We start from the raw sequence: 72,089 nt of genomic DNA on the forward strand, positions 1-72,089 counted from the left end.
ATGTGAGGGGGGAGCATGGAAGCCCAAGGCTTGCTGTGACTCATTTGCATATGGGAAAACATAGCTTCCAGTTTGGCTGAACTAGACTAACTGTGACCTGCCTAACATCATCAAGAAAGTTTATGGGGAGAGTTCATCCAGAGCCTTTCTAGTTCATAGATCATTCCCTGTGTCACCTCATTTCACTTCCCTGTTACCTTTACCCTTTACTTATCCATTCTTATACTTTATTTAAGTCCACATGAATACCAGCTTGCAGGATTTGACTTTCAAATGTCCTATGAGCTTCCCCCATCAGCTGCTTTCAGAAATGGCTTCTCAATGGAAGCCGGAACTCTTCACTATCATTTTTAAAGCCGGCTAAAATCAGTCACTGAATAATATGATGTGAACTTCCAGAACAGTTTAAGACAGATGCTTTCAGGGCTTTTCTTCATGAGGCATTTATTGTGTGCTTGTTGTTCCTTACTCATGGTTGTTTACAGGTTCTATAGACGACGTGACCCTCCAGTTTCACTTCTATTTTTTAAGAGCACTTTTATGGGGTGTTTCAGACCAGGGAAAATGAACTATTATTTGTGAAAGCGAAAGAAAATGTATCAGGTAATTGCAATATTCCACTACAGCACAGTGCCACCTAGAGGTTATGTAGTGGAAAAGCAGGAAAGAAAAAGTTATTTGTGTAGAGCTCGGATCTCAATTCTGTGATGAATTCGAAAGTAGCTACAGCCGATTAACAGCCTCATGTAGAAGAGCTCACTAAGGCAGTATACTGGCTCTTTCCTGGATTATCCTACATATTCATAAAAGGAAAGCTTTTCAGCAGATCAGCTTGCCATATCAAAGCAAACACTTTGCAAGCTAGCTCATTGATAAGCTAATTAAAATATGTCTTGCATAATGTGAGCTGCTGGCAAAACCTCAGCCCTTCTGCAGCTTCATTACATTATTGTAACCCTTCTGTACTTTGATAAACTCAGGACCAAGTTCAAAATAGTTACCATTTAACATATTCCCCACCCACCACCACTACACGAATACTCTGCCTTCCATTATTTAAATTTAATTTAAAAATACAACCAGTTGAATTCCAAAACATATTGAAAGGAGAGTACAATTATTAATATGTATGAAGAAAATACGGACTACATATTCTTTGGGGCTAGGATGTCTCCATAGTGATCACAGAGGGCCTCTATTGCAGTGGACTTCACTAAATCTGAGCTGCTAAATAGGTCAGATATAAGGTATTGCAAGCAAAGTTTTAGAGGCCAATAAATTAAGCCGGAGGTGCCTAGATTGGAATATACAGTAAATACTGTCCAACCTCAAATTATAGTAGTGTGAACCATCTAAATGCCTTTTCCTTTTATAATATGTTGAGGAATATACCCTGAATTAATATAAATTTGTGCCTCCTTGGCGTTGGAGGTTGATTTTATCATGGACCAGATATCAGCTTTTCACCACACACAGCCACATTCTGCATACAACCGCTCAAAGCTTTGAAATAATCTATTATTTGGTAGCAACAAAACTATTTTGTGACATTCCTAGGGATGGGGGAGAATTTCTCCCCGAATCTTCGGGAGGCCAAGCACCGACTCATTCGGCCCCCCGAAGTTGGTTGGGAAATTCTCCGCCGGCCCCCCGCCCCCCCCGGGACGGGACTTACCTCCTGCAAATGTCCCTCTCAGCGGCGGGTCCCGGCGGCGGTTCGGCGGCGGTTCGGCGCGGGCGGGGGTGGCGGCCGGTCTCCCAACCGGCTGCCGCCACCGCCATTGCAAAAAAAAAAAACTAAAGTAAAAAAAAAAACAAACACCCGTGATAGGCTACGTAAATCGTCACATAGCCTATCACGGGTGACTTTAAAAAAAAAAAAAAAGCGTGTACGCAAATGGCGGCGCCCATGGGCGCCGCCATTTGCATTCCTTATTTTGGCATGTCTAGTCTACATAAAGATTTACGTAGACTAAGGCGAAAATAAGGGCACGCTATTTGCGTTGCCCTTATTTTCGCCGTAGTCTACGTAAATCTTTACGTAGACTAGACGTGCCAAAATAAGGAACGCAAATGGCGGCGCCCCATGGGCGCCGCCATTTGCGTACGCGCTTTTTTTTTCTAAAGTCACCCGTGATAGGCTACGTGACGATTTACGTAGCCTATCACGGCTGACTTTGGAAATCTAGCCGTGATAGGCTACGTAAATCGTCACGTAGCCTATCACGGGGTCTTTTTTTTTTTTACTTTTTGTTTCACGGCCGGGGAGATGGGCGCTTCTCCCCGGCCTGAATTTCGGCTGGGCGAGGCGGGGCGCCTCCCCCCCCGGCCTGAATTTCGGCCGGGTGAGGCGGGATGCCTCCCCCCCCTCGCCTGAACTTCGGGGGGGGGAAGCGAAGCGCCTCCCCCCCACTGCGAAGCCAAGCTGCGAAAAGGTAAGTGACTTTCGTACATCCCTAGACATTCCCAGGGAAGGGGAAAATCTCAGGCCAAATTTTCTCAGCTAAAAATCAGAATTGATCCTAATGTGTCCATCAGTGACATGTCACCAAAGAAGAGGAAATACATCCCTAAAAAAGAGGACAAAGGAGGACACAAATTTGCATAAAACATGCTTGTGTTAATGTATGTGTATAGATGCACATGTAGAAGCAATTACTATAATTTAAGTAGAGATGCAATACATCTCCCCCTAGTGAGAAAGACTGTGACCAGGTAACCTGTATGCCTACTCACTCTGCTGTTTAGAAGCTACCTGTGGATGGGCAATTTCAAGGCCCCTGTTGTTGCTTCTTGTTCTTTTTATCTTTAAACCGGACTCAGACTGGACAGCCCTTCAGATAGGTGACATCTTCAAAAACAGGATTGTCCTCTGACACCTCTTCAAATAGAGGATTACCCTCTGTAAAATAGGACACCTGGCCACACTACCATCTATGGACAGACAAAACTTCTCAGTTCTGATCCACCCTCCGCCCTCTGTGCAGTGACAGGCCATCTGAATGTTAAAATCCACCAGATTTTATCTGGGGAATTGATTACATGATTTGGGTAGTAGCCACATGTATAAACCAGAGTTCAAGTCTGACTGCTGGAAATCTAACTCACTCAGCTCCTTCCTGGTGTCTGATATATTACCAGACACATCCCCACATTATTCCTAAGCCTGAAACCATGAGGACTAGCAACTCACTGAAAACTGAGATCATTAGGATGCTGAAATCTGCACCCAGTATCACATCCTGAACATTTCTTGGGCTTTTGTAGAACCACAACATACACGGAGTCCTGCCTGCTTACAAGCCACTCAAACAATCTGAAAATTGTGAGCCTTTGTGCTCTGGGCCAATGTATGTATGTATGTATGTATGTATGTATGTATGTATTTCATTTCTATACCACCCAATAGCCGAAGCTCTCTGTATAAACCAAAGTTCAAGTCTGACTGCTGGAAATCTAACTCACCTAATCTAATCTAATGTATGCTGTTTTCCAGGTTGCCATCAGCGAAGGATTTGGGCCCACTTTGAGTATGATCAGGGCAAATGAGGTATTTCCTCAATTACAGCAGTGTTTTAAACAAGCAAAGATCATGGCAATGACAGTGTTCTATCAGTGTTTATACATTTGGGGGAGCTCCACGTTGTATTCGGCTGAAGCATGCCCTTCCAAATCTAAAGCAGAGAATTAAAAAAAAACCTGTCCTAGTAAAAATATTTGGCATGCTTAAAACGATTGTGATGTGAATTCTCAGGTCTTTTCTTTATAGAGCATTTTTATTAGGGGTCCCCCCCCCCACCAGCTGAAATAACATGGCCAGACCCTTTTTTCTCTAGACCTTTCCTGTTGTCTTCCCCCTAATGAAAACAAACTGGAAGAAGGAATCATTTGGAAAAGACGTGGCCGTGACTGTAGAGATGATGTTATGAGTCCCGGGCCGGATAGGATGGGACATACTCCCTGCTGTGGATACCATGGATAGATGGTTTCTTCTTGATTACAGCCATTCAGACAGTTCTGAAGACAGATTAAACAATGCCCTAGAAATTCAAAACAGAAAGATAATGCTTAATATTGTTTAAAATTACACAGAGCACACCAGCGGTGCAGTTGGGTAATTTTAGACACTGGCTTTAGGGGCGGCGGGGGTGGGTGCGCTCTTTAGATGGCAATGTATATTACTTCACTTTCTTCAAAATGTGGTAAGCCAGCCCTGCTGTGTTTGGGGACCCAGCTGCTCGTTCTGCTAAGTGGACCGGTATACATCTGCCATTTTACACCTACCTCAGAACTCTTAGTTCATATAGCCTTAACCTGGATAAGCTTTATACCACTCACACATCTGTTTTGTTTTTTTCCTTCTTAGGGATTTTCATCTCCCAGCATTCCAAACTGCCATTCTTGATGTTTATTTCGCATCACTATCTACCACTCTTGATATCTATTACATCTTCTTTACCAACCTGCCCAGTCACTGAGGTCATCAGAGGGCTTGCTCCTGGTGGTTCCACATGGACCTATGGCCCGGTTGGAGTCCACCAGGAAGACAGCCTTCAGTGTGGTGGTCCCCTTCTTGTGGAACTCTCTGCCTTTGGAGGTCAGGCAGGCGCCAACATTGTCTTGCTTTCGGCACCTCCTGAAAACATTGTTATTCCGAGAGGCCTTCCCTGAGTGACCAGCTGCAGTTTATTAAGTTCAGAATCTGTTCTTTTAAAATGTTTTGTTTTAATTATGGGATTTTATTCTTTTATCTTGCTGTTCACTGCTCTGGAATCTTTGATGTGGAGCGGTACATAAATATTGTAAATAAATGAATAAATAAATCAGTCTATTATAACATTAACATAACTATTTGATTGCAGACATTAAAATCATTTGGCACCTGCGCCTTGTTAGCTGTTGCACTGAGGTCCACGGCTCTCTGTTTTATACTGTACTTTTAACAAGTGCCTGGGAAATTCATTGGATAATCTGGGGGGGAATGGAGGTGCCCCTATTAGTGTGGTCATGAGTGGTGGGAGGTATGGCATTGGGGGATTACCAGGCCAGTTGAGGAGAAGAGGGGCTAGACACCTTTCTCCTATCCCCTCTTCTGGTTCTTCCTCCAGCCAGTTGGTTCCTGGCTGCCTCACCAACTTGCTCTCAGGTTTGGTGGTGCTGTTGCTGAATGCCAGGTTGGTCCAAAACAAAATCTCCCTCATCCATGATTTAATTGTGGATCACATACTGGTGTGTATTACTGAGACCTGGGTGGAGGAAATGGGAGGGGATAGTTTCTCCCAGCTGTGCCCTCCAGGATACTCGGTGCAGCACCATCATTTGCTGAGGGTTGAGTTGGGGAGGGGGGTTTGCTGTGGTCTATAAGAATTCTGTCTCCCTCTCTAGGCTTCCTGTCCATTCAAGTGCCAGTCTTGAGTGTCTGTATCTTGTGCTGGGTACCTGGGACATATTACAGATTCTGCTGGTGTACTGCCACTCCGCTGCCCTTCAGTCTCCCTGCCTGAGCTGATGGAGGTGGTCTTGGATTTGTTGAGAATCTGTAAAATGATGGTTCTGGGGGATTTCAACTTCCATGTCGAGGCTGCCAGATCCAGGGTGGCTCAGGACTTCATGGCTACCATGACAACTATGGGGCTGTCTCAACGTGCCATTGGCCCAACTTATGTAAGAGGACACACACTTCATTTGGTTTTCTTGAGTGGGCAGGAAGTTGGTGATCTGAAAGTGGCAGAGTTAACATCTACCCCTTGTCATGGTTGGATCACTTCCCTCTGCAAGGGTGGGGGAACCTATTCAAATGGACAATTTATAAAACCCACTTATACTACCATTGTTGTTGTTTATTTGTTCAGTCGCTTCCGACTCTTCGTGACTTCATGGACCAGCCCACGCCAGAGCTTCCTGTTGGCCGTCGCCACCCCCAGCTCCCCCAAGGTCGAGCCCGTCACCTCCAGAATATCATCCATCCATCTTGCCCTTGGTCAGCCCCTCTTCCTTTTGCCTTCCACTTTCCCTAGCATCAGCATCTTCTCCAGCAGGGTATCCTGTCTTCTCATTATGTGGCCAAAGTACTTCAGTTTTGCCTTTAATATCCTTCCCTCAAGTGAGCAGTCTGGCTTTATTTCCTGGAGTATGGCCTGGTTTGATCTTCTTGCAGTCCAAGGCACTCTCAAAATTTTCCTCCATCCAGATTGCAAATGACTGTCCAACTTGCATCAGTCGATTATATCTGCGCTATTCTGCATTACTGTTAGCATTGCAGAATAAAAATGGAGCTTAAAATCACTGGGCACCCCTGTATTTCTTTCCTTGAGACTACACAGGTAATAGAAATCATTTGTCAAGAAAAGCATCTTCAAAATTTGGGTGAACAAAGGCTTTGAATTCTGTGCGCTAATGAGCAATTCCCAAATCTTGTCAAACCAACCTTTGATAGACGATGTAGAATGATATTTTCAAGATGAGGCTAACAGAAATTTCTTGAAGCACTTTGAAGTGGGAACTTCTTTTATATTTTATATTTCTCCCCCCCCCGCCGCCACCGTTTTTTTCCTCTTTGTCCTAACAGCCATAGTGCAACCTGAAACCTGTTAGCACATAATAGAGGTTATTCTAGCCCCTTCCACACCAGCCTTTTCTTTCTGGTACTATAATATCTTGCTCACTCACAAACCACACAACACAATTGCCAACCCATCATGCTCCAGCAGTTTCTGCCTCTATATTCTGGAATTTTTCAGACGATTGTGTGATTTTGTTTGCTTATTGCTATGTCAGTTTGCTGGTTTTTGCAGCATGGATGAATAAGAATCAGTCATGCTGAAGAGGAATCAACATGATTTCTGCAGAGAACATTATTTATTGGGTGGATTAGAAATGTAATAAGTAAAAGAAACGAAATAAATACCACAAGTTCTAGCTCATTAACCTTTTAGAATCCTTAGGGAGTGTCAAAGTTCCAGCAGACATCGTTAATTTGGTCTTCCAAAAGGCTTTTTACAAAGTAATTCACCAAAGACTCCTGAGCAAATTTAGCAGTCATGGCATAAGAATAGAGGATAAATGGTTAAAAAACAGAAAGCAGAGAGTAGGAATAAAAGGACAGTTCTCACAATGGAGGGATATAAACATGGATGTATGGTGACTGGTGCATTTTTATTTGTTCATAAATGACCTGAAGTTAGGGGTGAGCAGTGAAGTGCTTGGGTTTGCTGATGCCACCAAATCACTTAGAGTGGTTAAAACAGAACAAGACAGCAAACAGCTCTAAAAGGATCTCTTGAAACTGGAGGAATCGGCATTAAGATGGAACCATGGAATCATGGAATAGTAGAGTTGGAAGGGGCCTACAAGGCCATCGAGTCCAACCCCCTGCTCAATGCAGGAATCCAAGTCAGAGCATCCCTGACAGATGGCTGTCCAGCCTCGTCTTGAATGCCTCCAGTGTGGGAGTGCCCACTACCTCCCTAGGTCATTGGTTCCGTTGTCATCTTGGTCTAACAGTCAAGAAGTTTTTCCTGATGTTCAGCCGGAATCTGGCTTCCTGTAATTTGAGCCCATTATTCCGAGTCCTGCACCCTGGGATGATCAAGAAGAGATCCTGGCCTTCCACTCTGTGACAGCCTTTCAAGTACTTGAAGAGCGCTATCCTACCTCCCCTCAGTCTCCTCTTCTCAAGGCTAAACATGCCCAGTTCTTTCAGTCTCTCCTGGGCTTTGTTTCCAGTCCCCTGATCATCTTCGTTGCCATCCTCTGAACCCTCTCTAGTTTGTCTGCATCCTTCTTAAAGTGTGGTGCCCAGAACTGGACACAGTACCCCAGATGAGGCCTAACCAGTGCTGAGTAGAGGGGAACTGGTACTTCCTGGGATTTGGAAGCTATACTTCTATTAATGCAGCCCAAAAGAGCATTTGCTTTTTTTGCATCCACATCACATTGTTGGCTCATATTCAGCTTGTGATCGACAACAATTCCAAGATCCTTCTCGCTTGTAGTATTGTTGAGCCAAGTATCGCCCATCTTGTAACTGTGCCTTTGGTTTCTTTTTCCTAGGTGCAGAACTTGGCATTTATCCCTATTAAATTTCATTCTGTTGTTTTCTGCCCAGTACTCCAGCCTATCAAGATCAATTTGAATTTTGTTTCTGTCTTCCAGGGTATTGGCTATCTCACCCAATTTTGTGTCATCTGCAAATCTAATAAGCATTCCCTGCACCTCCTCCTCCAAGTCATTAATGTTGAAGAGCACCAGGCCCAGGACTGAGCCCTGTGGTACCCCGCTCATTACCTCTGGCAAATGCAGTTCACAGTAAGGAAGCATAAGGTGATGTGCACATCCTACCTTCACATATATGCTTATAGAGTCTGAGCTGGCAGTGACTGATCAAGAAAGTGTTCTTGGGACTGTGGTGGATAGCTGGATGAAAATTGGTGCTGTACTGAAAATTTCTGCCACTTTTTTTTTTTTTTTACCATTCTCATTCAGTTTGATAGAAAAGAAAGTGATTTTGAAAAGCAATTCAAAGGAGGAGAAATTTTGGAGACATTCTCATGAGTTGAGTTTGGGGGGTTTGTGCTTACCTTACTTATGAGGTGGCTAAAGAGTGTGCACAAGCACCCTGTCTTTCATTGTACAGTAATCTCTGTAGCAGCCTGTAGCCTCCTCGGCTTCCCACATTTCAGTTAAAGCTATCATGAGGAAGACATCATGAGGCAATTCCTCCCATGGGGCTTTTTCAGTTCAGGAAGTGCAGGTGGCCTGGGAGGCTGCAGAGCAATGGAAAGATGTGTAATAGAAAGACAGAACACACACAGCACTCTCAGCCACCTCTCAGTGATTAGGTATGCTCAAAAATACCACCAAAAGAAATTCAAAATTCTGCCTCAAAAAAGTGGAAGCCTCAACACAGTTGATGCTGTTGCCACCTACAGAAGCAGGGCAGTATACCAAAAACCCTTAGGAAAAAGGAAAGAACCTGTGCTACAGCACCTGCCAATGGTGAGCCCTACCTGTGAGAAACTGATGGAGAATTTCTCCTCCCCTAGGAAAAATACGAGTAAGGAGGGACATGACAGAGGTGTATGAAATTATGCATGGTGTGGAGAAAATGGATGGAGAGACATTTTCCTCCCTTTCTCATAATACTAGAACCTTGTGTCATCCGATGAAGATGCATGATGGGAGACTGAGGACAAATAAAAGGAAATATTTCGTTGCACAGTGCATAGTTAAGCTATGGAATTCACTACCCCAAGATGTAGTGATGGCCACCAACTTAGACAGCTTTAAAGGGGGATTACTCAAATTCATGGAGGATACGGTATGAATGGCTACTAGTCAGGATGGCTATATATATTACCTCCAGCATCAGAGGCAGGTCTCCCCCCACTCCTCATTGAAAGAGGCATATCTAAAACAGCTCCACTTAAGCAGCATAGAAAATTGCATGCATGAGAAAACCTTTGTTCCCAAACACTTGGGGTAAAAAAATGAGAGATTTAAAAATACAGAGATGATAATATGCTTCTTTTCTTTCACTCCTTCATATAAAAATGTATCTTACATACAGCCTCAGTTTTCAGCGGGTACTCCTTTGCAAGTGTTTATTACGCAGTGATCGGAGGCTTCTTCCACTGCTATTGTTCCTAACTGATAGCACATACATGTTAAAATACTGAATGCCATATTTTACATTGAAATTTTCTGGAAAATATCTGAATTTTCAAATATTGCCATCTGAAGTGGCGTGGGGGAATTGTTTAGCCATAGAATTCAAGAACCCCAAATGACAAGATTAACAGCACAAACCGTTATATATCTACTCGGAGGAAAGTCCCACAGATCTTAGAGGGGCTGGGTCCCAGGTAGCAATGGGGCAACTTTTGTTTGGTTCTCATTTTAATATGAACCAACCTAATTTGCACTGTGAGTCAAAATTATTGTTTGATTTTTTGTTGTACTTTTCTGAATTTTGCAATGCAGTTCTCTAATCAAAAACTGCATACAAAAACGCATACATTAGGGAAAATAGCATACAAAAAAGGTATACATTAGGGAAAGATGCTTGCAAAAAAGTGTATATTAGGGGAAATTGTGTACAAAAATGTGTGTGATTTTTCACGCACACAAAATTTCATATAAATATTTGTGCTTAAAAATAAAATCCCAAACCCATGCAGAAACAGAACAGAACAAATGGAATGGAGCACACCAAGAGCCAATGTGGTGTAGTGGTTGGAATGTTGGACTGGGACTTGGGAGACGCAGCTTCTAGTCCCACTCGGCCATGAAAGCTCCCTGGGTGACTTTGGGCCAGTCACAGACTGTCAGTCTAACCTACCTCACAGGGTTGTTGTGAGGATAAAATGGAGAGGAGGAGGATAAGGGATAAGGTTTGCCACCTTGGATTCCTTGGAGGAAACGCAGAATATAAATATAACAAATAAATAAACTTGTGTGTGAAAAAATGTGAACATTATAGGAAGTGGAACAGCCAAATTAATCCATCCCTCGTTCCAGCTCAGAAGTAGTTCCAGGTAAAAGGATTGCAGCCCAAATCACCTATTGCATTTTGTTCCTTAGACGGGATAATGGAAAACAAAGCACAAAGTACTATTTAAGACATTCCAATAGTCTGTGGCTTTTTGCTAAACAAACATATACGTCATGATTATTCAACTCATTTAACAATGTTACAGTACATTTGAAATGGAACAAGTACTTCTGTTTCAGAGCTTCTTTTTTTTTAATTTCAAGACACAAAATCCAGTTCCTTGAGATTACAAAAAAACAAAGAACCAGCTTCTGTCAACACATTACATTTTTGAATGTTACTGTTAGAGATGCTCAAACCTGTCAGCCTTTTTCCTTGCATTCCATTTTTTTTAAAAATCTCACATTCTGCTCATCCTGAATATGAAGAAATTTGCGAATGTTGGTAAATTCTTATCAAAACTGAAATGACATTAAATTATCACCCACCTGCATGGGCCAAATTCAGTAGGTTCAGCTATTTCTAGTATGGAGAGAATTGTGATGTACCTGCCTGCCGTATAGCTGTTGATCTGTGCCCAGATTAATTCTGCTTCATTCGGGAAGATGATCCCCAAACTAGCAGAGGCCAGGTAAACCTGAATTTTTGCCAAAGTAGGGATCAACAATAGACTGAACAACAGACCCACCTTCCACAGCTTGCTCTACTGAAGGCCTACTATAGGTTGAAAATTTTACTACACCACTACACCACACTGGCTCTCTCAGTATGTTCTATTCTGTTTGCTCTGTTTCTTCATGGGTTTGGGAATGTTGCTTGTTATTGTTTTTAAAACATAAACATTGAATCTTTGGATTATTTCAGTTGAAAGGAATGAACAGTCCAGCCAAACTCACATACATGTATATTACCTTTATTTACAGATGTGTGCAAATTCTCTTCAGGTTTTCAAAATTAGTTTCAAAATCTAATGAATATGTATGCTTTCTTTAAGCCGGTAGAAGAGTAAATATTTCCGGCCTGGACAAAGTTTGCAACTGTTTGTTTCAATCACTCAGGCTTTAATGTTGATGTAACTAGGAGTAGGTACCTTCCAGAGGTTGTGAAAAAGAACTCCTGTAAGCCCCATCCAGCATGGTCAGTGGTCAGGCATTATGGGAGTTTTACCCTTGATGTAGTCATTGATGTATATAGACACTGATATGTGTGTCTGTGTACTCTTTCTTCACAAAGGCTGCTATTGCCAGTGCCATAGATAACCTCACATTTCCTCTTGCTGAAGAAATGCATGCCTATGTATGTATACATTCAGCATTCACCCATTCCAGTGCTTCACATACTTTACAATGTTTAGCGTTAAAAGAAAATGTGTTTTTCCCTAGGCCTTCTAGGTAACTGCTGACCCTGGACCCTTTCCCACACACTGTGGCCTCTTGAGTGGAAGTGTTCTCTTTCTCTCTGTCTCTCTCTTCAGAATCCAGATTGGTCTCTCATCTGCCAGCATCAGATTTGAACATGATGTATTAGTACACTTGAGTGCCACTATGTGCTCACCCAGGTCAACTACCCAGAGTGTTTCTATTCTACAAGCACCAATAAGTGATGATTTTTTAAATGTCAGCATCCGCCCTGCCCCACCCCTGCTCTACTGTGCAATCTGTAGCTAATAATGCAACTTTTCACCAAGATCTATATGCCATGTTAGCACATCAGCTCCGATCACACACGGCTGGACACACAGGATATGAGTATTTCTGCACAGAGCTGGCCTGAGGGACGTTTTGCTGCCTGAAGCACAGAACAAGATGGTGCCCTCTCCGCAGTCCACATACAAAAGCTGACTGGACTGGCAGCTGAGTCTTACTTTAACACTGGCAATGGGGTAGCATCCCCCACCACACCTGAGGCAGCCAGCTAGCTTTGGCAGACCAGGAAAAGGTTGTGCGGCATATACAGCTCTTTCCTGCAACAGAGGAGAATTCATGAGGAAAAGCTGGGAGGGCTTCCACTGCTGCCCCCTCCCCAGTACCTGCCATCCGAGGCAGTTGCCTCACATTGTCTGGTTTCCAACAGATTCCCAGATGGAATCAGGCACTCGCACCATCCCTAAACAGGCTCTGCTGTTAAAAGCCTTCAGTATTTTCCTAGCCAGTGTTGGAAACAATACTGTTCCAGCAGTTCTACACCTTGGACCTTGCCTCCTGGACCTTGCCCTGTGACTGATGCTCTGTGGTAGTGACCCTTGGACTCCTTCTTGACTTTGCTTCTGGACTGAGTACTGTATCTGGCTGCCTACCTGTGTCTGACCACTGCCTGTTGCATCACTCCCACTTTGCTTGACTCCATATACTGGACTGGTTGCCTGTGTTTTGACCCTTTGCCTGCTGAATTGGCCACTCTCTGATCTACATCTCTCCATTGGCTAGCAAAGAACCAAGACCCAGTTTAAAACAGGACAGAGCCTCTCACACTGCATCATTCTGAAGGCTCTTCTCTACCTGCCATATCCTATATTCATTTATCCTGTAATAGCTTGTCTTGCTACGGATGTTGGAAAAATCCGCCACAAAATCCAGTGAGGCCGGATTCTTTGGAATCTGGCCCCCCGGAGTCTGTGGCGGAACAGCCTCCACCCCCTGCCACCCCCCGAAATCCCCCCCCTGGGACAGATCTACCTGGCAGCGGATGCGGTGGCGGCGGTGATGGCAAATGTGGCGGCAGCGGCTCCGGCTTGTCTTCCAGCCACTGCCGGGCTGCTGTAGCCACAAATGGCAGCTGTTGTAGTGGCCGCCATTTGCGTGCTTGCATTAGGCCATGATAGGCTACATAAATACTTATGTAGCCTATCATGGCTTGGCAGGGACGCAAATGGTGGTCGGCGTAGCGGCTACCATTTGCAGCTGCAGCAGCCTGGCAGTGGCTGGAATTCCGGCTGTGGCCAGCCCTGGCCGGCAGCTCCACGGAGTCGCCATGGAGCGGAGCCGGTCAGGGAGGATTCCGGGGGGGGGAGACATAGCGCTCCCCCCCCCCGTGGATGGCCCCAGCAGAACCAGGTAAGTGTTTCGTACACCCCTATGTCTTGCTCTGGCATGTTAATCAAGACCAGGTCCGTGCCTTGTGTCATATCATTACAATCCCATCATGGTAACACTATAGCCTTCTTGATCATTTATACCTTGTAGGACACACAATGACATCTGTTGCAGCATTTTGGATAATGTGAAATAAAAAGCAGGAAATAACAGTCTACAATAGCAGTATACGTATAAAATGTGTCATGTGCCCCAATAATCAGTGCACTTCAATACCACTATAAAGCAGCAGTGCAGATCTAGCCAAAGTAAACAGGGCCACACCCTAAGCCAAATGGTGCTCAAAGCAAGAAACATCTTTGCCCACCTCCTCTGTTCAACTTTTGAATGTCTCTTTTTGGGGGGTGAAGGGTTTGCATTTTAGCCTGTTTCATGACTTTGGTGTACAATTTGTATGCATGAGTTACCCCCGTCATTTTTAAATATATATTTTTATTTTTTTTATCTCTATAAATGAAATAAACAATACCAAAATTACCAACAACCTGATCAATACTACAATTTCCCAGCAATACAATATTCTGATGAGGACACCACAATAACAAAAAGAAAAGGGAAAAGAAAAGGGAAAAAAAAGGAAAAGAGAGGAGGAAAGGAAGAAAAAGAAAAGAAGATTCTTTCCCCCTCCCTCCCCCTCTCCCTTTCCCTCCCCTTTAAAGAATTAAGTTTAAACTCCAATAACCCTCGCCTCCAATGCCATTCTATTTTAAAAACTATATAACCTTATCAATCTTACAGTTTAATAAACAATTTTGCATTTCAATATCATATCATCAATCTTATACCAAAGAAACAGGTCTACAGTTCATTCCCAATAGCCTATATTAATAAGAATAAGAATAAGAAATATAGTGTTATATAACAATAAAACTTAAAATAGACCTTCAACAATTAGTAATATATTTTATATATAAATGCATGTGCACAATTACCCTCAAACAATAAATTTAAATACAGCATACCATATCTATTTTGAAATAAAAAATATAAATAAAAGCAAGAAAAAAAGAAAGATGAAAGAGAATAAATGAATATATGTATAATCATTTATCTTCTGACCTAGCCTGGATCACGTAGACTAAATACAAGCAGTTAACAAAGCTTGTTTAAAGATAGGGATGTTGGAGAATTTCTCCACGAATCTCCGGGAGGCCGAATGCCAACGCATTTGGCCCCCCGAAATTGGTGGAGAAATGGTCCACCCCCCGCCCCCCCCGGGATGGGACTTACCTTGTTCGAATGTTCCTGGCGGCGGCGGCTCCTGGCGGTGGTTCGGTGGCGGTGCGGCGGTGGCGGCGGCTGGTCTTCTGACCGGCTGCCGCCGCCGCCATTTCCAAGTAAAAAAAAAACAACAACAAACGTGATAGGCTACATAAATATTTACGTAGCCTATCACGGCTGCCATGGGGGGGGGAAGCGCGTACGCAAATGGCAGTGCCCATGGGCGCCGCCATTGGCGTTCCTTATTTGGGCACGTGTAGTCTACGTAAACATTTATGTAGACTATGGCGAAAATAAGGGCAACGCTATTTGTGTTGCCCTTATTTTCACCGTAGTCTACGTAAATGTCTACGTAGACTACACGTGCCCAAATAAGGAACGCAAATGGCGGTGCCCATGGGCGCTGCCATTTGCGTACACGCTTTCCCCCCCCCCCAAAGTCAGCTGTGATAGGCTACATAAAGATTTACGTAGACTATCACGGCTGACTGCAGGGACGCAAACAACGGCGGCTATGGCCGCCGCCATTTGCGTCCCGGCAGGAGAAGAGGTTTCATGGCTGGAGGGACGGGGCGCCTCCCCCCCGGCCAGAATTTCGGTGGGGAGGGATGGGGCGCCTCCCCCCCACCAAGAATTTCGGGGGGAGGCACGGAGCTCCTCCCCCCCACCGCGAAGCAAGCTGCGGGACCAGGTAAGGGACTTTCGTCCATCCCTATAATAAAGATTCTAGTTCATGGGATTGTGACAGAAATCTCACGCATTTTTATGTTCAGCCATGCCTCCGCTATTTCATGATTTAGAAACTTCTTCATCTGACCTTCAGACACAATACGAAGTGTAGCAGGATATTTTAAGTAATATTGTAAGTTCATTTTTACCTCGAGTTATCCCTGTCATAAAGGATGATAGGATTGCATGGATGGATCAGGTCACAATCACTCCCCAGCACTCACACTCACATTGTTAAAAGGGTAGTGGTATTGTAAATTTTCCCACGCATTAAAAGAAGAAAAAGAAATGAAAGTTAATATAATGCTTGCCACCAGCATCACTATGGCTGGTTCTAGAGGTGAAGATGCACCGTTGAGTGATTCGCACTCTCTCAGCTGCCTTGGGTTATTTTAGCAATAGAAAGGCAGGACAGAAATGTTTTTGATACGTTAAATGAAATTCAGGACAGGGTGATCAGCCCTAAGTTTTGTTGTGTTTTAAGCAAAGCACAGACATCAGTTTCCTGAGCCTTCTCAGAAAAAAATTAAGGCATTATCCTAGATGAATCATGCTTCTCCATGATTTTTTTTTCTAATTCAGGCATGATCTTTGAAGATTCAAAGATCTGAAGCTTCAAATCTTTGAATTTTTGAATCTTCGAAGATCATGCCTGAATTAGAAAAAAAAAATCACGGCAAAGCCATGATTCTTCGAAGATAACGCCTTAATTTTTTAAAAAAAATCCAAAGCGGGGGATAGGAGGGGGTAAAACTTAGTATCATTTGAAGGGATAGAACAACCCCCTGCTCAATGCAGGAAGCCTGATTCCCAGGTGGTCACCCATCCAACTACTGACCGGGGCCGAACCTGCTTAGCTTCCGAGATCAGACAAGTGCGTGCACATCCAGCCCTTTGCTTGTTGCTGAGGAAACATTGAGTGCTGAGGAAGCTATGCGATCAGTAGCCGGAAGATGACATGGGGCCGTTGAGAGCTGTGAGCGTGGTGGGCGTGGAATCAGCGAAACAGGAAGAGTTTCTGATCCTCGAATGAGACCCTCTGTCTTTAAGAGCAGGAAAACAGCACAGCGCTCAAGTGTGAACCGAGCTCACGCATTCGATGAAGCACCACAACGGGGAAAATGGGTGAGTGTGGATAATCACATTTTAATGCGAGAGTATTTAACCCAACAGGACACCGAATTCATTGCGATGGCGGGCACAGTGTAGGTCGCCCCTAAGCCATCTTATACTTCAATGGAAGTGCACTTTCTTCTAGGAACAAACAAACAAAAATCAAAACTCATATTAGGTTCATACCTTTATTAGGTCAACCCAAAGTATGCAAACTTTCGGGTTCTCCAGAACTCTTCATCAGACTAGATGGTAGACAAAGCAAAAAGTGAGCAGGGAGAGGGGAAAAGTGGCTGATACTGAAACCATGGAAAGTGCATTTAGTTACACCAAGGGGGCATAACATCAGACCAGGGGCCAAATCTAGCCTACCCGGGGTCCCAATTTGGCCCTCCAGGGTTCCCCAGGTGGCCATGCCTTCTTCTACTGGGTACACCCCCTTTTCCCCAACCACTGACTGGTGATTTCCCAGCTTTTGTGCCTCCCCCCTTTTCTAAAAGGTTGAACTGCCTCTCCCAAGGCTTAGTTACTAGCAATAAGAGCTTCCAGCTGAAATATGCAGGTGTTTTTTGTATTTTGGTCCCTGCCCACTTTTGCCTTTGGCCCTGCCCACCTCTAGAATACAGCCTCTCAAAGGGCTTTTCTGAAATGGAATTCAGCCCTTGGGCTGAAAGAAGTTCAGCATCCCTGAGATAGTGTCTTAAGATGGAATGTGGAGGGGGCTGCAGACATTCGATTTTGGTACTCCCAGATGCAGTGATGGTTTCGAGTTGCATCAAATACTGTCTGTAATACTGCTAGTATAAAGAAGCAGACAAATAATGGCTGATTCCCCATTTCTGAGACTATAAAATCCAGCAGTTACTTGGAACACGCAGGTTCCTGGGTAGGTAGAAAATAGAAGGGATGTCCGTCACTGGGAAAACTTTTTGGGGCTCCCCAGAGTTCCATGGCGCACCCACCTCAGCTTGCATTTGTGAGTAGAGCCACACATTTCCCCCAAAATCCAAGAACTTTTTCCATTTTTAAAATTTGCGGAAATAGACTTTGGCACAAATTGTAGCCGAAATTTGCACAAATTGCACAAATAGTGGCTGCAATTTCCACAAATGTCTCTGTCTTCAAATTAAAAAAAATGGAAAATCCACCAGCTTGTCTGACTTACTGCAGAATAAATTAGGCCACCTAGTGGAAGATGAGCCAAGGTCCAGGGAGCCGAGCCAATGAAAGCTCATCGAGTGCCACCCCCTGACCAGATTCCTCTGACATCCCTAGAAAATAGGAGTACAGAAAAACTAGATAGTGTGTGTGTGTGTGTGTGTGTGTGTGTACACACACACACACACACACAGTATATATTAACAAAGCTGGAGCTGGAGGTCATTTTATATGGCAGCTTCCTTTTTGATGCAATTAGACCCAGGGGGGTATCAGTATCACTGTGGGGACAGAGAGCTAAAGCCCCCTTCCATGTGCCATGGTCCCAGTCTAGAGTCTCTCCCCACCACACACAGCTGCAATTGAGTAAAGAAAAAACAGGCATGCAAATGCCAGTCATGTGATTAGTGTTTTGTCTCGTTTGGCCCTCAGCTATGAAGCTCACTGGGTGATCTTGGGCCAGCCACTCACTCTCAGCCTAACCTACCTCACAGGGTTGTTGTGAGGGTAAAATTAAAATTAGAACACTTCTAGAACACTGACTGTTCCTCCAGCAGTGGGCAATGATGATGCCAAGATGCAATTTTACGTGAGCATCTGTAATGTTTTACAATCATAGAATCATAGAATAGTAGGGTTGGAAGGGGCCTACAAGGCCATCGAGTCCAACCCCCTGCTCAATGCAGGAATCCAAGTCAGAGCATCCCTGACAGATGGCTGTCCAGCCTCGTCTTGAATGCCTCCAGTGTGGGAGAGCCCACCACCTCCCTAGGTAATTGGTTCCATTGTTGTATTGCTCTAACAGTCAGGAAATTTTTCCTGATGTTCAGCCGGTATCTGGTTTCCTGTAACTTCAGCCCATTATTCCGTGTCCTGCACTCTGGGATGATCAAGAAGAGATCCTGGCCTTCTTCTCTCTGACAACCTTTCAAGTACTTGAAGAGTGTTATCATATCTCCCCTCAGTCTTCTCTTCTCAAGGCTAAACATGCCCAGTTCTTTCAGTCTCTCTTCATAGGGCTTTGTTGCCCTCCTCTGAACCCTCTCCAGTTTGTCTGCATCCTTCTTAAAGTGTGGTGCCCAGAACTGGACACAGTACTCCAGATGAGGCCTAACCAGTGCTGGGTAGAGGGGAACTAGTACTTCCCAGGATTTGGAGGCGATGCTTCTATTAATGCAGCCCAAAAGAGCATTTGTCTTTTTTGCATCCACATCACATTGTTGGCTCATATTCAGCTTGTGATAGACAACAATTCCAAGATCTTTCTCGCTTGTAGTGTTGTTGAGACACGTATCCCCCATCTTGTAACTGTGCATTTGGTTTCTTTTTCCTAGGTGCAGAACTTGGCATTTATCCCTATGAAATGTCATTCTGTTGTTTTATGCCCAGCGCTCCAGTCTATCCAGATCACTTTGAATTTTGTTTCTGTCTTCCAAAGTATTAGCTATCCCGCCCAAGTTTGTGTCATCTGCAAATTTGATCAGCATTCCCTGCACCTCCTCCTCCAAGTCATTAATACAAATGTTGAAGAGCACTGGGCCCAGGACTGAGCCCTGCGGTACGCCGGTACCCCACTCGTTACCTCTCCCCAGTTTGAGAAGGTCCCATTGATAAGCACTCTTTGAGTTTGATTCTGTAGCCAACTGTGGATCCACCGGATCGTGGTTTCACCTAGCCCACTTTGAGCTAGTTTGCTCATCAGGATATCATGGGGCACTTTGTCGAAAACTTTGCTGAAGTCGAGGTATATGATGTCTACAGCATTCCCACGGTCTACAAGGGAGGTTACTTGATCAAAAAATGAGATCAGATTTGTCTGGCAGGACTTGTTTCTGACAAATCCATGTTGGCTTCGAGTAATCACAGCATTGTTGTCAAGGTGCTTCCAGATGGATTGCTTTATCATCTGCTCCAGAATTTTCCCAGGGATTGATGTCAGACTGACTGGTCTGTAGTTCCCAGGTTCCTCCTTTTTACCCTTTTTGAAGATAGGGACAACATTAGCCCTCCTCCAGTCATCTGGCACTTCCCCCGTTCTCCATGATTTCTCAAAGAGAATAGACAGCAGTTCTGAGAGTTCTTCTGCCAGTTCCTTTATGACTCTAGGATGCAGTTCATCTGGCCCTGGAGATTTGAACTCATTCAAAGTAATTAGGTGTTCCTTGACCATATGCCTATCGATCTCAAGCTGCAATCCTGCCCCTTCAGCCTGCACTTCGCCTTTGCCAGGGGGGCCATAGACCCTCTTTTGGGAGAAGACTGAGCCAAAGTAGGAATTGAGCACCTCTGCCTTTTGTTTGTCATCTGTTATCATTTTGCCATCCTTATTTCCTCTGCCTTTTACTATGCACGTAGCTGAAGAAAGCCTTTTTGTTGTTTTTAGCATCCCTCGCTAGCCTCAGCTTGTTCACAGCTTTAGCCTTCCTGACGCCATCCCTGCAATTCTGTGCTACCTGCCTGTACTCTTCCTTTGTTATTTAGCATTCTTTCCACTTCCTATTTGTGTCCTTTTTTGTTTTCAGGTCATCCCTAAGCTTTTTGTGAAGCCACATTGGCTTATTCTGTTGTCTTCCACCTTTTCTTCTTGTTGGAATTGTTTGTGATTGTGCCTTGAGAATTTCCTTTTTTAAAAGCTCCCACCCATCTTGGACTCCTTTTCTCGTTAGCGTCGCTTGCCATGGGACCTTACTGATCATTGTTCTGAGTTTATTAAAATCAGCTTTCCTAAAATCCAGGGTATGCGTTTGACTACACTCGGCTTTTGCTTCCCTTAGAACCAAGAACTCAAGTGCAACATGGTCACTTTCCCCCAGAGTTCCTGTAACTGCTACTTTATCCACTAAGTCAGCTCTGTTGGTTAGGATCAAGTCAAGGATAGCCGATCCTCTAGTTCCTTCCTCTACTTTCTGTAGGAGGAAGTTATCCGCCATACAAGTCAGGAATTTCCTGGAGGGGCCATGTTTTGCAGAATTTGTCTCCCAACAAATATCAGGGAAATGGAAGTCCCTCATTACTACTACATCATGCTTCCTTAAAACATTGGCTATTTGCTTTTCAAAAGTTTCATCCTCGTCTTCTCCTTGGTTGGGTGGCTGGTAGTAGACTCCGACCACCAGGTTCCTTTTATTCTTTGCTCCATTTATTTTGATCCAGATGCTCTCGATGGGGCTACCAAGCTCATCCTCCTGTATTTCTGTGCAGAGATATGTATTTTTCACATACAGTGCAACCCCACCTCCCTTTCTGTTCCTCCTGTTCTTTTTGAACAAGTTATATCCTTCAATTGCTGTATTCCAGTCATGAGAGTCATCCCATCAAGTCTCAGTTATACCTGTCAAGTCATAATTTCCCTCCTGTATGAAGAGTTCAAGTTCGTTCTGTTTGTTTGCCATACTCTGGGCATTAGTATATAGACATCGAAGACCATGTGCTTCATAGTCTGGCTTTCTTCCTACATGTGTCTGGAGACTATTATTGGGCGCTATCAGAGCCCAATATAACTGTTCTCTCCGTTGCAGTGCATGCACCTACATCCATTGTTACCCCCAACATTACATCTCCCTTCCCCGTAGGATTCAGTTTAAAGTCCTCCTGATTAAGTTTTTCATGCTGTGGCCGAACACATTCTTCCCATCCTTTGTGAGATGCAACCCGTCCCTTGCCAACAGCCCATCTTCCAGGAAGTATAGCCCATGGTCCCAGAATCCAAATCTCTCTCGTCGGCACCACCTTCATAGCCAGTCATTCACCCAGAGTATTTTTCGTTCCCTTTCTATCCCTCTTCTAACTACTGGAAGGATGGATGAGAAAACTATCTGGGCCCCAAAGTTCTTGAGTTTCCTTCCCAAAGCTTCAAAGTCTGATGTGATCTCTTCGTAGCTCCACTTGGCGGTATCATTTATTCCCACATGGATGAGAAGAAAGGGATACCTGTCAGTGGGCTTTATGAGTGCAGTCAACCTTTCAGTCACGTCTCTAATTCGTCCTCCCGGGAGACAACATACCTGGCGAGTCCACGGGTCTTCGCCACATACTTGGGTCTCGATCCCACGCAGCAAGGAGTCTCCCACTACTACCACTCTTCCTTCTTGTTGTTGCAGGTGTAGGCCATGTTGTTCTCAGGCAAGAAAACAAACATTGCACACACCTTGCAGGTCACCACCACTGGAGAGTCTTGTCCTTCCATAGTCTCTTTTCCCTTTTTGTGTCTTTGTGATTGTTCTAGACTAGCCTGTGCCTGTTCCTCTACTCAGTAGAGGTTAAAAGCAGAGTCCCACTTGTGTGAAAGTGTGTGTTACAAGACAAATAAATGGAAAAAAGTTAGTTAAAAAATAAAATAAAAAATGAAAAAAAATGTTAGGGGCCTCCCCCTTGACCTCCCCTGACGAACTCCCCTAGCCAACTCCTGTTTGCTCCCCCTGTCCGCTCGCTCTGGTCGCTCGCTCTCTGGGAGCTTGCTTGCTTCTGAAGTCCCTGGACCAGCTGGACCAGCTTGCTCTGCTCTGCTCTGCTCAGCTGGGAGGCAGGAAACAGACTCTGTTCAGCTTTGTCTTCACAACAATTGTTCAGCCAGGATTTTATGACAAACTGTAACTTGGTGTTGTTGTTACTTCATTTTAATACTTTATTTTCCAGCTACCACAAAATAGAGCTGAGGAGAGGGGAAATAAAAGGCCTCTGAAGTGAAATAAATTCAGTAAACGTATAATAAGGATTTCATTAAAATGCCATATTCTTAGCACACACACACACCCAAAGAGAGAGAAGCAAACATATATCTTTATTAAAATGTTTTGATTGTGCAGGCAGCAATAAATAAATACACAGCAAACCAACCCAGTGTGGGGAATAAACAGAGGGTCAAAAGCGACTGCCAAAGACAACAGATATATTTGAAGTTTGAATGAGCCACTTTCCTTTTTATTTCCAGAGCCTTGTTCAGAAATGGCCCCATAAGGATAAGTGTCTACTCTGTTGGATTTAGAACTGTGGAAAGACACATTCCCCTTGTACGAAACTCTGGGTGATGCTATGAGACTGCTCCTCTACTCATGGCAATTACCCTGTGGGATACCAAAGGTTTCTTCATGTCTATAGTGTGAGATGGTGTGAATATCATCAGGTTATTTGTCGTCTAATTATTCCCTTAGTAGAAGATGAAAGCATGAGGCTCAGTTGAAATAAGATGATGTTTTTGGCCAGTTAAACTGGAGAGGAGTTCTTGGTCTACTCTGGATGGGGTTGGCTTAGTCTGGACCTACATTTAAGGAGCAATCTGACAGGCTATGGGTGCTCTTGGACCAAAGTCCAGGGGGCCAAACCAAGTGAAACTCCTTGAGCTTCACCCCCCAATCAGATTCCTCCGACATCCCTAAATTAGGGCAAGAGAAAAGGAAGGACGGAAGGGGGAACACCTCCCTCAGATCTTGTCCAAATGAACTATTGCTGCTGCTTCCACTACTCTGCTGTTTGAAAGGGAAGGGAAGAGAGGAAAGCTGTTTTAGGATATGGGGGCAGACTGGCTAAGCAGGTTTTTGGAGATGGCAAAGGCTGGTGGGGGATGGGAAGGGGTATTTTTCTCAGATTGTCTTGGAGAAACGATCTGAGAGCATTTTAGTATATTTTATTTTTTAACATCTTGGCTCAGTTCTGAGTTAATCCAAGCCTGGGACAGCTCAGGACACCTGGCCCATCTCCAGTGAGAATATGGAATGTATTGGCTGCATACAAGGTGCAGACATTAAGGCCTGATGCCTTGACTTGGCAGGTCTGTGCTAAGCACCCTGTTGTTGTTCAGCCGTTAAGTTGTGTCCGACTCTTCGTGACCCCATGGACCATAGCACGCCAGGTCTTCCTGTCCTCCGCTCTCTCCTGGAGTGTGCTCAAGTTCATAAGCATTCTGACTCTTAAACCAAAGGCTTTGAGTTTTTAAAAAATACTGCATGTGTTTGAAGCAGCTGCTCTCTCTTTTTCTTTTTTAAAAGAAAGACAATGGGGTAGTGGCTATAATAGACAGTGCTTTTTCTCACCTCCAGTCCATACCATGAGGTAAGTTAAAAATAGCAGTTCAGCTACATGAATCACTATTAATGAACTTAACAATAAATGAGGCATGCTTAGTAACCGAAAGAATAGTCTCTGAATCACAAACTTCTTGAAAAATATCTCCAGCACTGTTCATAACAACAGCTAGCATAATAAGCACGTCTGGACAAAAGTGGACTAGGATGGCAGTGCTCAGATTAGAACTTTCTAAAAAACAGCAGGTAAGGGAGCCAGAAGTGACCCAGCTCCCTTACCTGCTATTTTTTAGAAAGCTAAAAAGGGGACCTTAATTTGGTTAAAATAGGGTGGTGGGTGCTTTGGGATTTCTTTAAGAGTTTCTTTACATTTTGCCCTATAATTCAAGTACTAAATCAGTAGAGGACGCCCTCTGGGGATTAGGAGACTGCATGGCCCTGCCCCCGGAACCCACTGGGGGCTGCACCATGCTGCCACTGAATTTGCTGCTGTAGTAACAGCCAAAATTGCAGCGATTTTCCATCAAAACACTGCATGGGGTGCACAGGCCTTGTTTACAAGCATGATCATGCCTCCAGGAGGCAGAAAGGGCCTCACAGAACCAAAGACTCCCAGAAACACAATTGTGCTTGTATACAAGGTGCACACATCCTGCATACCTTGTTTCAACGGCAGATCCTGAATGCAACCCTAAGAAAATGAGAAGAGTCGTGCTGGGTCAGACCAAGGGTCCATCTAGTCCAGCATTCTGTTCACAAACAGCTGCCCACAGGAAACCCACTACTGCAACACCACCCTCTGGTTCAAGTTCCCCAGCAACTGGTGACCCTAAGTACTCTGTGGTGCGCTGCTTTTGGTCTCCCCCCACACTTGCCACCTTGGGAATTTTTCTTCTTATGGATTTTTTTTGTAATTCTCCTAAGCCTGCTGGAACCTCCCTCTTGTACATGGATGGTGCCATTTGGCGACATAAGGATCCACAGTCGAAGGATGAGTTCACTATTACTACATAGGTTGGTGGAGATCACCTTCAGGGCAGGCATGTTTCTAGGAAACGTAAGGTCGGGAATCCTTCTGCCCTCTCATTCACTCACTCACTCACTCCTGATTCTAAGGCTGCACAGAAGCCCCGTCTAGGTCTAAGAGGAAGGACCTAGCTTGAGGTGAGAGAGTGAGGAGAAGACAGGGTAGAAGATGTGCATTTCACCCCTGAAAAAAATCTCCCATGTGGATGCGCCTCTGCAGCTCACCCAAGCAAATCACCCTGAGGATTTAGCATCCCACCATTTTCATTTCTCACACAATAGATCTGATTCACACAAGTGCCCGTGAACAAGCTTTTAAGCGGTAGGAAGAAGCCTCCAAGTGTAGTTATTGTTTCTCTCTGTTTCTGCAAAAAGCAACTGGGTGCTTTCAAAGGGTGAGTGAGCAGACAGGTAGTGATGCTTTAAAGAGGGCTGGAAGAAGACTCTCCACAGGTGACTGTAGAAGCTGTCAGAACCACCCGCTGCTACAATCACCTAAATATATGAAGACTCACTCACAGGTTCCTGTGTAAGCAGCCTTAGGTTTTCTATTGCATGTTGTAATGTTATGCACCTAAATTATGCACCTAAAATTCATACTGAATTGTGACTATAAGCTTTGGACTTTCTTTTCCTTTGCTTAGCCTTGTGGTCTTGGGTAGCTAAAGATTTTGGAAGGGATTTTTTCTAACCTGACCTATTTAAATATAAAGTCAATGAGATGCATAGAAATGGCAAACAGAATACATTTCTTAGAGCAACCCCCAAAGACCATACTTCATGCAATGCAGTCCTCAGTTTCCTACTTGTTAAAGCCTGTTAGTCAGTGTTCCCTGGAGAGAGCACATGTCTTGAACTGATGTCTGATGCTGAAGGGGTTTGCATCTGTATGTGCAACTAAGAAAAACACTGCAGAACAATCAGGTTCCCCAAAGGAATGCTGACACAAATAACAGACACAACACATTTTATCTATTAGAAACATCCTGAGCTTTCAAGCCATGCCAAAAAAAGGGGGGGGGGTAAGGGAATCCAGTTGTCACTCATAGGAACAGATGATGTGAGAGACGCTGTGCTTCATGGGCCTACAGCAAAATATATTCTGGGAATCCCTGGAGCTTTAGATCTCCTCGGAGCACATGGAACATAACGGGGAGGAGATTGCTCATGTGGTCCAAGGTTCCGAACTCATTGATGAATTTAAAATTCATGTACAGGAAGATGTTCCAATTGTAAGATCAGCATGGTGTGAGGGATTGTGTGTGTGTGTGTGTGTGTCATTAATCATGTAACAAGTAAGGTGTTATTAATTACAGCTTTCAAATCAGATGTGTTTATGTCCTCCCCATCAAGTTTTTTCAGAATTGGTGACATTTTTCTTAATCTTCTTTTCCCTCTCAAATGGCCCTTGGCAAGATCTGAGGGCATTTCACAAAGTCCTAAAGCTAAGGCGTAACTACACGTGATGCAGGAGATCTAGGTACAGGCACCTGTCTCCCCTACCCCCTATCAGAGCTAAATTGCCTCTATGGGCTCTTTTTATCTTTTGTTCATTTTATCTCTTGTTGTTCACTGCTTCAGAATCTATTTAGATGTGGAACGGTATACAAATGTTGTACATAAATAAATAAATAAATAAATAAAGTCGGCGGGATGTTTAATTTTTATTTGATTTATACCCTGCCTTTCTACCCAAAAATGGCACTCAAGGCGGCTTACAAAAACAACTGAAAACAGATTAAAACAATGAAATACATTAAAATACAATAAAAACATAGCACTTGCAGAATAAAAACAGCACTCGACCCATAGACCCACTTACAGGCCAAAGGTCCTCTTGAATAAAGCAGTCTTCTTTGCCTGCTCTTGGAAGGATGGCATAGAAGGAATGAACCTAACTTCCCTCATCTGGGAGTTCCACAGCCAGGGAGTGGCCACCGAGAACGGCCTCTCTCACATTGCCACCAAACATGCCTCTGGTGCTGGTTGTCTTGAAAGAAGGGACTCTCCAGAAGATCGTAAGGACCGGGCAGGCTTGTATGGGGGAAGGCGGTCTTTCAGTAGCCTGGTCCCAAGCCATATAGGGCTTTATAGATCATAACCAGCACTTTAATTGCCTCTATCGGGCAATTTAATGAAAATATGCAAGGGAGCAAAAGTTGAACATGCTCTCCCACAGCGTCCCTTCCCCAGTCAAATAAGTATGCTCCCACAACTACTTTGAAGTAAAAAGGAAAAAGGAATCAGGAAAGCTAAATGCAGTTCAAGTTGACCTGTTGTTGACATGACTGTAAATTCATTTAACGCAGCTTCACTGGCTGTCAGTCTGTTTCCAGGGTCAATTCAAAGTGCAATTGACAATTCAATGTGAGAGAGGTCATTCTCGGTGGTCACTCCCTGGCTGTGGAACTCCCTGATGAGGGAAGTTAGGTTCATTCCTTCTATGCCATCCTTCCAAGAGCAGGCAAAGACTGCTTTATTCAAGAGGACCTTTGGCCTGTAAGTGGGTCTATGGGTCGAGTGCTGTTTTTATTCTGTAAGTGCTATGTTTTTATTGTATTTTAATGTATTTCATTGTTTTAATCTGTTTTCAGTTGTTTTTGTAAGCCGCCTTGAGTGCCATTTTTGGGTAGAAAGGCAGGGTATAAATCAAATAAAAAATAAACATCCTGCCGACTTTATTTATTTATTTATGTACAGCATTTGTATACTGTTCCACATCTAAATAGATTCTGAAGCAGTGAACAACAAGAGACAAAATGAACAAAAGATAAAAAGAAGAAACATGTTATTAAGATTATTCTTTAAAAAACTGAGTGCCAATAAAACCGAAGCTGGTTCACCAAGGAAGGCTTCCTGGAAAAGAGCTGTTTTCAGGAGGCGCCGAAAACAACCCAATGTTGGTGTCTGCCTGACCTCCAGAGGCAGGAAGTTCCATAGGAAGGGAGCCACCACACTGAAGGCTCTTCCCTAGGTGGACTCCAGTTGGGCCATAGGTCCATGTGGAACCACCAGCAGCATGTCCTCTGATGACCTCAGTGATTGGGTAGGTTGGTAAGGGAGAAGGCGCTCCCTCAGGTATCCTTGTCCCAAGTCGTTTAAGGCTTTGTACACTGGTACCAAAACCTTAAACCTGGCTCCAGCTTCCAGAGCACCCTTAAGGGCAGCCCCACATAGAGCGCATTGCAGTAATCCAGTCTTGATGTTACTACCGCCTGGACCACTGTGGCTATCCCCATCCAGGAGAGGCTGTAGCTGGCGAACCAGCCAAAGCTGGTAAAAGGCACTCTGAGCTGCCATTAGATTAGTAAACAAACAAACAAACAGCAGCTCAGTAAGCTTCTAGGAGTCCAGAGTTCTAGGAATTTGACTGAACTTTTGTTTCAGATACACAGGTTTTATGCACTTTATTATCCATGGATCACAAAGCTGCATAAGCCGGAAAGCTGATTTGCCTGATTTTTGTGTAAATTATATATCCCACTAATATATATATATATATATATATATATACACACACACACACACACACACACACACACCTGAATATGGTTTAAGAAATTAATGTTACCTGCTGTCTGATCAAGATAGCCAAGTGACCCAGCAGGTCTGGGCTTTTTGCCTTAGCTGCCTCAAAAGTTCATGCTAAAGCCCTAAGTGAGTCACAGTTAACTGTAAATATGATTGTTGGGGTGTAAAGGCCTAGATATACTTTAGGTCACTGAGCTCCTTTCTATCTGTTTAATCACTACAGTGTTCTATTCCATTTATACATTGTGTGATTTTGTATGGGTTTTGTTAATGGCCTTTGGCTTGTAATTAAATGACATCTAAAAGACATATATATGTCCCTGGCAGAAATGGCCAATATTTACTCATCTTCATTCTTCTGAGGAAAGTAAACAGATGGAAGAAGCAACAGGAAAACACAGAGAGAAATGGAAGAGGACAAAGTCTGGACACACACATCCCATACAATTCTGTGAATAAGGCAGGAGATTTGCACAATAAAAGCGTCATCCAGAGTTTCGGGGCAGGCATGGGCAACTGTGGGAGGTCCAGGGATTCTTTTCACCCTCTAGATCCCTTTCCCACAGGCCGCAGTCTGTGGGGCATTGTGCAATCTGCAGATTGCCCCCCTCCAACAACTTAACTTTGGTCCTTTTGGTGCTCTGTAGCACTACAAATCTGACGGCGCAGCATGGGGAGGGGGCCACATGTATCCCATGGTGACGTGTTGCCCACCCCTGTTTTGGCGGTTTTGGCAGGTATGTTGGGGGAATGAGAGGCATAGGATCCTTTGGATCCACAGCCTTCCTCAACATGTCTCCAAAATGTCCTGTTCCAGGACACATTGCCATTGGAGCACCCTTTGTGGGACATCAGTGACGGCAGACCTTTCCGCCATTGGACTAGGGAGGCCTCCAACAGCAGGCCTCCCTCTCCAGTGGTGGAGAAAAGGTCTCCAGCATCATATGGTCAGCTGCCTTCCCAGGGAGCATAGGATTGCTCCCAAATGTGCTTCATAAATGGCAAATGATGTTAAGAATTGTTAGGCTACTGATCTGAGTAGAACCCTTCCATCAACCATAACAATGGGTTCTCTGAGAACAGCTGATATGATGATATGGAAAAAATGGGAAATTAAAAAAACTCTGATGCTGTTCCAGAGACCATCACAGTCTTGGTGTGAGTGCTGGATTCTACAAATAAATGAGCTACAAAGCCCCAAATCACTGCCTTACCTTACATAATTTTTTCATGACATCCTTGGCCTCGAGTAAGTCTTACTTCATACATTTTCCTTCCAGAAACTCTTCCTGTTTTCTCCTTAACCTGGTTTTCATCACTATTTGTTTCAGGAATGTTTGCACAGAAGACATCTGGCAGAAAGAAAGGCCAAGTTTAGACACACACACCCCAACCCTCCCGGCTGCTGTCCAGATATTATCACCCCAGGATTGGTCCATCATGTGCAGTTGTGAACTGGTAGTTTACATTCCTCTAATTAATTAGATGCAGAGCATAATCAAAGGCAAAGTGACATAAGAACAAAAGGAGCAGGCAGCTGCATTCCAGATTTCCACAGCAAATTCGGGAAGCCCAAAGCCTGAAGCATGCATTCTAATTTTCACAGCATCACTGGATATTTTTAGTCACGGACTGCTTTCAGGGATGACTGGTGCCTCTCAAAAGTGCGGGTATTATAAGACCCACCCACCCTGAAAAGCTACTCCTATCACAACATCCCTCAGTTGTTCACATTTGAACAGGACATTTTGGAGACAACCTACCCAACATTGTTCCTACCTGCTCCATACATACAAGGCCCTCCAGTCAGTACAGGAATCTAAATGGAGCTTTCGTCTTCAGAAGCAATATTCTGCTAAATACTAGTTGCTGGGGGCAAACAAGAAGAGAGGGCTGTAGATCTCAAGCAGGTGTTCTATCCCAAACACCCAAATTCCAGAAATCATTCATTCATTCATTCATTCATTCATTACATTTCTATACCGCCCAATAGCCAAAGCTCTCTGGGTGGTTTATTTATTTATTTATTTATTTCATTTCTATACCGCCCAATAGCCGAAGCTCTCTGGGCGGTTCACAAAAATTAAATCCAAGCAACACACAATAAAACAATTTAAAATATACAGAACATTAAAACCACAATATAACAATACAACCACAATAAAACCTAGCAGCAGTGCAGGAGTTTAAAATACAGATTTAAAACAGCAAAGATAAAAATTTAGAAAGCTAAAATGCTAAAATGCCTGGGAAAAGAAAAAGGTCTTCACCTGGCGCCGAAAGGAATACAATGTAGGTGCCAGGCGAACCTCACTAGGGAGCTCATTCCAGAGCCGGAGTGCCACAGCAGAAAAAGCCCTCCTCCTAGTAGCCACCCGCCTCACTTCCTTTGGCAGGGGCTCACGGAGAAGGGCCACTGACGATGATCTTAAGGTCCGGGCAGGCACATATGGGAGGAGGCGATCCTTCAGGTAACCTGGCCCCAAGCCGTTAAGGGCTTTGAATGTTAACACCAGCACTTTGAATCGGGCCCGGAAATGGACTGGCAGCCAGTGCAGCTGGAAAAGTACTGGCGTAATATGAGCTCGCAGGCCAGTCCCTGTTAACAATCTTGCTGCCCTATTTTGGACCAGCTGAAGTATCCGGACCGTTTTCAAAGGCAGCCCTACGTATAACGCATTGCAGTAATCCAGACGAGAAGTTATCAGAGCATGGATAACTGTAGCAAGGCTATCTCTGTCCAGATAAGGGCGTAGTTGGTATACCAGCCTAAGCTGATAAAAAGTGCTCCGTGCCACTGAGTTCATCTGTGCCTCAAGTGACAGTTCTGGATCCAAGAGCACCCCCAAACGACAAACCTGATCCTTTAGGGGGAGTGCAACCCCCTCCAGAACAGGTTGAATATCACCTAGCCGGGCAGACGAACCACCCACTAACAGTACCTCTGTCTTGTCTGGATTGAGTTTCAGTTTATTGGCCCTCATCCAGTCCATTACCGTGCCCAGGCACTGGTTCAGAACAGTCACTGCCTCACCTGGTTTTGATGTAAAAGAGAGGTAGAGCTGGGTGTCATCTGCATATTGATGGCACCTCAGCCCACACCTCCGGATAACCTCCCCCAGCAGTTTCATGTAGATGTTAAACAGCATGGGGGATAAAACAGAGCCCTGTGGAACCCCATGGCACAATTGCCATGGCACAGAGCAGTAATCCCCCAGCACCACCTTCTGGAATCAGCCATCCAAGTAGGCGCAGAACCACTGTAGTACAGGGCCTCCAACTCCTAACCCAGACAACCTATCCAGAAGGATACCATGGTCGATGGTATCGAAAGCCGCTAAGACGTCCAGGAGAATCAACAGGGTCGCACTCCCCCTGTCCCTCTCCCGGCAGAGGTCATCCCACAGGGCGACCAAGGCAGTTTCCGTTCCAAAACCAGGCCTGAAGCCCGATTGAAATGGATCTAGATAATCCGTTTCATTCAACAGTGCCTGGAGCTGTCCTACAACCACCCGCTCAAGCACCTTGCCCAGGAAGGTGCTTGAGCGGGTGGTTTAATCTTTGGTTTACAAAGATTAAACGGGAATGGTTTAATCTTTGGTTTACAAACATTAAACCATTTAAAAATACAATACGATTCTTGCAAACATTACTGCTCATGACCAAACATTTTCAGCAGTCCTGTGGGTATGCTAGGCTCCAAACATCTCCTCTCCTCTCACTCAGACTTCCCACATTTCCAAAAACAAAAGGGGGAAATTAATGGAATGTGCAGCCATGGCTCAGGGGTAGAACACCTGCTTTGCATGCAAAAGGTCCCAGGTCTGATCCCTGGCATTTCCAGGTAGGACTGGAAAAACTGCCTGAAACCCTGGAGAGCCGCTGCCAATCAGTGTCGGCAGTACTGGGCTAGATGGACCAATGGTCTGGCTCAGTATAAGGCAGTTTCTTATCTTCCTAATTTCCCTCATCCCCCCCCAAAAAATATATTCCTTCCTTCCAAGACAAATCCCCATTTTCCTCATCTCACAGTCATGTTAGCTTTCCTTGAGTCTTGAGGGTTTGTGCACAGGACTGTGGCCTCTCAGGAGAAGGGAAGGGGTATCCCATGTCATGGTGAGTACCAGATATTGCCACAGATCTGTGTCCTGTCCACCAGTTCTCTCCACCACCAAAATGTGTGTACATCTGAAAATATACAAATGGGAAGCGGCTGCCTAGTAAACAGCAATCCATGCCAGTGAGCAAGTCTGCCTCTGTCCCTACCCCTTCTCTCTAGGGATAGGTGAAGAAGCAATGTTTGCGATTTTAATTTGCACTGTTTTTTGTTTCATTCAAAGGGGGGAAGTGCACATTTCAAACAGGAAAAATATGCATTTTAAAGGAGCACACCCAAATGCGCCCTTTCCCCCATAAAGTAAAGCATGAAAATATGCACGTTTGCAGAACTGCGCACTTTTAAAAGCATGCATTTTAAACAATTCGTATTTTTCTACTGCAAACACAAGTTAGGGAATTTGCAAACATTTTCAGAAAACGTGTGCTCCTACTTGCGTTTGTGTCTGTGGTTGTGAACAGGACATGTTTACATGATTTGTGAACATAAGTGAAATTCTCATACATCCCGACATCTCTTTTAAGAACATTTCAGCACAGCTTCCCTTCCCATGCACTGCTTAGGCATCATCTGTGGGGGAAGACAGGGAGTGAACATTGCAAAATCGATTTGTCTGCCCGTGCTGGAACACAGGTGCAGGCCAGAGCCTCAGAGCCTCTCAGTTAGGTTCCAAGAGTTCCAACCACCATCTTAAGGGCAGAAAAACATAAACAACATCCAAATATACATTTAATGCCCCATCCCCAATGGCATGTGCTCTGCTCACCCCACTTTTGATGCGCATGCTGTCCATCCCCTCAGGCAGTCACACGTTTGGCATCACTGTGGTCAGTGTCTACATGTGGATGGATAGATGGATGTGGATAAAGCTTCTCCAACCTACACACCAACAGGAACCCTGAATAATCAAGGTTCCCATTTACATGGAGGAGCCCAAGATGTGAACATCTGTATCTACAAAGAGTCCCTTTATGCTCATACTGAACACACACCTCAGTATGTGAGGTACTCACATACCTCACACACCTCAGGGTGTGGCTAGCACACACATCAGCTCCGAGGAGCACAGATACTCCGCACGGTTCCTCTATACCCCTCACACATCCACCAAATTAAGTATTTCCCAAAAGATACAAAGATAACCAAGCCTCATTCAAAATTTCACTCAACAGTGTGGCTGCCAGCCAAAATTTGCATTCACCTAATCAGGGGTACCACCACCCAGCTTTAACAAGGTTTTGTAACAGAATGTGATGGTGCACTGCCAAGGTGGAGAGATGGTCATCCTTTGTAAAACATGCTGGCTTGCTTGCTAATGGGCACAGATGTTCAGCTGACATTTCTAGTGCCTGGTGGCTTTTGAGGGCTAGAATATGTTTCTTTAATGAGCATTGATGGTTGGTGACTACTAGCTATGACATACCCTATATGCTCAGGTGGGGATGAAAAAAATAAGATTTAGTAAAGGAGAAACATGTCTGAGCATTGCAGCGGACCAGAAGAGGGAACTTTGGGCTAAGAAGCAAGTACACAGGTATGCTATTGGGGTGGGGTGGGGTTAAAACTGCTTTAAAAACTAGTACTGCCTTTCTGGATGCTTGTCTGATTCCCTATGCTCAACATGTATATTTATAAGGAAGGCATATAGAGACACCGTAAGTCTCTACTACTCTGACTTCAACAGGAAATGAAACCTGTAACAGTTCTCCCTTGAAATTCCTATAGTTGGAATTTATTATGGTTGGCATAGCCAAGCACAAAATGTTTGATTCTCTTTTTCCATATTGGCCTGTTGGGTTGTGTGGAAAGAATCCATGCCAAAACTGTTGGCATCCCTCATGTGGAAATCCAACCTGTCAGGGAGAAACAATTAGCTTACACTACCTGACATGCCAGCTTTCCAAAACACACAGCATTCCTTATTTGTGGGAGTATTCAGTCATGATTTTCCGCTTGCAACCTGAAGCAGTGCAGTCGAGGAAGGACTATATCATTTGTTTTGTTGTTTTCATGTGAATCGGCCTTTCAGTCACAATAAATCACAAAGAGTTTCTCCATTTTCATTTGCTAAAGTGGGCAGATGATTGCAAAGTTGCTTAACTCTGTTGTTCTTTGAGAGCAAGAACTCTGTGGGTCTAACATCAATAAATGGGACTCAATATGAATCCACTCAACAAAAACATGCCTGCTCTTGATCACTGTGCCCAGCCTATGGCATATGCTGAAAAGTATCAATTAGCCACACTGGCAGTGATGGAATCAGAATATCTCAGTCTCTAAACATCATGCCAAAACTTCTTTTTAAATGGCCTTTAGGGTGAAAATAATTAGGTAGCTTAATGAGTCTTCAGGGCCCTTGATCTAATACGTTATTGTTTATTTAGTATCTAGCTGAGCAATGTCTGTGTGGTTAAAAATGGATTAATGTTGCTCAATTAATGGTATTTGAGAGGGGGGGAGAGAGAGAGAGAGCTGTCTATGTGGTACTGAATATATTTTATTATTGTATGTACTTTTCCATCTCCTGCAGAGCCTAGATTTCTAAAAAGTGCAGTGCCGCTTTGGGGCTGTGTCAATTAGGCCTTAATCCTGTGTTTAAAGCAAAGTTTTCCATAGAGCCAGCTCCAGATCCGAGCTGGTTCTCAGCACTGGGTCTTTCCTATGCAAGTTTCCCACTTCAAGCTTACCTGGTCATGGTACCACTCCTCGGATCAGTGCCAGGGTTCCACCATTTTAATTTTCCCACAATGCAATGCCCTTGACATAACATTTCTTGAAGGCATTGTGGGAAATTTAAGTGGGGCCCTGCTGTTTCAACTTCTCACAATGCCCCCAATTGATACTACCTTGCAGGCATTGGGAGAAAAGAAAATTAAAATGGAGGCTGTCCATAGTCGAGCACTGGGGTGGGGAAATTAAAGTGGGAGTCATGACAGATGTCAGCACTGACACTTGCTAGGGTGCTTGGGCCTCTGGCAACTTGTCCTACATGTCTCTTTAAGAGCTCCCCTGCTGTGGTTTTCTCCATGGTTAAGGGCTTTGTCTGTATAGCAGTCTCAAGCTGCTAAGTTGTTTGGTTGGTATCTGTTGTTCAAGGAAAAAGAATGTTCTCAAAGTTACCTAACTGTTTCTTGGCCTCAAGACAGGGTCATCTGTCTTGGAGGGTCAACTCACACAGCTAGTGCTCTCCATCAAACCCACGGAACTAAACTAGGAAATACCACACACGTGATAAAGCCTGGAAGCAAACCTTGAGGTTGCACAGCTTCCTCGCTGCACGTAGAACCTTTAATGTGAGCCAGCCTATTTATGTAAACGTCTATTGTAGGCCTCACCTGAACAATGCATCCAGCCAACTGGTGAGCCTGCCTAGCAGTGGGTGGGCTACCAAAGGCCTACATGCAGTGAAGCCACCCTGGCCGACGCACCAGGTAGATGATCCATGCGGTACGCTGACGAAGTTTACCCGCCCCATGCCTTCGCCCATTGGGGAGGATGTGGGGTAGGCAAAGCCAAGCTGGCTCAGTTCCCTTCACAGGAACCAGGGGAAAGCCAGAGGGAAAGCCAGGGAAGGAACGTAGGGAACAAACCAGTACCCTTCATGCCTGGCTTCAGGGGGCCACTGAAGCCTCCCTGGCTGAGGCACTGGGTGAAGGATTGCTATTCCACCCAGTGCCTTTGGCGGGAGAACACTTATCTATTGATTGATTACATTTCTATACTGCCAAACAGCTGAAGGTCTCTGGGCTGTTAACAGCAATCAAAACCAACAAAATGCCTCATAAAATACAACATAAATGTAAAAGCTTAAAACTATGATATAAAGTACAAGCCACAATAAAACCTAGCAGCAATGCAGAGATTTAAAATATAATCACGGATTTAAAACAAAAGTGTTAAAAGACTAAAATGCCTGGGAAAATAAAAAGGTCTTCACTTGGCTCCAGAAAGAGCACAATGTAGGCACCAGGCGAGCCTCCTTGGGAAGCTCATTCCACAACCGGGGTGCCACAGCAGAAAAGACCCTCTTCCTGGAAGCCACTTAGCATGCGGGATTCCCCTAAGTAAGGAGAATCTCCACTATGATATATGATCTCTGATCCTGGATCAGAGATAAAGCAGGGATTCCCCTCCACACCATCCATCCTCCCAAACGGAGATAACAGTGGGGATTCCGCTCTTCACTCAGTAGCCTTCTGGGGTTGGAACTTGGGAAGGAGGTGGAGCTTTGGAGTGGAGGGGACGGGACCCACTGAGGGAGCCCAAGCCTCTGCAGGCTGGACAGAGAACTCGTATGGGCCAGATTAGTTTCTCCATCCCTGTTCTAAATTATAGTAGTTCTTTCTAAATGTGCATCTATACATACACATTAGCTTATGTAACATTTATGTAAACTGGTGTCCCTCTTTTGGGGTGATGCTTTTCCTCTTGGGGGGCTATGCATACATGCCCCCCCCACTCTCCAGATGGTTACTGTCTCTTCTCCCCTTATCTACCATTTCTAGTTGTCCTACCAACAACAAAGAAACCAAAAAAATATCTAAGCTATGCATACATGGCCATCCTACTCTCCAGATGGTTACTGCAGGTCTCTGCTTATTGTCTTCCAGCCTTCTCCATTCTTATTATAGTTTTAAAACACAAATTAGGCCTCTGACCAAAGTAAATTAAGATGATCGAACCAGTCCAGCTCCCATTAATAGTTTTCATGTGTTACTCCTTTTCCCTGTCTGTCTTAAGTGACATCCCCTTTCATTACTCTATTAGATTAGCCACATTGTGGGGCAATTTATGATTGTCATATGTTATGTATCAGCCTTAATTGTTCATCCTGCCTTTCATCGTGTCATCGTATATCACAGCCCACAATTAATAGTAATTCTTTGGAGGCACACAGCTTGCCTTCAGTTCTTGCTTCATCTCAAACACCCATATGTCTTGGCTTAGTTTTTAAAGTTCTCTGTCATTTTTCTGCTTCACTTAATGTGACAGACCCCACTATTATGGTGAATGGGAAGGGTGTGTCTTCTTTATTGTGAAACTGAGGCTTAAGGGAATTTAGTATCAAAGAACAAAATCAAAGGCATTCCAGAATATTCGGAATTGCATGATGAACAGTGCAGGGAAGAACTAGAGCTGACAATTTAAAGGTTGTTGGTTTATACACTACAGAATTCCTCTTTAACGTCTTACTAGTAATCTTGCTTCAATCATTTGTTTCTCTTTGTAAATTATGTGAACATGTCTCAGTCACCATCCTGAATGTGAGCAGGGCACTTTTTTTCTAGAAATGTTGGCAAATTCCCAAATTTATGATTATGTTCAGAAAATGTGTACTTTATTTAAAAAGCAGACTTTGAAATGAGCGTGTTTTTTTTAAAAAAATGTACATGTTCACGCTTTAGTCAATGCACACCTTTGAAAAAAATATGCACAAAAATGCACTTTTCCTGTTTGAAATGTGTTGCTATCTATCTTTACCAGCATTGTTATCTTTTCGGCACCAGGTTAAGACCTTTCTCTTCTCCCAGGCATTTGGCAGTATATGATAAGTATTTAATCGATCCTGCAATGTCTTATGGTTATGGTTGTTTGTTTTTGAGATTGTTTGTTTGAAGTTGTTTTAGATATATGTTTCTTTTGTGTATATTGTCTGTTCGTGTGCTTTTTGTGTAAATGGTTTTTAATCTCTGTATATTGTATTTTTAATGTTTTTAATCTTTGTAAAGCGCCTAGAGAGCTCCAGCTATTGGGCGGTATAGAAGTGTAATAAAAACAACAACAACAACAACACTTTTCTTGTTTGAATGAGCAAAAAAAAACAATTCAAAAATGAAGACGGGAATGAGCCAAAACAAGCTTTGAAGTGATTTTTGGAAAATTTAGGTGAGCTCAAAAATCACAGGTTCCCACATTCCTAAATGATGGGGTTTTTAATAATAATAATAATAATAATAATAATAACAATAATAATAATAAAAATAATAACATGTGTCAAACATTAGAAGACAGAGAAGTAACCTATGTTTTTTGGTTGGGATGGGGGAAAAATTTGTTTGGTCCGCATTTTTAAGCAAACTGACCTAATTTGTATGTCCCCAATTATTATACAGATTGGAACACAGTTATCCTTCAGGTTGTGCATTTCTCCACATTCTCCAATGCCATTCTTGGCTCAAACACTGGGTACAACAATGCATATATTACACAGAATTGTGTAAAAAAAATGCATATGTTGGGGAAGCTGTGTACAAAATGTGTATGTTAGGGAAAACTGCATACAAAAATAAATGCAAATTTTTGTGCTTTTTCAAAAACAATGGTTTTGCAGACTGATGTAGAAACTGGACAGAACAGACTAGTGTTTGAATATATGTGAAACTGACAGACTAGAAATAGACTGATTCATCCATCCCCAGTGTTTGGAAAAATTGAATATTTTCTTATAGATTCATCTTGAGTAGGACTGTGCAGCAGAACACACACACACTGCAATTAAATCAAGTCACTCTAGTCAAGAACAATGGCTATGGAAAATCTGCCTGGTACATCAGATTCCATGGACTCTCCCTGGGTGTCTTTGTGCATGTACATTCTCCTCACATTTCATTACTGCATTGAAGTCTATACTTGCTGTAAGAAATAAGAAATAACAATATATAACGTATGCAGCAATTGTAACACTACAAAGCCCATGGCGCAGTGAAAGTGTTTGCTGTAAAATTAGCTGCCAGTCAATTCCTCTTTATTTTTTCTTAAAGCTGTTTCACACATTACAAAATTCACATAACATTTCAACCATGCCTTCCATGACAGAAACACTGCACACTCTATCTGTAGGTTGCCACCAGTCACACACATATTTTTATTGGTGCACATATAGCTGATGCTAGGCATCTGCAGTGATGTGCTCATGGTTGCCAATTCCAATGTATGATCCCTTTTTATACTGTAGTGAGGACTTTTCTTGTATGTATGTATGTATGTATTTATTTATTTATTTCTATACTGCCCAATAACCAAAGCTCTCTGGGCAGTTCACAAAAAGTCATGGTGAGCAAAATGAGAACAAATTCTGATACCCAAACATGATTAGTGCAGCTTCTTGCTGCTCCCCTTCGTGCTCACATTGACCTGCAATTGACAATGCATCATTTTTAAAGAATTGTTGGGGGCCGGGGGGAGCTTCATGGCAACTGGGATACTACAGGAGTGTCTGAATTGTTGGGGGTGTTATGATGCACCTAACAGTTTGTGCATTTGTGTGCACACCTCTGAGATGTATAACAACAAACATTTTGGCCAAACATATGAGCACTCTTCAGAATGGTTTGGCCTGAGGTTTCTCACCCTTGATGTGTACAAACTGCATTCTTGTACCCCACATTAATTAATCTGCATAAGAGACCACTCCCTGAGTCGGTAGTATTCACAGCCACTAACATGTATGTTGTGGCAACACCTCAGTTCATCTGTTCAATTAGTTGATTGAAAACCTTTTGAGTGATGAAGAAAATTGTCCCTAATTAATTTGGCCACAGATGTTTGATTTAATGTAAATTGGGAAAGGAGTACGACAAGGCTGCATATTGTCACCCTGCTTATTTAACTTATATGCAGAGTACATCATGAGAAATGCCGGGTTGGATGAATCAGAGGTCGGAATTAAGATTGCTGGGAGAATTATCAACAACCTCCGATATGCAGACGATACCACCCTAATGGCAGAAAGCGAAGAGGATCTCAAGAGCCTCTTGTTAAGGGTGAAAGAGGAGAGTGCAAAAGCTGGTTTGAAACTCAACATTAAAAAAACTAAGATCATGGCATCTGGCCCCATCACTTCCTGGCATATAGAAGGGGAAGAAATGGAAGCAGTGACAGATTTTACTTTCTTGGGCTCCAAGATCACCGCAGATGGTGACTGTAGCCATGAAATTAAAAGACGCTTGCTCCTTGGGAGGAAAGCTATGGCCAACCTAGACAGCATAGTAAGAAGCAGAGACATCACCTTGCCGACAAAGGTCCGTCTAATCAAAGCTATGGTTTTCCCAGTAGTAATGTATGGCTGTGAGAGCTGGACTATAAGGAAGGCTGAGCGCCGAAGAATTGATGCTTTCGAACTGTGGTGCTGGAGAAGACTCTTACGAGTCCCCTGGACTGCAAGGAGGTCAAATCAGTCCATCCTAAAGGAAATCAACCCTGAGTGCTCATTGGAAGGACAGATACTGAAGCTGAAGCTCCAATATTTTGGCCACCTAATGCGAAGAGAAAACTCCCTGGAAAAGACCCTGATGCTGGGAAAGACTGAAGGCCAAAGGAGAAGGGGACGGCAGAGGATGAGATGGCTAGATAGCATCACGGATGCAATGAATATGAACTTGAGCACGCTCCGGGAGAGAGCGCAGGACAGGAAGGCCTGGCGTGCTATGGTCCATGGGGTCACGAAGAGTCGGACACGACTGAACGACTGAACAACAACAATTTTTAATGCAAGTCCTTACCAAAACCATAAGTGGTTTTGAAGAGGTATTCCCCCTATTTCTCTCACACCAGATGGAATGCCTCTTCTAAGATGATGGCTGCTGCAATATGTACATGCATCACTCCAAAATCTGTTTTCCTTCAGATTGGGCATATTTATGCAGATTTAATCCAGTAATCTCAGCCCGTTCTCGCATGTTTCTCCTTACATGTGGAACACACTCCCTTCACTTCTACGGTATGGGCATCCTTTTTTCTATCGAGGGCCACATACCCTCAATGCACAATCTGTCAGGGGTGCCAGCCATAGGTGAGTCCAGCATCAAAAGTGGGTGTGTCACCCCTTTTTCTCTGTCTGCCATCCCATTTTCTCTCTCCTTCTGCCCCCCCCCCCCTTTTCTCTCTCTCTCTCTCTTACTTCTCACCCAGCAATCTGCCTGGAAAAGTATTGCTCTTGCCAGAGGTCTGAATGGACTGCATGCTGAGCAGTTTCAAAGTTAGGCTGAAGGCTGCATGAAATTAATGTGAGGGCTACAAGTGGCCCCAGGGCCAGAGGTTGCCAACCCCTGCCAGTGTTCAGGGTGCCAACTCTTTTCCTGCCTTCAAATCCCTCCTCAAAACTCACCTTTTCTTTATGGCCTTCAGCTTATACTCTTAACCCTCAGTATCAACCAGATTACATGGAATTTTGTTCTGAAAGAAAGTTAAAAAAAAAAGAGGGACACACATAATACAAGAAGATCACTAACTAAAGGAATTTCACATATTACTGTTCATAGTATACCACCAGCTAGTAACCTAATTTTAAGAATATCTAATTGCATTTGCCCACATTCTTCCTTCCGTCCTTCTGTTGTTTCTCCGCTATCTATTTTAAGTAAATAACATTAATAATCAATTAATAATCAATTAATCGTAACTCGTACAGTTAACTGACTAATATTTCTTTAATCGGGTAAGAGTCTACCTTATTAGATTAAGAGCAAAATCCTATGCATGTTTAGACAGAAAAAAAGTCCTACAACAGTTGGACAGGGAATGCTGAGACTTGTGGGACTTTTTTCTGACTAAATATGCATAGGATTGTGCCTGTAACTACCTTACTGCTAAAGCATGCACTACATAGGAGAAGGCCTAGGGAGGGAACATAGCTCTGTGTTGGAGCATATGTTTTGCGTGCAGAAGGTCCCTGGCATCTCCAGTTTTTAAAAGGACCGCATGGTACATGTTGTGAAAATAGAGCTGGGCCGAAATATTTGGCCCAACCTTTTTCATCATTTTGTGTGGGGCAAAGTGCCCCACAGAGATTGATTCCATATTTAGGGCAGGGGACGGAGGTGGGGATGAATTTCTGAAGGTCTTTTGTGAGGTCGGGAGGTCCTTACCTTAACTGAAAATGAAATACAGGGTACTGAGGACTTTCCCCCCTTTTTCCTTTCTTGGCTGGAAAAAAAGGTCAAGCTGCTGACTTAATGTTTTTACAACAAAAAGAAGAGAAACTTCATGTAAGGTCTGAGGCCTGGGATTTCCTGACTGAGACTTGTCCATAGTTTTATGGGCCCATATTGCCATGCCAGCAAGAGCGGCCCTTTCAGCATCTCAGTGGGACAAGAGGACTTAGTTACAATAGACTGAGGACTTCTAAAGTATTTTGTGAGTTTTTGTTTGATTCCACACATGCTTTCTATTTGTGTGCAGTGTACTCTCTTGTGTGCAGCGTACTGATGAAACTGGAATTGTACTGTTGCTTAATACATGTTGCAAGCTATTATTATTATTATTATCATCATCATCATCATCATTATTACAAATTTGTGATAACATACCCCTTTGAATATTTGATCTGCCTGACACCCCCCCCCCGCGCGCGCCTTATGATTTTACAGCCACATGGGGTAAAATAGTTGAACTAATCTGTGACCTATGTTAGCCAGCTGGCAGCATTACACTTCCAACAGAGGATATTTCTCTTTGACTGCCGGGAGAAGTGGACTTCTGAAGCACCTTCTTCGCAGCAGCGAAGGATTTTAAGCCCCAAATTAACATTCCCATTAGCATAGTCACACATATATGAATATTGAAGATTGTGTCTCAAATGCTTAATCCCAGCATGCATTTTAAGAGCCAAGGATTGCAAATGTTCAAAATGCAGTTATCGCTCCTAGCTGCAGCCTGGCCATGCCTCGGTGCATCCCTATTGCCATGTCATTGTTTTGTAACTGCTTATGCTAGCGGGATTTCTCTTTCCCTCCCTCTCCCTCTCCCTCTCCCCGCCCCTCCCCCTCACTCACACACACTTATTTTTAAATGGTTTTCTAAAATCTTTATGTAATAAACCTTCAGTGTCAGGTTTTTTTTCCTGGATCCAAATACAGCTTGTTTGGGCTCATTCCCACCCCCACCCCCTTTCCTTCATAATTCTCTCACGAAAGGTAAAGATGGAGAAAAGCACATGCGTCAATCAAATGACCTACATTTCTACTGAAAGGAGAAGGGGGAAACTCCTCCTAAGGGGTGAAGTACCAAAGGGTGAAGTACCAAAAAAGGCAAGGAGCCCTCCAGTTTAATGAGCAGTTATACACAGCGCTCTGAGGTTGCTCCAGGGAGGCCTAATGGGAGGGGGCATTGAGGAGACCTTGGTATCTTCCCTCTGCCTAGATGTCCGGGTTGAATGTTTTCCAACGGGCTACTTTGCAGCAGCCTCAATTTGCCAGCGTCTCGCATTTGCCGAGGTCTCCTCCGCATTATCCCCCAAAGACATAAGCGATGTAAGAAAAAGGACATTTGTACCAGACAATCCGTGAGAAACATCGAGGGGGAAGAATGAGCTTGGAGCTATAACTGCTGCATTCCTACATTAAAGTCAACAGCTGGTGCAAAAGAAAGAATTAAAAAAGAGTTGAAATCTGAGAGACACTAAAGTATAAAACAAAGAACCAGGCGATTTCCCCACACACGCCTTTGGAGGGGAGGGGGGCATTAACGTTATGGCCTGCCACAGTTTATTAGTCCTTAAGAGAGTTGGGAAATGTCAAATGTTTTTCATACGCTTGTCTGGAAGAGTCAGGCGTTTTCCATCCCTTGCGCCTAAACAATGTCGACAGCCATATGACGCATACCTACCTAACGCAGCGTTTCCTCGGAAGGACGAGACGCCATGCCATACACCGGGCTAATTACTGGTTTCCCTGCCCCCGTCGCCTGCACAGGTATATTATTAACTTCCAATGCACAGCTTCATAGGGTGAGAAAATGTTTAGTGACATAAAAACAAAATCTGGGGGCTTATTTCATGGGCTGGGGCAAGGCAAGAAAATTGCCTCACTGTATACAAGGTTGGCTCCAGAACTGAGAGAGCCCTCAGCAAAGAGTCCGCTAGTAGGGTCCCTCCTGCGTGATGGGGCTCCAGTTGCCGGCTCACCTGGTAGGAGTGGCTGCTTACTGCAATTTCCCATGATGCCTCTGATGTAGCATTGGTTTTTGGCAGCTCTCAGACTCAGCTACCTGGCAAGTCAGGGACACAGGGCATATGTCAGCACTGGTGGGTGGGCCCTGCTATGGCACTGGGGCCTAGGCAGCTTCCCTGGGGTGATGTGCGCAGACACTGCTCCTGACTGTATCAACTGGGGTCTCCAACGTGGTGCCGATCGGCACCTCTCTTGGCACCTTCTCCTAATTTTTATTTTATTTCTTCAGATTGTATAGTTATGCGGCAAAACAAAGACCTGCCCTCCAGCAGGTGCAAAAGAATAGTTCTGTATTTCGGAGCTCAGGCTAAGGTCTTGGTGAAATTACTTTCTTTTAGTGTCCCCAGTTTGCCTTCTGGGAAATTAATGTTTTGTTTCTGGCCATGCCCACCGTGGTAGCCATTTTATGAATGGACAAGTTCCCCCATGGCAGCCATTCCATGGGAACCCTCTCTCAAATTTCCAAATGTGCCCAGTGCCCACTGACCCAAAAAGTTTCTTACAGTATAAGAATATAGGAACTGTCCTGCTGGATCACAGCAAAGTCCATCTAACTGTATCGTGTTTCCAATGCCCCTGGGCGCTCCTGTTGTTTGTCCCCCCAAATTGGCATTCACAGGTATACTGCCTCTGTAAACAGGGGTTCCATTTTGTTATCATATGAAATAGCCACGGATAGATCTATCGTCCAGAGGAGGAGCAGGGGTTCCAAGTGATAGCAAAGGATGGTTGATGAACATGAAACTGAGTTTGGAGAAGAAATATTTTTAAAACCGGATGTTTACCTAAACATCATAACTTAAAACAATTATGGCTTCTGCTAGTTACAGAGAGAGCAAAACTGGGGAAGCTTCTGCTAGCTCCATCATGCGGGGAGGGGAGGAAAGGAATGACTTCCTTCTAAGCAAATAAAGGAACATACCAATACCAAAAAAGGGGGGTCCAATTACCCATTGGTTATTAGGCAATGCCTACCATCTCCTCCCTAGCCACTGGTGAAATGGTTCATTTTATTAACCCCTGACTGCCAGAGTCATCCCAGAAGGCTTAGAGTGCAAAGCCAAGTTAACCCTTGCATGCACATGCATCTCCTCCCCCAAACTCCTCCCTCTAGAATTATTCTTCTGATGTAATTCTTCCAACACCAAGGGACCATGTAAAGCTCTGTTGGGGAACCATAGAGCAGAGAACTGAGAAAGAACATGCTGGCTCTCTCACTGGTGACGTCAGTGCTTTTGATGGCAGGGGTCAGAGGGACGGTGGAATATCAATCCCGCACTCCGTTTGAGGCAGCTAAAGAGGAGTGATGATCAGAGAGTTGGCACAAGCTGCAGTGTGCCACAGATCTGCAGAATGGACGGCTGGGGCAGTCCAGTGCTAGGAATGGGTGGACTCATCCGCGCCCACCAAGCACAGACGGTCACTGAGTTGCCACTGCCACCCACCCCTGCTTGCTGTGCCATGCAAGCCCTGGAGTGCTCTGTGAGCAGTCTGGGACTGCCCAGCAGCTGCCCGCTCCGTACAGGGCCATCTCCGCAACATTAGAGGCATAAAGGGGCTCTTTACGCTCTGTAAGGGTGACAGCCAACATTTTGTGCAACATTGCATATACAGAAATTATAGAGACCTGATCTTCCATAAAAATGGTGTCTCGCAGCAAGGAGCAGGAGGCTGCGGGGCGATCCTGGACTGTGTGGGGCTCAGCACCCGGAGAAGCCAGATGGTGGAGTGCCCGTCCATCCCCAAAGCCCAGCTCTTCCTTCGGCTGGTTCTTTATCAGTGAGCCAGACTTGGGCTTGGAATAGAAGACACCTATAGAGGGGTCCTCAAATAGAGGACACTTTGAAATAGAGGACTGGCCTCTGATAACCCTTGGAATAGAAGACTCCCCTCTGCAAAGTAGGACACCTGGATACCCTTCCTTACATGCACACATAGTACATCTACATGGTTTTCCATGTAAGATTCCCTGTAGGCTAAGAAGCCATAGTGGATACAAGTTTTGATTGCTAAACAACTTGACAGATATGCAACAAATGGGTAGCTAGGATTCACCACAAGCCTCGACCAGGCTTAGGGTACACAGAGCTTCATAGAATCACAGAATTGCTAGGCAGAGTTGAAATCTGATGTTTTCCACAGAAACTCCCAAAGCAAAGAGCTGTAACTCCTCCGCTTTGACTGATGCGTGTGAAACCTGGGCTTCTCCCAGCCCCCTTCCAGGGCATTGCACCCCACCCCCCAAAGCCCAGGAGGTTTGGCCCACCAGCTTGTGTGCTAGGCACAGGTGAAATCTGAATTTTTCCAGGAAAACTCCCAAAGCAAAGAGCTGTAACTTCTCCCTGTTTCCATGAATGTGTGTGAATCATAGAATCATAGAGAACCATAGTAGGGTTGGAAGGGGCCTATAAGACCATTGAGTCCAACCCCATCAAGTCCAACATAGACGATTAGTATGTATGTGTGTGTGTGTGTATGTGTTAAACATTCCTTGTTATTCCTTTTCTCTTCCCTTTTTTACCCCCCTTGGACCCCAAATTCAGAGGCAGTAAACCACGATATTTGGGAGAAACACTAGGGGAAGATTCTTCATAGAATCATAGAATAGTAGGGTTGGCAGGGGCCCATAAGACCATCAAGTCCAATCCCCTGCTCAATGCAGGAATCCAAGTCAGAGCATCCCTGACAGACGGCTTCCTCCTACGTGACTTGTTCCCAGCCATGTGACTTGGTCTCTTTTTGCCAGTGGTCCCTTGGGAGTTCAGCTTGGGAGTTCAGACTGGAAGGTCAGCAGGACAGCAGTTCGAGACCCGAGTGCCGCGTGATGGAGTGAGCGCCGGTCTTCAGTCCCAGCTTCTGCCAACCTAGCAGTTCGAAAGCAAGAAATTGCAAGTAGATAAAGAGACACCGCCTCGGCCGGAAAGGTAACAGTGTTCTGTGCACCTCGGTGTTCAGTCATGCCGGCCACATGACCACGGAAGCGTCTTCGGACAGCGCTGGCTCTTCGGCTTAGAAACGGGGATGAGCACCGCACCCTAGAGTCGGACACGACTGGTTGGGGACACCTTTTACCCTTGGGAGTTGGCCTTAAAGCAAAATAGGGCTGAACAAAAATGTCTCCCACCCCTCCTCAGAAATTAACCACCTCTCATTTGTGGGGGGCAGATCTGGGGGAAGCACTTCAGCACTTTGGAGGGTGGGGCTGGGGGTGACATTATTTGAATTGTTTTAGCAGCACAGAGCACTGTTACCATGGTGGCAAGGGCAAGCGACAGTGGTTTCCTCTTCTTCCTTCGTATGCGTAGGGGGAAAAAATCTTTTGCTGCTGCTTGTGCTAATGGCAGAGGTGGCAGCAGCAGTATTGTATAAATTTTGCAGAAGAAAAGCCACTGAAGAGGAAGAAAAAAGTCAACCAATGAAATAATGTTGACGATCTTTTGATTACTTGTGATTTTTATTTAAAACTTTGGAAAACAGCCCAGAATGACTAGCCATGATTCTTTGACTACATTAAGTCCAGGTTTGTCCTTTAAGAAATTCTTTGAAGAGTAATTCCATAGAAGCACGTTGCAAAGCCTTCCAAGGCATTTTTTTAAGAGGGGGAAAAGCTGTTGAGAGTATTGATTTTACATGTAAGTACTGTAAAATAGAAAGTGAAAAAATGAGCTGGGAAAAGTTGTGGAATTTAAATGAACCCTATAAATATCTTTTATAGCACACACATCTGTACAGGAGTAGAGATGGATATAAGTAGAAATATATCATTTTAATTCATTCTGCTTATCGTGATGTTACTCAATATAGTCATCCTTCAAGTGAAATGTATAGTCTTGTATGACTCTATCTTTCTTTCCAATAGATCATATGCTTTTCAAACCTTTACAAGGACATTGTCCTTCAGTTCAGCAAATCTTTGAAAATATCAAATGAGCAGGGAAGTTGAAACTCTGAAGAAACACACACACACACTGTCCTCATCACAGATTGTCTGCCATTTGGATCTTCACTTTTTCAGTCTAACAAGTAGTATTTAACATGGTTATGGGCTAGATAGATAGATAGATAGATGATAGATGATAGATAGATAGATAGATAGATAGATAGATAGATAGATAGATAGATAGATGCTTTTTTCCATTGCAGAGATTTGAAACCAAGCCTGTTGGTCAAAAGACCAGGGGGGAAACACCATTTTGGATGGGGTGCAAATCTGCCCATCATGTTCATACAAACATTTTGGGTGCCCGCCTAGTGCTAAATTGGGCAGCTTTCACACCTCCTTGAAACATTAGGCAGCTCTCCTTCTGCTAGACACAATAGATATAGGCTGATTTAATGTCATGATTCTTAGGGAACAACCATAAGGCAAATGCTTTCAAAGTACAAAACCAGCACAGAGCATGACCAAGTTCTTAGTAAACCTGTGTCTAGTCTGTAGGACTTCAGCCTGCAAGTGGGAGGAACACATGATTGAATGCTCTTCCATAGCCCCACTCGCTCACAAAAACATCCCTGCACAGAGAAGAAAATTAGATGTCAGGAAAGGATGTCTCCAGGTTTGAGGAGGCCCCCAGCATGGACCATCTAGTGGGGGGCCCAGTGTCAATGGGTAGCCCTTCTTCTTCCTCCTATAGATTTCTGCCTGGACTAAGGGGTGGGTGAGTGATCTTAGCACCAGCTGAGGATAACAATGGCAGTGGAGGAGGGATGGCTGTGGCACTGTCTCATGGTCCACATGACCCCAACCCCACATCATGAGAGGATGAGGCTTCTGGGTTAACCGATCAGGGAGAGGGCTCATGAAATACAGAAGGGTATCTTGAAATTCCCACCTCTTTAGGAACTACTTTTTCAGGATGGCCCCAGAGACCACCTCTCTTATGCCTAGAGGAGGTTGTATTTCCTCCCTCATATTCTGGGGATCCTAGCCATGAAGATACCACCATCCTGCAAGCACTTCTGTGTCGTAGCAGGCCGAGGCTAGGGGTGTACGGATTCCCCACCGTCTGTTCTGGTGGGGAATCCGTGGGGCGGGGGAGGTGACCCATTCCTCGCCCGCAGAATCCTCCAGAGCAGTTCCGCTTCGCTCGGATTCGGGGGGGGGGACTGGCTTGGGGGCGCTTACCTTCCCTCCTGCCAGCCAGAGATGTTCACCTTCTCCCTGTCCCTGCCGATTGCCTTAAAAAAAAATCTAAAAAAAAAAAGGTGATTGGGGGGATGTGCCCATAGACTTATACGCAAATAAAGTCATGAATCTTGCATATAAGTCTATGTGTCCATAGGCTTATATGCAAGATTCATCGCTCTATTTTGCGTATAAGTCTATGGGCACATCCTGCTGATCGCATGTGCCCATAGGCTTATACGCAAAATAGAGCGGTGAATCTTGTGTATAAGCCTATGGACACATAGACTTATATGCAAGATTCATTACTGTATTTGCGTATAAGTCTATGGGCACATCCTCTCGATTGCCTTTTTTTTTAAAGACTTTTTTTTAAGGCAATCAGCAGGGACAGGGAGGAGGTGGCTGAAAGAAGCAGCCAAGTGTCGTTCCACCTCCAGTCCTCCTGGAGCAGAGGTAAGTGGTCCCGATCTGACATCCCGAGCCGAGGCTGCTGAACATACCAGTGTCCTTAAAGAGAGAAAGGTTCAGTGAAGGCAGGGCTAACCAGCTTAAAGAAACCAAAACTATACTTAAGGCTCAGTCTCAATCTGCTGCTTGTTGGAGCAACATACAGGCAAGCTTCTCTGACTTCCTGCCCCAGCATCACTCAGAGCTAGGGTTGCATGAGAAATTTGTTTCAGTTTATTTTTGATCAGGATTTACCCACTTCGCACCTTCTGGACTGAACACAGGCTCAGATGCAATCTGTGGCTGAAGTCCGTACATTTCCAAGCTTGCAATGTGATTTACAGATTTTTTTAAAAAATGTATTCAACAGCATGTGTGCATTTGAAAAATGTACATGAAAAAATGTGTACTTCTGAAAAATGCACACAAATATGTCTTAATAAATAGAAGAATCCATACATTTCAAAGATGTGCACAATTGAGGCATACATTTCGAAAAATACACATGAAAGTTTGCACAGATTTTCATGCAAAAAGAAAAAAAAACAAAGCTCGTAATCTGATACAAATTTGAGTCAGACTGAGCATGGAGATGGAATTCGGAGAACTTCAACAAACTCCCGTTTTACTGACTTGCACATCCCTACTCCGAGCTCTCTATAGTGCTACTCTATTTCCTACCTCTCTGGGAAATACAGCTTCTGCTTGGTCAGATGGACTGAATCTGACTTGTCCCAGATCCTCAGTGTGGATTGGACCTCATCATGCCCAATGATGCTAGGTCCTCACTATATGACCACCGGGCTCACTGGCTGAAACTCTGATGAGTAACACTGTATTTTCCCACAATACCACCTCTCAGCTCTGCTATTCTCATCAAAATTAGAGCATTCCCCTATTGCTGCTTTAAAGTAAAAAATATTTGGATGATTCTATCACAGATCTCCCACATCACATTTGTTTCATCCCTTGCTGACAGTGCAGTAACACTATGTTTGTTGGACTAAACGTGTTTGACAGAACTTCAGACATCCCTCAGTTTCACAAAATTAGCGACTAAGATCTGCTTCACACATGATACTTTTACCAGGGACACATTAAAGACTTCCATTCTGCACCTGCTAAAATGAACATCGAAGAAGCTAAACTTCCTTTAAAAATGCATAGTTATACTATATAAGAACATAAGAAGCACCATGCTGGTACCAAGGGTCCATCTAGTCCAGCATTGTGTACACACAGTGGCCAACCAATTACCTGTGGAAAACCCACAAGCGGGATGTGAGTGCAACAGCACCTTCCCGCCCATGTTCCCCAGCAACTGGTGTACATGGGCATGCTGCCTCTGATGCTGGAGATAGCATAGAGCCCTCAGGACTAGTAGCCATTGTTCTCCTCCAGGAATTTATCCAATCCCCTTTTAAAGCCATCCAATTGGTTGGCCTGACCATCATCACATCTTGTGGTAGTGAATGCCATAGTTTAACTATGTGCTGTGTGAAGACAACGATGCTATATTAGCATCCATATTAAGCCACACATGGTCATGGACTATACTTACCTTCCATGTGGAACAATTTGGGGGAGGATACGAGTGGCCATTATTTGTGTTGACTGTTGTTAAACTTTGACTATTGAATTCAGGCTTCACACAGGCATTGGTAACCAATGGATTTATAAGGTTAGATATACCTTCCATGGCAAGGTTCTTAACCTAGGCATGCAGCAATACCTCCTCAAGACAGTTTACAAGATAAAAATTTAAGGCAATAAAACATAAAATAAAATTAACTGGAAAAACAGCATGAAACATTTAAAAACAACAACAACAGTAAAAGATTTTTTTAAAAAACAGTAAAAACTCCAGTCTATAAAATAAAGATGGGCATTCATTCATTTAAAAGCAGATGTAAATATCCAGTTCTGTAAAACCCATTTAGAAATAGTCTAAGCAATACATAATTTAAACAAATCACATAAAAACAATTCAATATACTTTTTAAAAAATGAGTAAAGCAGCAGAGCGACTGGGGAAAACGAAGATGCTGCAGCGATTAAACATAAAATCATTAAAATTGTGGGTAAATAAATCTCCTGGCACTGAAAAGACATTAACAGTGCCATCCTATATATGTCTAACTGGAAGTATGTCCCACTGATTTCAGTGGAGCTTACAAACAGGTTAGTGGAAGTATGCTCCACTGAGCCCAATGGGACGTACTTCTAGGGTGGTCATTTACGCATGGCCCAAAAAGAAGTAATGCATCACAAAAAAAGAAGACACAGATTAGAATAAAAATTGTATATTAAGAATACCAGTTGCTGAGAGGCAAAGATGCCAGGGGCATTATGTCTGCCTTCTGTTTTTTATTGGAGTTCAGCTACAGGGACTCCCCTCTGTTCAGGAATCCCTCTCTGGTTGCCTAGAGACAAGAGTCACGTTTGTACCCCCTCACTGGGTCTAGGCTTTCCACTGTCACAGTTAGGGTGGCCACTTAAGTATCACCCCAAAAAGAGGACAAAAGAGGACACCAATTTGCATGTGCTAATTTATATGCATACATGCAAATTTAGAAATAATAACTAGAATTTAAGTGGAAAGACATTATAGACATAGACATAGAACCAGAGAGTTGGAAGGGGCCTACAAGACCATCAAGTCCAACCCTCTGCTCAGTGCAGGAAGCCTGATTCTCAGGCGGTCTCCCATCCAAGTACTAACCAGGGCTGACCCTGCTTAGCTTCCAAGACCATAGTGGGGGAAACTGCAACCTGTCCAATAACTAGGCCTGTCTGCATAGTGCGATGTCCAGGTGCTGCGTTGATGGGCAACTTCAAGGCCTTCTTACTCCTTATAGTTTTCCATCTTTAAACTGGACCTGAACCAAACAGCGCTTCAAAGAGAACGCTTTCAAATAAAGGAGTGTCCTCTGGCAGTCCTTCAAATGGCAGCCTGTTCTAGTGATGTTGTGAGGCCCATGTAGGGGGTGGAGTCTAACAAACGTGGCCTGCCGAGCTCCCCCCCTCCTGCTGAGCTGCAGGAGTTGCCAGGACTTCCTGGTCCCACCCACGAGTGCCCACAGCCACCCGTCCTCTGTGCAAGTCACTATTATACGTAAAAATGGCGACTTGCTATTTTCTGTAAATTAAATCCTGTGCACAATGGCTGGCACTTTCCGGCAGCCAGCCATGATTTAATTTATGGAAAATAGCGAGTTGCCATTCCTACGTATAATGGCTACTTGCACAGAGGATGGGCGGCTGCGGGTGCACGGCTTGGCGGGCGGGCACGAAGATCCTTTCTCCCCCTCCCTCCCCAGCTACTGTGAAGGGCTTCCCTCCCACCCTCCTCCCATCAAGGCGCTGCCTTCTTGGTAGCTGGGGTGGGAGGGGGAGAAAGGAATGCTGCCCCTGCCTGCCAAACTATGCACCCGCAGCCGCCTGTCCTCTTTGTGAGTAGCCATTCTTAGTAGAAATGGTGACTCGCTATTTGCCGTAAATTAAATCTTGCGCACAATGGCTGGCCGGAAAGTGCCGGCCATTGTGCGCAAGATTTAATTTACAGAAAATAGCAAGTCATCATTTTTACATATAATGGCATCTCACACAGAGGACGGCTCGCATGGGTGGAGGCGGGGCAAGCATGGAGGCTTGACGAGCGGGTCCAGGCCATGTGAGTGGAGGTAGTGGTTCATCGAGCTCCTGGCCAACCCAGACAGAGGTGAGTTCGTCTGTCCCTAGACTGTTCCCTAAAGTACGGCACATGGCCACCCTTTGTACGTCTGAGTAGACAGGTATAGGATTGCACCACAAAGTCAGTACTGAGTGAACTCCCTGTGGGGAGCATTACACAAAACACATTTTACACAAAATAAGGTGCCACAACTGAGAAAGCTCTCTCTCTGCTCACCTCCGCCTAAGCTCTGAAGATGGGGGAACCTGGAGGGAAGTCCCAGGGGATGATCTTAACTTGCAGGCAGGGTCTTATGAGAGAGGGTGGTCCTTGAGATATCCAGATCCCAAACCAGGTAAGGCTTTAAAGATGAACACTGCCACTTTGAATTATTCATGGAAAGGGACTGGCAGCAAGGGCAGCTGTTTAATCACTGGCAAGGTCTGTTCTGTTCAGGCCGTCCCAGCCAACAATCTGGCAGCAATATTTTGACCAGCTGAAGTTTCCAAACAGTTTTCAAGTGGAGCCCCATGTACAATGCATTGCAGTAGTCTAATGGCCAAATTACACATTCACTGCAAATGGCACTGTCAGGGGAAATAGTGTGCAGGAGAGGGTGGGATGTTCAGAGAGAAACCACAGCACTCCTACTGAACCAGATGGCAGCAGCCCCGCAAAATCAGCAGTTTCCTGCCAAATTTCAGTGGCAAACCACTGCAGAGAGTTAAAAGGGACAAATTTAGTTTGTTTTCAAACCACCAATTTTTTGCTGTCACCAGCTTTAGTGGTGTAGCGGCAGGAACCAAACCAGGGGATGAGATTTACATGCAGCCTACAGACCACATCTTACAGGAATCAGTCCTATCTGAATAGGACTGAAGGAAAGAGCCTTAGCCAAGGGTGGAGATGGGACAGAAGGCAAGACATGAGACTCGCCAAGGGGTGGAGGCGGGGAGTAAAAGAAATGTGGGGTCTGGCTTTGGCTTACCCACTCAGCAGCAGCCCATCTGCCTGGGTACATTTTCAGACATATTTCCACCATTTGGTTTTTGTGTCAATAGTTTATGATAAGACCTGGGGCAGTTGTAAGTGAAGGGCTAGTTCAAAATGAATGCTCGGCCACATGGGAAGGAAAGGTCAGAGACTCCAAATTTATCCATAGCATAGGTTTTCATTCTCCATGGCTCCATCTACGAAGTAACTCAAAATAAGGGTTCAGTCGAGTTCAAGACAAGAACTTTGGGCCGTTGCTGGGTCACCGGTGACCGCACAAATTTAAAAGTGATGATGAGCCCAACCTTCCGAAGGGGCTTATTAAAGCTGCAAATTGTTGAAGGATTTTTAAGGCTTGATTTTGTACAAAACTTTGCCTCAAGCCATCCTAATGCAATACGCATTCACTTTTTGGATGAGCACACCGCTCTTCCGTCAACACAGCAACAAACTTGCATATAAGAAATCAAACTTCAAAGAAGGAAACGTGCTCATTTTGCTGATGTGAAAAGATACTGAGAAGTGTGGAATTTGCGGCTGTGTTTTGCAAAACAACCATACCTACATGGAGACATCAAACAGGTTCTCTTAAGAGGTGATGTTGGTCGAGGCTTACGCTGCTCTCTTAGTAGCAACTAGGGCATGGTTCTTATCAAATTTATCCTAAGCACCAATGGCCCAGAGCACCCTCCCTCTCATAATTCTTACTTGGTGATTTGGAGGAGAATTCTATATCAGGAGGACTCACACTGGAACAGGGTTTTTAATCTGGAGTTGAGTAAGGAAGAAGAGTGCTTAAAGTTTGGGGGAAAGAACTCACAAAAACCAAACTATATGCTCATGTACATAATAGAAACCACTGCTTGTTACATGAAAGTAGATCAGCTGACATCAATAGGTCAAATCCTCATTCTGGATGAACAGGGATCTCTAGAGAGGCAAGTCTGTGCCCCATTCAGGTACAGTGAATAAACTGTGTGCTGTCATCTTAAGTGCAGCTCAGCACCCCTCGCTCTCTTCCCTTAGACTGGGAATACCAGAAGCCAAAACACTGCAGGTAGAGGCTTGTTAGGGATTCAGGTGGATAGACCACAGCTTTGCCATATTGCTGGGCTGACCACCCTGCAGCCCTCAATCCTGTAAGGGCATGAAAACCTGCAGAAATCAGGCAGGGTTGTGACCGAAGTCATTGTACTGCTGCCACTTGCTGGAGGAGCTGAGAATGTCATGAGCTGCTGCTAATTTTACTCTTGCGTCAGGGGTGGGGTGAATTGTGTGTGGTGGGCAGAGCCAGCCAGCACCAGGTTTGAAGAGGTGATGAGGAAAGGCCTCTCCAGCACCACATTGGTATGCCCCCCACAAGGAAGCTTACCAGGGGACATGGGCAATAGGTGACAGCAGGAGTGGGCAGTGGCAGGGATTGGGCAGCAGTACTGAACAGAACAGCCATTCCAGCTGCCCAATATTCCCTCAGCCCAGTGCTGAGAAGTGAAGCACCAGTCCAGGCATCTGGGGAGGGGATGCTTGACCCATTCCCTTTCCACTGTTAGCTCAAAATTGACCTCCTATGCCACTTTCCCAGCTGTGTTTTTTGGGGGGCAGGGGGGAGCACAGAGTCCTTCTATTATTCTCCTGGCAGGAAGAAAATCACAGTGCTTTTGAGATGACGGTATTCAGGAGCAGAGAGGGATAAGCAGACCCTCCAGCCCACCATTCATCTGCTGAAACTCAGGCTGCAATCCAATGCATGTTTAGACAGAGAAAAGGCCTACAACTCCCAGCATTCGCCAGCCAGCATGGCTGGCTGGGGAATGCTGGGTGTTGTAGGCCTTTTCTCTGTCTAAACATGCATAGGATTGTGCCCTAGATAGATTAAGTCCTGGAAAGACTCTCTGGGTCTCCTGACAGGGAAAGCATGGAGTCCAAGAGACTGACATTTTCTCCAAACCCAGACTTTGCATTTGTATCTCCACTGGATCTCCTTTACTAGGGGCGAGCAGACTACAGGTTTACCGGTTCTGCTTTGTTGTTGTTTTACTAGAAGCCTGAGGTTTACTAACCAAAGCCAGGTGCCAAATAGTGGCTCGTAGTGTGAGGGAAACACATATTCTTAGAATTGAGGAACAGGGGTGCCTCTCAGCACAGGCTCAACCTAAGGATGTCAGAGAAATCCTCAGTGGAACCAAACAAGTTCAGATATTCATGAATCTAACCCTCATATTCCGTGGTGAATCAGCTCCTCCCCTGTCAGATGGATCCCCTGTCAGATGGATTGCAGACCAGTTTTCTAACATTCCCAAATTTTGCACAAATGCTGTCATAGAAAAATATGCAATTTAAAAAAAAAAAAAAACGGCCAAAAATGTAATTTTCCCCATAGGCTAAAGCATGAAAATGTGCATTTTGGGAGAATTCACATATTTTTGCACATTTTGCACAGATGCGTATTTTCGCAAATTCAGAAACAAACAAAAAATCTGATTCTGTGGATGGGCCGATGATGGAATGAAAGGTGCCTGACAATCCATGAAACACAGACGGAATGGATTTTACAGAATCCGTACATCCCTAGCTCAGCCCAGGAATTTTTTTTCAGCAACAGAAATAAACTCCCAGTCTCATCGCACAAAACTCCACTCCTCGTCCCCCACCCCGCTTTCTCCCATTCCAACAACCTAATTGAGAGGAATGGGGGAGACTTTTTCTTGCTACTCTTGTTAAATAGTTGTGAGTGAGAAACCCTTGCTGATCTACTGCAAAACACCCAGTAGGTCCTGATCTACCTTCTGCCCACCCCCTGTTCTAGACCAGTCTAATTGCAATAAAAAGGTGTTGTTTTGTTGTTAAAAATTTCCTTGGCACCTTTCTCAAAATACAAAGAAAGAAAGAAAGAAAGAAAGAAAGAAAGAAAGAAAGAAAGAAAGACTGACTGACTCAAGGTGACTTGCAGCAAAATTAAAACATACAACAAAATAAAACAATTTAAAATAGCTAAAAACAATTATCAATAAAATTCCACAACCCTATAAAATAACTAAAACATCAGTGACAACCATAAACAATTCAACTGGTAAGCAATTCTTCTGATAAGCAATTCAACTGATAAACAATTCAACCAGTACATGAAGAAGCCCATCATAAGCTGTAAAGTCTTAACCTGGTGCTAAAAAGATGACAATGTTTGGGCTAGGTGGACATCACTGAGGACAGAATTCCACAATCAGGAGGCCCCCACTGAAAAGGTCCTCCTCTGAACTTCCCTCAGAGGAGGCACTTGGACGAGGGCCTCAGATGTTGATCTTAGTGTATGGATAGGTGCATAGCCATAATAACTTTTCCCCCAGCCCATATCACAGGATGTTGCAAGCCAGCCACCGTACCTTGATTGTTGATGCTGAGGGCCAGCCTATGGAAAAACTGCCTAATATTTGCTTCTCTATAGTCCCTTCCTAACACACTTTACAGCTGGAGACCCAGGCTCAACATGTGGCCAGGAACTGGGAGACCACTGACTGTCTTTATACCCTTCATTTTTAAAAGTGAAAGGCTTTTCCAGCTAGCAAGTAATCTACACATTTTCAGAACCCTTGAATGAAAGTTCTTGTTCACATTTAACATTCTTGAGGACTGGTGTGCTGTGATGTAACTTGGTTTGGGGTGAACTGGTCATGTGGTAGAGGCAACTGATCAGAATGGTTAAGCCACATGGAAATGACAGCCATGAGGAACATCCCTGCCTTGAAACCATGGTAAGGACTTCAGAACACAAGCAGGAGCATGCTGTTGCACTCATGTTCCCGGGGCACCTGGCTGGCCACTGTGGGAACAGAATGCTGTACTAAATAGGTTTGTTTTAGTCTGATCCATCATAGCTCTTCTTCTGTTCTTATACTCTTAGATGTCATAGCCGAGACCTAATTTTTTAAAATAACATCGATGTTATTTTGTTACTTCTCAGGAATCATAATAGAAATTCTTCATTTTTAGCCTACAGCATTAAATGGCATCAACTACCATTCCCCTGAAAATCTACTGCACTACTTCCATTTAATATTATCTCTGCATAAGGAACTCTCAGACTGTCTCAGGGAGGGAGAGGGGAAGGTAAAACAGTGTAAATGAAGAAACATCAAAGGCATTTATTTCAACATATTTTATTGCCAGAGAAACCCTGCTAGCAGTCCTTATCAATGAAAGTGAAGGAATTGATAGGAGGTTCTTTTCGTTTTTTAATTTTTTGACCAGCATGACAAGTGTTGCCTTATGTTGATGCACAAATCAGTTTCAAATAACCACAGTAAAATTCAAATCCTGAAGTGCCTCTGCTATGAGAAATGGCAGCTGATTTGGGGAGCCATTACTGATAACTGATTGGGCGACACATAGATCTGACCCATCAATCACTGTGCACGCCCCACTGAAATAAGCAAGAGATGAGAAAGAATATTGAACAGGAGATGCTCTTTTCACGCAAAATTCTTCTTGTAGAACCTTCATTCATTTCAATGAGTCCTGCACAGGAGGGCTTCTGGGTAAAATGGGCTTCAAGTTAATTAATAGGAAGGAGGTACAATTTGGGTTTTCTGCCTTGGGCCACAAAGCATCTCAAGACAGCCCTGCTGAAATCGTATAAAGTGTATTGATTTTTCAGACTTACTATAGCCTATATGAAAAACTTTGGACAGACTCCAAGCATGAATCTGGGACCAGTTATGAACTATATTAGGTTCGATTAAAAGCCAGCTTTTGCTGAGATGTGGTTTGGCACAGATCTGCAAGAAACCCAATGCTTTTGTTAGGACATGGAATGTGGGGGATTGCACAGCTTCAAGATGAGCGCAAAATGAAACATTAAAGTCTTGGCCCAGATTCAGAAGGTTTTTGATTGCATGGGTTTGGTTCAAGCCCAGTACACTGTGCAGTAAAAAAAAAAGTTTGATGGAAATGAAACTGGGCGGGAGGCAGGTTGTGTATGTATGTGTGTGAATCCTGCCAAGTGCAGTTGCTATATCATATATAATTCTTCTGCTCTGCTATTTGGCTCATCAAAGCAACTGTACAATTTTGGTTTTGATGCGTTAACTTAGTCCACCCTGTTCCATAATGAGTAAGTTTATTCACTGCTGGATACTTCTTTCCACTGTAGGTTTTGTTTTTTAAAAAAAATTAATAGAATTTTAGTGCCAAAAGTGACCCATTGAAGAAGAATCCTCTAGCTATGGCTTGACACCGAAGAAGCAGAACTGTCTGGGACACTGTGTGCCCTGTAGTTGGGACTGATTTTCAGTGCTGCTAGGCAGCCTGCATTGCACTGCATGGATGGGCTTGAATCCATGTCTCCACTCCAGCACCTCACCTCTTACGTCTCCAGTGCTCTGGTTCATCAGCAAACTGGGCGTAATAAGCTCGGTGACTCAACAGCACCTGCTAGAATTTAGTACAGGCATGGACAACACATGGCCTCGAACGTGGCCACTCTGCCCCAGCAAAATTTGGTAGTGATGGCTAAAGAAATTGCTGATTGTTTCCAAGCTAAATATGGCCCTTTTGAGTCTTCATAGAGGGGTTTCTTTTGCTGCCACTGTGGTACCAAATGTCAATGGTGCAACAACAGCTACATGTGGCCCTGAGTGTGGGGGGTGGGGTTTGGAAATTGGCCTGCCAGTCTGCCCAGTGTTGCCCACCCCGACTTTAGTACCTGCCCCAGTAATGTCAGATGACCCCACAAGCCAATCAGGCTGTACTAGTCCCGATAAGCCCTAACAATCCAAGTCAGTTCCTCAGTCTAAGCAACGTGTCATTGTCTGCCTGCTCTGGAATATGACCAATGGCCAATCTTGGACCATGTCACCTGCCTCCGGCCCTTTGGATCCTTGTCTGCCTACTCTGATCCATGGTCTGCCTGATCCATGGTCTGATCCTGATTTCTTTTGCCTGATCCTGATCTCATTGTCTGATCCTGACTGTCTGATCCTGATCCATTGTCTGATCCTGATCTCTGATCCATTGTCTGCCTACTCATATCCACTGTCTGCCTGCTCTAGAATATGACCAATGGCCCATCTTGGACCATGTCTGCCTCTAGCCCTTTGGATCCTGTTCTGCCTACTCTGGAACTGGCCCCCAGTATACCAGCCTGTGACTCAGCTTGGCCAAGGCCTGAGACAACACCGTCTGTCTGTCTGTCTGTCTATCTATCTATCTATCTATCTATCAATCAATCAATCAATCATCTGTACCGGGTTTTCATTTCCCTAGATTCCCTCCCATAGGCAACTTAAAGCGGGATGTAGGCTCTTGGTTCCTAATTTGGAGGTCATTCTGAGAAAGCAGGAAGTGGTAGCAAAGCAGGCCAGATCAAGCCTGGGGTCTGCCTGTTGCTGACTGTTACTATTGACACATCTGCCCCTGTTCCATTCCTTTCATTTTGATGAAATTGTGGCCAAGGCAAGAAGAGGAAGCATTCCCAGAAGGTAAATGGTTTCTCCTGAACAGCCTTGGAGAATTGTTGTTTCCTTGACTTGGACTGTAGTTTGCCTTCTAGTTATCTTAGTGCAGCAGGGTTTTTTAAGGGTATTCAAACAGATGATCCCCCACCCTGCAGTCTGAAGTGGCAACAGTCCAGCAAAAGCTATGTTACGTGATTCTACCATTCATTCAGCTCCGCTCTGAGCTTCTCACCCTGCTTCTATTGTTGCATATAATGGAAAAGTTTGCAGAGTCTTAAGCTCAGTGCAGGCATAACATGGAAGGTTTCATGAAAAAAGTGCAATTATTAAAACCCACATGCAGAAGAAGCAGAGCATGGTGTACTTTTGCTCCCTTTCAATAATACTTTATCACGACCCTCAGGATATTATCTCACTCAGGGGCCTGAAGAACAGGACAAAAGAACATCCACATCACAAATGTCTTTAAAGTTCACATTTGGCGGGGAGTAATATCCACCATTAATTTGTGCTCAGGGTGTGGGCTTTCAAAGATAAGCCAAGCTCTGAGCCAAAGCAAATGCCTTCATGTTGCAAGAATTCAACCCAGCAAAGGAGGACTTGGCAGAGAAATTTGAAGAGGGAAGAGCATGGAGTGAAGAGTCAGGAACTTGTTTCCTGGAGCCAAAAGACGAGGCCCTGGAAAATCTCCCTACTGTATTTATAGCTGTTCTGAGGAGCTGTGGTTTTGGCCAAGTAACTGAATAGCCATCTGTGAAATTCTTACACTTTCCATGCACCTGTTAGAAGTCCAAACAATTAATGTGATCAGATTTGTTCTGTTTTGAGCAGGCTTCTTTTTTCCTGTGCAGTGATATTTTAAAAGTTTCCAAAAGTCATACACATGAAGCTTTCCATGAAAGAAAGGAAAAACAAAGCAATGGACTCTTCCAGCCTTAAACAGTCATTTGTAGGCAATGCCTGAAAACAGCAGCCCTGTTCAGGCATTCTGAATCCATACACAGTAAATGTGTGAGAAGGGGGATGCTCTAGCCCTATCCTGCCTACCTGTACTCATGGAAGGCGACTTTCTGAAGAGGAGAGCCTCTTGTATCCCTAGAGGCTCTCCACGAGACTGAGAACAGTGTGGGTATGTACATTGTACACACACACACACACACAGAGAGAGAGAGAAGGTGGGTGGGACATGCAGACTGCTTTCCTGGAATCAGGGTTGACACCCCGAAAACGGCACTGTGGCTTTAACTCCCCCAATATAGCAGGAGACCACATTTTCATGGCTTCTCTCCATAGCTCCTCCACTAGTTCTGGGGTCCTGCTCATTGCAAGAGGCAAGGTGATGGGATTATTCAGTAATGATGCCTCCTGTTAGAATGGCAATTAGCAGAGTAAAAACAAAAGGCAAAACAGGATGAGCATTTTACCAGTCCCACATGCACACAAGTTATCTTAGCACAATGAAAGAGAGCACACTTTTCTTCAGTGAAAGAAAGATAGCAGTTTTGCTCACAACTATTCTTGCATATACCATGCAGGTACAGCATAGAGGTGCAAAAGGAGTTTGTTCAGTCTATTTTGTGTTCCATTACACAGTCAGGAGTGAGAGAGCAAACGCACATGCTCCCAACAGTGGTGGAAGTGGGAAGGGGGGATGAAGGGGAAGATCAAAAGGAGGAAATCACAGGAAACCACACTGTAGGCTGTAGAGATCCTAAGGCTATCTGTGGTCAAAATTCCCAAGAATTCACTAATTGCAACACTGGACCCTTCCAGTAACATGCAGACTAGGTTGCAATATTCCCAACACAAGGAAGGGTAAATAACATGTTAAAGCTTTACTCAAAGCCATAATGGCTAGAAATTTGCTTTATTTATTTATTTATTTATTTTTTAAGATTGTCAAGGTTCTTGGGATGTTGCAATTTGTGCTAGATAACAGCTTCCATGCTTGCACAGAACATATGCAGCCCTGCCCCTCATTCACCATCCATGGCTTCCCTGCCTGTTCCAATGCCCTTATCCAATCATTCCATGCTCAAGCAGCAGAGGGGGAGGCAGGAAGGGGATCCTTTACCCAGGCTCAAAGGACCTGAGCTACAAGAGCATGGCCATGAGTAAAAACAAATTGAACCCAAACTGTATTTACACAGACTTATTTCCCTGTCTCTATATAGCATGAGATTTGCTAGAGCCAATCAGAAGCAGTGTTAGAACTGAAGAAGAATGATTCTCAGCAGTGAATTACCAACGGAGGTCCCGTAGAAGAGAAAGAAAAAGCTTATGCAGGAAATTCAAAGGTAGCCTTCTCTAACCTGGCACCTTCCAGATATGTTAGATAACAACTCCCATCATCTCCAGCCAGCCCGGGACTGTGGATGATGGGAATTGCAGTCAACACATCTGGAGGGCGCCAGGTTGTGGAAGGCTGCTCAAGGGCATGTAACCTGAAAGAGAAAAGTGTGTCTCCCCATGTGGCATGCTCTCTCAAGAACTGCAAGTCCCAGTTTCTCTTCGTCCCTGCTGTCATTTCCTAGGCACAGGCAGGAGTAGCCAAGACAATGTGGCAGAGTTGACTGGCAGCAGGAGCGAGGGGCAACCACCCTAATGAAACTCCAGGTACTGTGGGGGCCGATGTCACTGGTAGGATTTACAGGCCGCAGGGTATATGTGAGTCAGTGAGGTGAGCCTTTGGTATCCAGAGTGCATACAAGAAGTAATGCCAGAGCCCAGGGACAGGGGACATAGCCTAAAGGGAATTTGTCAATCATATGTACATACACACACTTGCCACATATGGCTGTAAATACAAATCAGGCAGCCAGAAGCATATGGAGCTTAAACAAGGGAGCTAAAAGAAGCTAAGACACCAGTCAGTTGTCTACTTTTGTACTGGGCCCAGAGAAATGAGCCTTGTTCACTGACATCATTACGTAAGCCAGAGACACAGAAATGGACAGAGAATGATGCACTCCGACTCATGTCCCATAAGGTCTTTGCAAAAGAAGCAGGCTTGGTACCTTCTTGCTCAGAAGATCAGAAACAGTAAGACAATAAGCAAAGATTCCCTCCCTCCATAGTAACTTTTGAGTCAGATGGGAGCGGTCCTATTAGTCACGTATTGTGCTGTGCACTCAGCGGGGCTATTTGCAGCGATGTACAAAAATTAAACCAAGCCAAGGCTGTTAAGAGGGGATAAAAACCACCAGAGTGATAATGCATCATAGAACACTGTCACAATGAATGAAAGTACACGAGCAATTAACAGGCACAGAGCTATGCTTTGTGCCATGAAGCTGGGTAATTTTCTTCCTCCCTTCTTTTTTTTTTTTTTTAAATGCTTCATCTTAGTCAGAAGCAAAAACTTAAGCTGATTTGAGGCTTTAGGACTTTATACAGCTGCATGGGAGGCAGAAATTCAAAGGTGAAGTTTTTCCCCACCCATCACCACTTCCTCCCATCTCCATTTTTTCTGCCTGTCATGAGGCTGTTAAATGGACAGCTCCTCTGTCCACTGAAATGTGACAGGGCCAGCCCTACCATTAGGAAAAGTGAGGCAGTCACTTCAGGCAGGAGATGCTGGGAGGCAGCCACAAGGTATTGGAGGATAGAATTGTGTATGCACTACATGACCTGGCCTGCACCCCCTAAGCAAGTCTGCTGTCCACAGGTACAGTTGAAGAAAGCTCCCACAGCCAGCCCACTCATCTTTTGTACAAGGAATGGGAAGGATGCCATCTTTCCCTTGCCTCAGGGCGCAAAATGTTTTGGGCCATCCTTGCTAAGAAGAGCCTTGCTGGATCATACCAAAGGCTGACATCTAGCGCACTATCTTGTTTCTTGCAGGGGCACGCCAGATGCTTCTGGGAAGCCCGCAAGCAGATGATAAGACATTAGCCCTCTCCCACCACCAGTATTGCCCAGCAAGTGATATTCAGTGGCAAACTATTTCTAAACCTGGAGGTTGCACATAGCCCTTGTGACGAAATAGGGAGCTGTGTTGTTTTCATTAAAGTTCAGATGATATTTATTGCTGGGGTTAGCTATACTGATGGTAGAACTTTATGGTAATTGAGCTTCATTCTTGGGCTGGGATTGGCCCATGGGGTACTGAAGAGTTTGACAATTGAAACAGAGAGAGAGGCAGTTGGGGTTCCAAGAAGAGTTAGGTAAGTTGGGTTGGAAGCTAAGGGAGAAAGGAGTCAGATATCTTTGTGTTTCTGGTTTAGTTATTTTATTTGGCTTTGGAAGAACGTGAACTCTTACTGCTGCTTCATAAGAAAATAAAAGCATGGTTATTTATCCAGTGTGCCTTGGTGGAGCTGGCAGTTTGTGCAACAGTTTGTGCATGACCTGGAGCGGCAGTTTGTGCAACAGTTTGTGCATGACCTGGAGCGGCAGTTTGTGCAACAGTAGCATGGTTGCCCTGGTATTCTTGAGGGGATAGCATAACAAAAGAGAAAAGACCTCAAGTGGTGGCAGCAGGCTGGTGATCCAGTGTTAGGCCTCTCACTTCCACTGGGTGAGGCCTCATAGCCATCATGACTAGTTAAGAACATATCCTCTTCTACCCTATACTGGCTTCCAAATGCCATCAGGACTGGCACAGGAAAGTTCCGTTTGTTGGCAGTGGGGAGCTTGCTGGAACAGCCCCAACTTACTCCTTTCTGTGGGTAATGCGCATGCTCTCCAAAGAGAGTTGCCAAGAGATGGTGCCTCGTGCACCAACTGCTTCTGCAGCTGTTCCAGCTTCCAGCCTGCTACCCCACCAGCATCTTCACCCACCATCCAAATCTTCTCCCCTTCACTGCAGCATCCAGGATGCTAAGGCATGCCGTATAATGCCTCTGAATGATTATGGCTGACAGATCAGAAATAAAACTAAACAAGACACAATCATACAAAGCCATGTAATTTGAAGGCATGGGCTTTACCAACTGACCAGAAAAAATGAACCATTTTTGCTCTTCTGTTTTTCTGCTGCTCTACTGCTTTTAACAGAGGCTTGATTTCTGAAATCAGGGGTAGGGTGGCCAGGTGTCCTACTTTACAGAGGAGCACCTTCTATTTTGGAGAGCAGGCAGAGAAAGTACCTTATCTGAAAGTGGCCTCTGTATGAAGAGTTCTGTATGAAGAGTTTTCCAGTCTAAGTCTGGTTTAACATCAAAGAACCAAACGACTGGGAGAACAGGGGCCTTCAAGTTGCCCATCCACCATTAGCTCCTGGACAACAGAGTTAACAGGCACACAGGTCAAGTGGTCCATCTTCCCCACTGTGGCAAGATGTGTTATATTTCTATTTAAATTACAGTTATTATTTCTAGACGTGCACCTCTGCATATTTATTTTATTTATTTATTTAAAACATTTGTATCCTGCCCTATATCATGAAGATCTCAGGGCGGCATACAGATAAAATCAATTTAAACAGTATAAAACAATAAATAATGTAAACAGCTAAAAACATTAAACCATTAAACAGGCTAACACCAATTAAAATCTAAAACAGTGTGCTACTTTAGGGACTGCATTTAGACCTCAAAGGCTTTGGTAAAAAGCCATGTTTTTACTTGGCGCCAAAATGAAAACAATGTCTGCGCTAATCGAGCCTCCAAGGGGAGGGCATTCCACAATCGGGGTGCCACAGCAGAGAAGGCCCTCTCCCACGTCACACCATAGTATATATCTTGCACTGGTGGGATGCAGAGGAGGACCCCTCCAACAGATCTCAGTCCTAGGGCAGGCATATATAAGGCGAGGCGCTCCCTCAAATATCAAGGTCCCAAGCCGCTTAGGGCTTTAAATGTCATCACCAAAACCTTGAATTCTGACCAGAAGCGTAATGGCAGCCAGTGCATTGAATTAGCATATGCAAATGTTATGCAAATTGGTGTTCTCTTTTGTTCTCTTTTTTGTGTGTAAGTGTTTGTGTAAGTGGCCACCCTAATCAGGGGATGAAGCATTACATAGCATGGAGATAAGTTATCCTATTCTGGTGTTTGGCTTCTGAGGAAGGAGACCAAGGGCCATCAAGCAAGGTCCCCCCCTCCCCCTGTCCACATTTCCTCCCCAATTCTCTTCACCCTTCACATGTTGAGAGCAAAGTTTTACAGCTGGGAGCCTTTTCTATCCATGTGAGTTCCCCACGCTATTTGGCCTGAATAGGGGTATTGCCACCTTCTAATATATGTACATTAACCTGCTCTTGATGGTACACTTTCAGTGGCCATTTCAAAAGATGGTAAGCCTCCTAGGTCAGGAGACAGATTATAGTTTTATTTGGGGGTCTTTCCAGACTTGGTCTGAGAAAGCTTTGTTACCCATTCCATGTACACGCATTATTTTTTGTGTCCCACTATCATCTTTTGACAAACAGGTTTTGTGGGGGGTTTTAGAGCTTCAAAAGTAGGGCAGCCAACATTTCAACTGGCCATGTAGCCTTCAACAGCAGCTTGATCTGCAGACATTAGCAGGTGTTGATGTTTTATCACCAGGCTGAGGCGGGGGCGGGGGGAGAAGCAGGAAATATGTTCTCACTCTCCCTAACAGTAGCACCAGCTCTGGTACCTCCAGTAGGAGGTAGGGGGCATCCTTCCCCTGGGGCCTTGTGGGAGGAACTGGCTGCTGGAATCCAGTAGGAACACAGCTGCTGCTGCTGCTGCCCACCACACTGACATTACTAATAAGAAGAAAATGTGAACGATAAGCTCCGCTGCTGGCAGTTTGAAATACAAGTCCCCCAGCCACACAAAATCATAACCATTTTGTCCTACCCCATCTGAAAATTCCCCATACCGCTTCCCCACTTTCGTGGCTTGGGACTAGAGCCACAAAGGCTCAGCTCTACACCCAACCCAGAGTACCTTACTCATCTGTATCATCCTGCCAAGCAGCTTGTGGAATTTTACTGTGCATTAGGAAACCGATGTGTGATCAAATGATCATCTGTAGAAGTCTAAAGCAGAGAGGGGAAATGGGCTGCTAAAGCAAGAGTTAAGATCACCCAAGCTACAGAGAGAAACGCTGTGGGACATTGGGGTCCCAAGGAAAGCGGGAGTGTGGAGAGCACATGCTTTGCACGTAGGATCTAGGCTCAACTAGTGTTCTTTCCAGTAAAAAGGGTCTCAGGTAGTAACAGTTCTAGGAAAGACCTCTGCCCTACATCTTGGAAAGTGACTACCAGCCAGAGAAGACTGTACTATTGGGCTAGATGGACCCATGGCCTGGCTCTTCATAAGGCAGCCTTCCCTCAGCATGGTGCCCTCCAGATGTTTTAGATTACAACACATTCTGGGTGGTGCTAATAGGAGTTGATGTTCAAAACATCCGGAGGACATCAAGTTGTGGAAGGCTGTATAAGCCTTCTATCCTTGTCAGCAGGGACTGTTGTACTCAGTAGCAATTGAATAGGGTGATGGACGCTCATCCGTCTTCAGTAATGGGATGTGAAAATGCAATAACTTAAATACAATAATGGATAGAATTGGGCTGTCCTCTTTCTGAAGATCCTTTTCTACGCTTCCCCATGTAGCCCAAGGGAGTACTGCTAATAAGTCACCAGATCTCCATAGAACTCCTCTTGGATAGCTTGCCTCCTGCTGACTCGCCTTCATTAATCACTGTTGTCCTGCTGTTATGTTCCCTGGGAAGTCCCATGGTTTCATAAATAAATTACTTCGTGTGTGTTTGTTTCTTTAAAAACAAATGTCAGCAAATGCATACCACAAAAACAGGAAGATACAAAAACACAACTACGAATTAGAGCTACTCAATGATTAAATATTTTGGGGAGAGTGATTAATTATCTACCCATTGTCTGATTAATATGACAGCTACACTTCCGTAATACTAAAACTTCCATGTGGGATTTGGTATTTTTTGAGATACTGGAAGGAGTGTAAACTAACAATAAAAGCTAATGCTCCAAGGGTGCAATCTTTATCTTTCTTTTTTTAGACAGAAAAGGGTACAATCCAATGCACGTTTAGACAGAAAAAAGGGCTACAGTTCCCAGCATGCCCCAGCCAACCATGCTGACTGGGGCATGCTGGGAGTTGTAGCCCTTTTTTCTGTCTAACCAAACATAGGATTGCACCATAAAGCTATGATGTCATTCTGTGCTGGTTCGAACTGGCGGATCTCAGTTCATGTTTGTTTGTTTATTTATTTGTTACATTTATATCCCGCCTTTTTTCCTCCTTAAGGAACCAACGTGGTGTACATAATCCTCCTCCTCCTCCATTTTATCCTCACAACAACAACCTTGTGAGGTGGGTTGGGCTGAGAGTCTGTGACTGGCCCAAAGTCACCCAGTGAGCTTCCATGGCCGAGTGGGGACCAGAACCGGGATCTCCTGACTCCCGGTCCAACACTCTAACCACTACACCACACTGGCTCTTGCCAGTGTTCCACCTGGGCCTGCCATAGTCTCTCATTCTGTGGTCTACCTCTCAACCTCTGCTCTTCCATCTGTAAAATGGGAATTGGGGTGGTGAGAATGTCATTTCAGCTGGGGGGGGGGTTATAAGAATTTATCAGAGTTCACAAATTTCATAATCAGGATGGAAAGAATTTGAGATTAGAAAAAATGTGAACGTGTGATAAACCAAAATGGAAAGATCCATCCATCCAGGCCAGGATGTGAGTGACTGGCTCTTAAAAGCCTGCCTTTGAATCCCCGTGTATTCAACCAAGTGCTGAATTAGGGCCATCATCACCTGTTTTCTGACAGACTCCTCATCTTTAATGGCAGGCAGGTACATCATGGCCCTCTCCGTGCTGAGAATAGCTGTACTTGTTGAATTTGGGTGCTGCAGCTGGATGCGAATTTCATATCAGTTCATGCTTTCGAACTGTGGTGCTGGAGAAGACTCTTACGAGTCCCCTGGACTGCAAGGAGGTCTAATCAGTCCATCCTAAAGGAAATCAACCCTGACTGCTCATTGGAAGGACAGATACTGAAGCTGAAGCTCAAATATTGTGGCCACCTAATGCGAAGAGAAAACTCTCTGGAAAAGACCCTGATGCTGGGAAAGACTGAAGGCAAAAGGAGAAGGGGACGGCAGAGGATGAGATGGCTAGATAGCATCACGGATGCAATGAATATGAACTTGAGCACACTCCGAGAGACAGCGCAGGACAGGAGGGCCTGGCGTGCTATGTTCCATGGGGTCACGAAGAGTCAGACACGACTGAACAACTGAACAACAACAACATGTTTTATAGGAATTTAACAAAATCCACAAAATTCTTCATAATTAGAATAGAATTGTGATTTAAAAAGTTCAAATGCGAGAGAAAAGTGACGGTAAGAGGTGGCATGTCAGTAGGCCTTAGCAAACGTACATTTCCCAAGGTCTACTGGGACCTTAAGTGCTACTGCTGTGCAAGCACTCCAGGATGGCCTTGTAGGCCCCTTCCAACCCTTCTATTCTACTATTCTATGATTCTATGATTCAGAGAAGGGAGGGAAGGAGAAACCTCCTTCTCCCCACAGCTAGAGTGCCACTGTTGCTGCCACAGCTTCCCCAGCCAAGTAAGCATGGTCTAAAGGACAAAAGGAGATGTTGCGGGGGTTAGGGTTGGTAACATAAAAAGGGGTTAGGCACATGGGAAGGGGTAAGCCAGGAATTTGCCCTCAGCTTGTATTTTAATCAAAGCCAGAAAAGAATGTGGGATTCCTAATGCTCACCTCTTCTTTGAGGCAGGCATCATGAGCCCCTAAAGTCTGTATCTTAGCCCAAATACAATGGGCTTCACCAGGATCTCTGTTGGCCATCCCTGCTAGGGATGTACGAAACCCCACTTACCTGGCTCCGCCGGGTTCCGCTGGGAGGGGGAGGCACTCCATCCCTGCCCCCGGAATCCTGGCCAGCCGGCTCTGCTCCGCGGGGATTCTGCAGAGCCGCCGGCTGGCTCCGCCAGCAGCCGGACATCCGGCTGCTGGCTAGCAGGGACGCAAATGGCGGCGGCCGTAGCCGCCACCGTTTGTGTCCCTGAATTCAGCCGTGATAGGCTACATAAAGACTTACGTAGCCTATCACGTCTGGGTAAAAAAAAAAAAAACACGTACGCAAATGGCGGCTATGGCCACCGCCATTTGCGTTCCTTATTTTTGGCCATCTTAGTCTACGCAAATATTTACGTAGACTAAGACGAAGACAAGAAAGGGGAACGCAAATAGCGTAGCGGACGCTATTTGCGTTCCCCTTTATTTTCACCAACTTACTCTACGTAAATATTTACGTAGACTAAGACAGCGAAAATAAGGGGGAACACAAATAGCGTCCGCTATGCTATTTGTGTTCCCCCTTATTTTCGCCTTCTTAGTCTACGTAAATATTTACGTAGACTAAGACGGCCAAAAATAAGGAACGCAAATGGCGGCAGCCGTAGCTGCCGCCATTTGCATTCGCGTTTTTTTTTTACCCAGACGTGATAGGCTACGTAAGTCTTTACATAACCTATCACGAATGGGGGGGGGGGGAACAGACTGCAAATGGTGGCGGCGGTGGCGGCAGCCGGTTGGAAGACCAGCCGCTGCCGTCAAAGCCGCTGAAGCCACCGCTGGAGCCGCCGCCGTCCGGAACATCCGCCCCAGGTAAGTCTCATCCCGGGGGGGATATGCAGGGAGGGCGGGGGGTAGCAGGCCGTTCCGCCACGGAGTTTGGGGGGCCGAATGCTAGTGAATTCCGAGATCTGTGGCGGAATTCTCTGACATCCCTAATCTCTGCCTTAGATGGTTTTGGAGTTGGAGACTGTCTTTGCCAAGAACAGGAAGATCAGAAAGCATTCATTCAAGGATGATCATCTGTTGATTTGGGGCATGTCAGAGATACTGGCCTTGGTGCTCTCACTTTTTTTTCCCAGTGAAGGAAGTTCATGGAGGGTCCGCGTCTTCCTACCAGTTTTGTCACAAGTGCAACTCATTCTTTAGCAAACACAATGACCGAGTT

The sequence above is a fragment of the Heloderma suspectum genome, chromosome 4 (assembly GCF_057233095.1).
Source record: "Heloderma suspectum isolate Gila_16-S chromosome 4, 16-S_ref, whole genome shotgun sequence".
In the NCBI taxonomy this organism is placed as follows: domain Eukaryota; kingdom Metazoa; phylum Chordata; class Lepidosauria; order Squamata; family Helodermatidae; genus Heloderma; species Heloderma suspectum.